This window comes from Styela clava, chromosome 11 (assembly GCF_964204865.1).
Source record: "Styela clava chromosome 11, kaStyClav1.hap1.2, whole genome shotgun sequence".
Lineage (NCBI taxonomy): Eukaryota > Metazoa > Chordata > Ascidiacea > Stolidobranchia > Styelidae > Styela > Styela clava.
This window is the reverse complement of record NC_135260.1, coordinates 4525617-4597705: the sequence shown is the minus strand read 5'-3', so window position 1 is coordinate 4597705 and position 72089 is coordinate 4525617. Positions and strand designations below refer to the sequence as shown.

At 34.1% G+C, this 72089-nt stretch overlaps 1 protein-coding gene and 1 long non-coding RNA gene across 2 annotated transcripts; both read left to right on the top strand.

The window, feature by feature from the left end:
- The first annotated feature begins 32462 nt into the window (after positions 1–32462).
- LOC120347659 (uncharacterized) lies at positions 32463–39045 on the top strand. Its single transcript, XM_039417715.2, has 6 exons — positions 32463–32595; positions 33543–33642; positions 34358–34495; positions 35018–35106; positions 37270–37450; positions 37917–39045. The coding sequence occupies exons 1-6, from the start codon at positions 32520–32522 to the stop codon at positions 37996–37998; spliced, it is 666 nt and encodes a 221-aa protein (XP_039273649.2). The 5' UTR covers positions 32463–32519; the 3' UTR covers positions 37999–39045.
- Positions 39046–45712: 6667 nt separating this feature from the next.
- On the top strand, positions 45713–64545 carry LOC144429507 (uncharacterized). The gene is made up of 6 exons (XR_013478809.1): positions 45713–45780; positions 46670–46727; positions 46935–46991; positions 48448–48534; positions 58554–58674; positions 64421–64545. It is a non-coding gene; the product is annotated as an uncharacterized LOC144429507 (long non-coding RNA).
- Positions 64546–72089: the final 7544 nt, after the last annotated feature.

Here is a 72089-nt window from a genome sequence, read left to right as displayed (position 1 = left end):
CTTAATACGTTATGAAAAAATTGATTTATTGCGCTATAATTAATTGTTTACTGATATAAAAAGTCATCTGTAAAACTTCCAAACTTTCAAGTAAGTATTAAAAATAATTTGTTTCAAATTGAAATTTAAAATAAATTCAGTATAATGGTAATAAAGCTTATTCAGCTTGCGTCTTCGTGTTTCCTATCTTTGAACGCGTTTGGGATCTTGCTTATAGCCATAGCTGCCATAACGTCCTTATTTCTAAGATTTGTGCTTATTTTGAAGGTCTTCGTCTTGGAAAATATTTTGTCCTTATTCCTAAGAAACGTCGTTATTTTGCCATGTGTCCTTATTTTTGTTTTATTTTAGGGGAGGAGGTTCTTATACCGTGCACTTTGATTGGTCAATTCCATTGATTGGTTTGCTAGAAATGATATTTTACAACCTCCTTGATTGCTACCCGCATGCATTACGTAATAACAGAAAATTAATTGACACAATGACAAAGCAATAGCCTACCGGTCAAAATCAGTTCGTTGTAATTTGAATCAAAATACAACTTTAAAGTGAGATGGAACAGATTGTTTCTAAGAATAAAGAACTGCTGGAGCAAATCCTTTCCAGCGCAAAGTATGACTAGACACAGGTCGCACTGGATACATTTTGTTTATTACATTTCGTTCTTATCTTTGTGGGTTCATATCGATGGCAGACCCGCTTATGGCATGCTTGTGATGCATATATTGGCATATTGGCTCAATTCAAAAGTATTGTAGACTGTTGATACAGAAGTTTGAAAAATAAACTACTACAATATATCATGCCAAAGTAACCCGCCAATTCCAAACACTTGAACTTTCAAAGCTGTCACATTGGATATGCGTCTGATATTTGGCAATTCAAATATCCAGACGAAGCAAGATATGGAAGTAGAAAAACAAGTTACCACAATCGATAACCACCTCGCCATGCAGCCCAATTGATATTTCTTATCTATGACATAACGAAGACATAGGAGAACACTCGAGATATCAAGTTTCATAAATGTTTACGTGGGCTTATCTTCAATAATTTTAATGTATGGGAGAATACTTCGTACCGTGACACATAATCCTAAAGTTCATAGAAATTTGAAAATTGTTGCCCCACTTACTGAAAAGCTCTGCTAGTACTTCAAAATTGTGGAACAATTGAGAATTATATAACACTCGAGCATTAAGGATGCTCAATTGATGCTAATTGTTGTAGTTGAAGTTGATATGTGTAGCGCGAAAACTCCACGCTCAAACCCTAATTTTGACATAAATTCTACGATAAAGTAATACTCATTTATCTGAAGATTTATATCTATCCTAAGCCAGATTATCATCAAAATTAATTCAACTACAAAAATGCTGGTAATAATGTTTTCAAGTAAAAAGACTGCTTTTTCGTAGTTTCGTCTGCTCTTACTTCTAACAAAATGTTTCTAATTTCTATCAATTTCTGACATATTGTCACATTTTTTAACAACGTTGGAGTTCAGTATTTGTAAGCGTTACAACAAATCATACCAAATAATATCATTACTTTGTAAAAATAAATGGAGATATAAAATCTTTGAATATCGCCCATAGTGAAGCTTGGAACAGAACGAAAATTGGTAGAATAATAAATATAATGGTACTCCCGTAGTACGCGTACCAGGTTAGGGTAAGCCATAATTTTATTTCGATTTTCCTTATTTTAGCCATATTATGAGTTTGGGGATTGTCTGTGTTATCCAAGTGAATACCCCCCTGCCCATAGGTTTCAGTTCCCTTACACAACTTGATAAAAAATAGGCGAACAAGATTAGTTACCTTCATATGGTACACCTTTCTTGAGCGCCAATATAAATATAATACATATTTTATCCCGTGACGCGAATTCTATCAGGGAGATCTTTTTGTCGATGATCTTGATAAAATCAAGACACAATGATGCAATTTCTTTCTTTATCGTCGTTTTGATCTTCTTATGGGCTGCAGCTAATTGAAATTGATGAGGGTTGTGCGTGCATGATCGTGTTAATATGATGCGGTATTATCACGTAAGCAAATGCATGCGCATATTTTATAAATGTATAAAGAGTCAAAAATGGTGGATGATGTCATTAGAGAATGCATGACTCAAACCAAATGATCTTCATTTTTTAGGTAATGTCGAAAATATTGTATTTGTTAAAAAGTTATATCCAGAGAAATTTGGATTGTCTGTCCAAAGAGTGATGGATGTGGCAGTGAAAGAATGCAATCTGGCAATTTGAAACAAACTTTACTCCAGTTCTATGAGGAGTCAAAGGTCAATAAAAAGCCTGGGCAACTCATATCACGATTTGTAAGCTCATTGGCCACCCACATGGACGCCAGTCTTATCGTATTGGCGATAGAGTCGCGATTCGAGGTGCTTGACCTCTGTGTTATTGGGTGCTTGTACTAGTCTATGTTTATACGGCTAATGACATCACTTTGCACCGGGGGTTTGGTGTAAATTTACTCAGAACAGCTGGGCAATTACATATGTCAAGTAGCGATTATAAACATTGTCTTGTGTATAGATAAAAAAAAGTTTTGTGAATTTAAATGCTAATTTTGAAGTAAACCCATTAGTAGTAAAGTAGTTAACTAACCTTAGACGGTCAGTGACTGAATTACGAATACATCATTATGTCTCCTCAAATGAAGACCAGAGACTATTTTTAGAATGAAACAGTTTGAAATAATAATTTATTGCTTTGCTGTCAGTAGATGACTTTAAGAGCGTCTATTATGAATAATGCCCAAATACAGCGCAATAAGGAGACTTGAGTGGAACTTGGTTCTTGATATATTTTCTATAATAATTTATAACAGAAGTGTGAAACATTTTTGTAGGTGGGCAATATAATAAACTTCAGACAGCTAGCTGGGCCATAAATCTTTACTTTTTTCCATGTACACAACAAATCAATATAATAACGGCACCAGGCAAAATATCGAAAGATTGAACGCAGCGAAAAGCGCAATAAAACATTATAAATTTTTACCCACGTGATTGTGAACACCTCTTTAATTAAACATAAATTGTCGGGTTAGGATTGTAGCCTCAATGGGGACAAATTCGAGTGCTCCCAATGGCCTCATTAAATGGCTTGGCGGGCCGAGTATGGACCCGCGGGCCGCCTGTTGCACACCCCTGATTTATAATTTTCCAGTTGATCTTAGTGGCGAGATGATGAATTTATTTCGTTCCATTTAACATTGTATTAATAACGTTACACTGATTTTTTATCGGTATACTAATTTTCTTTTATTAAATAAAAGTATCGGAAAACAAAAAATAAACACTAACCATATAATAATAGTAATACAGCTGGCATAATAGAGAATTCCGAGAACAAAAATTCTTAAATATGTGGATACAAAGGTCAAAGGTAAAAAGTGATCAAAATAAAATAAAGAAATAGTGTTTTCGCTAAAGCCAAGCACCGTGCAAAATGTATATGTAAAAGTTGGACGAAAACTATGAAAACGATACTTATAACTAAAATAATTAATCCTACTTTGAGGATTTGTTATCGCAAAAATTATCAAAATTAACTTCTCCGTTTAATGTGTGAATATGTCCAACAGATTAGATAACTGCGTAGATATCGCGCTTGTATCTTGATCGAAATCTGTTTCATGTGACTCACTCTTCAACTAGATTCGGAAAATAAATTATGCGATTCAGTATTTTGCAATTAATATTTGTACTGCATGACGGATACTAAATGTACTATGTTATATTTATATAAAATGTGATTCATATTTGTTCTGCATGAAATGCATTTAAAGCGAAGTGCTTATGATATATATTAATAAATTTATATAATAATAAAAAACAGTTGACTTAACATTCTTTGAATACACTGGCCTCCACTCTGTACGTTTTTGAATTAATATGGTTAACTGAAGAAAGTAATATTTTATTAGATACATTAAACCTGTACCACGCTTGAAACGTGTATATATAGTAACGGTTAAGCAGTGTTCACATTTTTTAATAGGAAAAAGATAGTTAATATTTCCCATTCTAATATTCAACGCACTGTAACTTCTTCTGGTTTGCAGAAATATTTCTGGAATGAGAGTAGTTGGATAAATATTACCGAAAATTAATGGAAAGTTTGACTTTCGTTTGACAAGCGTGATGTGAGTGGTTAGGTTAGTGGTTCAAACTTGTGTAATTTCATCGCCATGTGTGGTCTGTCTCCTTCTGAACCTAGACTTTGTATGTCTAGTCTAAGCAATGACAAGAAGAAATCGTGTTGATTGCTTTGCCTTAGGGAATGTGATTTAACCTAGTGTTTCGATTAGAAAGTTCAACGACCTCATAGTAATTAATAAATTAGTTTCAAATTAAAGGCCTTTTTCCTGAAATAAAGATAAATGAAATAGAGATAGAAATAGAAATAGAAATAGATGATTATTAATAATGGCATTGGAAGTTGTGGCTTCGTGCTTCATTATTTGATATCAAAGTTAAATTGAGTTATAAAGCCAAATCATGAAGATTTCGATCGTTATATTTTGTATTGCTTCATAATTAATATTAAATGATTAAAATATCTCCTGATTATTTAATAAAAGCCATCACCACCTCAGAGAATCACACAAGGAATATTGCAATAATGGAAATATGCATATAATTGGGAAATAAATAAATAGAATGATTTGAACAAAATAGAACGACTGCCCCATGAACAATTTTCGATATTCTTAGTAACTAACCTATTGATGCTTGATTAACTTAAGAATGATATGATAAACAGACATGAATGTATAGTATATTTAAAATATGTATATAGACATATCTATAGTTACTTGACTCAGAGTTGCAACAGCTTTTCTCCCCTTTCTCCAAAACGTGGTTGTCCCTAATGAATTTTAACATTTATATCACGACAGATAATGAAACTATCGTTCTTATTCAAATCCCTAAACGTGTTTGTCCCGGGGCACATAGCAATCAGATCTAATTTTAATTTTGTGTGCTGTGGAGAAATACTCCCCTAATTAATCTGCCACATTGTTAAATCAAAGTTTGGGGAAGGGTTATCATATATTATTTGTTCTGCAAAACTATTAAATTAAAATATTATGTCGGGCACTTGTACTTTCATTTGACTAGAATAGTCGATTCCTACTTCCAACTACGACCCATTTCATTATACATTGAATTCACGGAATATTGAACGAGTGAAAAAACAGCTGAATAATCTGCATCTATTTCGAATCTTTGTAAAAGCGAAGATATGAACAACATAAGTAAGAATTGATCTTCTATATCTTCACATCAGTTCACTGATGAGCAATCAGAAGTTAGAATGTGGTAAAATATATTTAGTTTAGTATTTCATTTGCATTGTAGAACCAAGTGAATAATTTAGTAAAGCTTCTGACACTGTTATTTTCAGACATAGTCATAATATATTTTTGTTTGTTTGTATATAGTGATTGCTCATATGGCGCATTTTATATTACTTATGTATGGTGCAGTTTCCTGATCATTTTTTTTTTGAACATACACTATTTTTGTATATTATCAATAAGAAATTTCTCATTTCTGTTCATGTCTGTATTTTTGTATTGATTGACTAAAAGCTGAATTTCACTTTAACGCTGTGTGTGGCTTAGACATCTCAATCTTCACACGTTTTTCTCTAAACCTTGACAAGTTCAATGAGTGATCACGTGAACGGGATTAAAAACTGTAAGTTCATGATTTCATGTCTGTGACCTCTGAACAACTCTTTCTGGATTATTTCTCAAACTACATTATAATTTGTGTACGCACTTTATTTTAAAAATAACAAAACTTTAATCTGTCTCTTATAAGTTTAGAGTCATAGTGTAAAAGTTATCGTTGACTCAATTCGGAAATTAGACTAATGAATTATTACAGTTGCTTTATTTGGTATTTGAGTTATATTTCACACATTTCTAGATCACTCTGATACCTTTATATGATTTATTCTAAAGCATGTTCACGTGACGTTAAAATGGAATAGGACTAATATAAAAGCTGCAAGCAAATACCGATGTAATGATTCCGGTGTTAGTTGCTTATTTTTAGTATTGCCAAAATTGATTACACTAGACGATTTAGACCATCTGCTTCAAACTGTTCAAGTATGTTCGTAGTACTACATAGTTCCAATTCATCAATCAATTTCATCATTGCACATCCGACTTAAGATGAAAAATAATGAAACATGTTGATTTTAGACCAATCAGTCTTGTTGTTGACAATTCATCATAACTTCTTAGGTGAGTGGAAGTACTAATTAGCAAACGCAATACCTCGTGAAATATTTCCAAAATATTCAAACATGGGTCATGAAGGGATAGTAAGATTCAAAGAAAATTGCTTTTGTGTAGTCATTGTGTGTCTACCAGTTAGGGGGTTGGCTTGATATCAAAGGTTAGATTTCTCAAAATTAATCCTGAAACCGAGTTTGGGTAGGCTGTGGATTTGAATCTTTGTCATGTAGCTCCTCTCCCACGTGTCTTCATGTATTTGTTTTCATTTACGATATTGGTAAGATAAATTGAGATTATGTTTTTTTTACCTGTTGAGGTATTTTGCACATTCTTCCCCTAATTTCCAATTGTACAACTACCTATATTTTGTTCATTTGATTTCTTGTTTTGAATTTCCATCACGTTTCATGAGATTGGCTGAGGTTTATGGGAGCCAAATGCTAAATTTCCTCTATGTCCGATTTTCAGGAACTTTGGCTGCCTTGAATTAACGATCCTCGTGTTTCTCGGTGGAAATATAAAACTGCCCAGTCGTCATTTCATTAATAGGAAATATGATACTTGTTTTATAGAATCGTGAATGTAATGTTATTCTATATAATTTGGCAGTATCAAGTTTAAACCATAAGAACAGAACATTCATCTAACTAGTCTTCAGGAGGCAGAAACGACAATTAGATACGATACATTCATGTAATACGATTCAAGATTATTTCATTGAAAAATGTGAAAAAAATATCTGCTATTTGGGGGACAAGTAGAATTAGTGCTAATTGCGAACAAACTCATTTGGATTCAAAAGGTCATGTCAGCAAAAATAATGAAAGATATATTTAAACACGGGCTACAGGGAATTTTGCAGATCAATCACGTCGCCGCTCAAAAACCAATATTAGTTTCTCACGCCTTTTTTTACCCTGAAATGCCATTTCCACTTCTTTTTGTACTTTTTATTCACAAAGTGTGTTTTATGTATGGTGGAAAAATAATCTACTGATTACTGATTTGCACCCAGGGAGTTCAAACTTTTGAGTCATCTGTCTATATTATCGTACATATCACATTCGGGTATTTTCCTGTGTATAGTAATCGCATCTTTGTATGATTTCTCTGAATAGTATTATAATCGCACTTATTACCTCGGATTACAACTGAGCGAGACATTGTTCCTTATTGAGCAAAGCTTGAGTGAGGAAATATTTATTAAATGTGCTTAAATGATTCCCCTAATCGGTGTTACTAACTTGTTTATTAGTAATATTATGGTATTTTGTCTTATGTGAACTCAACTTCGGGTTCAGTCAACGATGCTTGAAAGGAAGAGTTTGAGGATTCAAATACCACATCATTTATCTGTTCGACATACAGTCATAAAGCTTGTTTTGTAGGAAATTACAGAAATTTATATTTCCGAAAAATAGTTTGTAATCTTCTCCAAGCGGCGCAACCTTCCCCGATTAGGCTCTCAGTCCGGATCAAGTAGTTACTTAGTGAGGAACATTTCGAATTTTTTGTCTGGTTTATTCTACAAATTTTGTCAACCGCGGTGAGATGATTGGCCAACATCTCTTTGTTGAAGGTTAGATGTGCTTTAACGCTTGATATGATATGTTTTATATCGAGTAAACACATAATTTAGATTGTTTGTTCGAGTCAACAAAGTACAAAAAGATTTCACTAATTGATGTAACTACCTTGTTAGTAACATCTTTATTAGTAAGAGTATGTAATTATGTCCTATGTAAACTCAACTTAAAGCCTGCTTTGTAGGAAATTACAAAGATTTATATTTCGGAAAAATACTAGTGTTACTTATTTGCTAATACCATCTTTATTAGTTAAAGTATGGTGTTATGTTTTGCGTGAACTCAACTTAAGTGGGCAATGCTGGGAATAAATATGTTAATATGGATATATTGTTCTCAATCACAACATCAATGACCTTATCGGACACGCAGTCAGAAGGCCTGCTTTGTAGGAAATTACAAAGATTTATATTTCGGAAAAATACTAGTGTTACTTATTTGCTAATACCATCTTTATTAGTTAAAGTATGGTGTTATGTTTTGCGTGAACTCAACTTAAGTGGGCAATGCTGGGAATAAATATGTTAATATGGATATATTGTTCTCAATCACAACATCAATGACCTTATCGGACACGCAGTCAGAAGGCCTGCTTTGTAGGAAATTACACAAGATAGAAGTATTTACAGTTTTAAAAAGTTGAGATCGTTTCAGACCGGTGTAACCTTTCTCGATGAGTCTCTCATTCTGGTATATAGAGATGCTTAGTTCAGAACGTTTCTGAATTTTTTATTTTATTTTGTCACCGTTGATGTGATGATGATATGGTGATAGAATAACGTTTGCCTAGAATATGAACAATGCCACGTAAATACCAAGTAATTATTCCCTGACTGTTTACTGGTATTAACTACAACATATAAACATATCATTTTACAGACATCGTAGATCGAACAAGGTGTGTCAAAGGCGCGGTCATTATTTGAGTATTTTTCTGCATTTTGATCGCAAAATTCCGACGAATTTTGTACCTTTCACCGGCATTAATCACAACCTTAATTACGACGCCCAATATATGTTATTTCTCCGTCGGAGTCATGTTCAAAACTCGAATTACTTATATTAAAGTTTAGTAAACGAGAAATGACTGTACAAGATTTCTTCACGAGCAGTTTCATTCCAAACAGAGTCCCAGACAAGCAGCAGCTGACGTAAAGATCCATATCATATTATTTCTCGTATTAATAACAAAATTTCAACACATTTTGTCACTTTTACGCGATTAATCACAAGTTACTACGCCCTACGATATCATTCCTCGGTCCAAGTCATGTTAGAAATTTGACTTAATTTTATCAAAGTTTAGTAAACAACATCTGGACGAATTAGAATATTTTTCATTGAGCATTTTAAGGTCATTGTCAGGAGTAAATGATACAACAGTAACACACGCTGTAAATGACCCCAAACAAATTCCCACCTACTTTTGTCAATTTGTCAAGTACTTGAGGAAGTGTGACAATTGTTTGTTGTCGACTGCCTATTAATATAATGACTCAAAGTACATTTTTCAAATTCTTAAACTATAGGACTGTTGGTGAATGAACCACGACGATAAACGTTATGGGTAAATGGAGATTTCGTCAGACCTTTAGTTCGGAAACTTGAGCAAAATTCCTTTTGTTGAATTTTTTAATGTAACCAATGATGAGAGACAATCAGGCAATTATATCAAATGACAAATCACAAAATTTCGTCCGGTTACCAGTCCTGGAAACGTATAATAAAATTTAATATATTAAATATCACATTTCGTATATAATATAATTGTTCATTGACTTAAATCAGATCATGAACAAACCGTCAAACCGTCATTTGAAACAGTTAATGAAACTTCAACATTCGAATAGAATATTTATTATATTCATTGAACAACATTTCCAAAATATCATCAGCGACATCTATCGGTATATATTTTTTTAGACTCAAACAAGAATTGTGATCACCAGATTTCGCTTTTTATAAGTATATTAAGTATATTAGAATGGTGTATGAAAAGTGCTGTTTTGGCACTGATTCAATGTAATTACTGCCTTTTACTGGTTTAAAAATATTAAAATCGCATAATGGACATATAAAGGTAAATGTCACAATATCGAATGATATTTTTTCTTTTGTTTTGTGCTGTTTTCACACATTTGCTTCACGCAAAACTAGTCAAAAAAGCTCTGATACTATTTATGAAGCAGCTAGTTCAAATTCCAAATTCTCTGCATTCCGATAATCAAGGATTCATTATTAAAGAAAAGAAAATTCTTAAAAATTGTACAGAAAATTTACTTGCAGCGAACGGGCAATTGACCCTAACATAAATTATCATGGGTGATTGGTTACAGACACGGAATTTAGCGAGGTATCTATAATCTGAATCATGATTTCCTAGTGGGGTAAAAGCTAATGTGGGAACATTTTTATGGATCAATAACAAACCCACAAATCTCAGTTGTAAATGTGATAAAATATGATCGTAATTTGTACCGTGTAACTGATAAATGATTGTAATAACTACATCGTAATTTATTTATCATAGTGTTCGAACACTCCCTGTCTGAAAAATGCGTCACTGATAGCTGCATGTCGACAACTTTGAGACATTTGGTTTCCAACTGAACTTACACTACACTATTGTTCGTCCCTGTGTCGCCCTCGCAGTTTGTAAAAACTTAAAAATAAAAACTCCAACGATTTCAATCATTCCCTGCCACTGCTGCCCGTTGTAAAAAAATGAAAGAATTATATAACGTTTATACCATCCATGGTGGATTGAATGCAGTTGGCCTACATTCAATTGCAATCAAAAAATTTGAACATTTTGTTAACCTGCAACATTTTAAATATTGAATTTAAGCAATAGATAACGATATAATCATATATATTCGATTCGATCAACATCCCGACATTTGAGTATAGGCATATACGAATTATATGAAAATACCAAGACTAATACAAGTATTAAACCAGCCATTCGTGTGTTTACAAAACTAACAAATGTAATAATGTCCAGTATGTTTGAACATGACTCAAACGGAAGAGTCAAGCTTAAGTGTCGAATTTGATGACTAATATTGGTAAAAGTGACGAAACTTGTCGGAATTTTATGACTAATTTTTGAAATTTCATACTCATGATGACCGGGCCTCTAACACACCTTCGCCACCTTCGAGTGAAAAACTTTGTAAATATTTTTAAATCCACATTTTTATCTGAATTTACCAAATCGTTGATTAATTGTTAGGCTCGGTTAAAACTAAAATGCTTACTCCATGTCTATATTCTATGATGCAAATTTATACTTTTGTCATCAAATCTGATTACTACAATTTGAACTTCACACTTTAAATCTATAACGTATATCTATTTTTTCAACGATTTTGTATATGTGTCATGGACCAACTGCGAACCTATCACATGATATTCAACCGTGGTAAAACACGGACATAATGTGGTAAACAAAAAAGTGAAAACAAGAGGTATTGTATGATTCCCTGTAAGTCAAGTTAATGGGGGAAATAATAACAATATTTCAAGAGTATATCCCACCCCGACACAGTAGCATCATTCTATTCTACAAATGACGAATCACCGAAACTGCTTAAAGATGGCGGTTCACATACATGGAATACACCAACCAGTTCCCACGCGGAAAATGACGCAAATCATACACCCATGATTTATGCTCGAAGTTCATGTCATTGATGTCACTCACGGTAGTGGCCTTTCATAACACAAAGCATATATTATAAAATCGCAAACCAATAATTTCAATTGATTGATTGTCTTCTATATTGTATTGACTCAATCATAATTGTAGAAACATGCTATTCTTCAACACAACTTACAGAAAGAAAGTGTGCATCGTCAATTTATTGTATTTCTCCAAAATATCACAACTCAAAATTGTAAAAAGTTAAAAATTAATGTCAAAATATTTTGATTATTTTAAAATTAGGAACGGAATTGTGATCGGTGAAATACCTTGTTGTTTACATTTTTCTCTCTGACCCAAGTAATAAAAGTTCAAACTAATATTTCGAAGCGAAATTAAAGAACTAATACTCCCATTATTTTTATATATTTTTATGGCAATTTCTAACTGAAAACCTTGAATATGACACGGCCGCGTGACATAGATTGATTAGGTCATCAGTAATTTGTACACCCGGTAGCGGCATTTCGGTTCAAAACAATATAATTTTACAATTGTAGTTTGTATCATATTTTTAACAATGTTCTGATTCATTTCTTCCATTCATGATTAGCGAAAATGGTAACAGATTATTGGGAAATGTAACAATACTTTTACTAATAATATATTCAAGGTTATGAGCCGAATTATTATTTATTTTAAATTAAATTCATAATCCCGATTATATCATATAATTTTAGATTACCCCGGAACTTTCTCGGTGTACTGCATACTTGTTTTTTCAAATCACTGAATGAAGAAGACTCGGAATATGCTTTCTCCTTTAGAGTTTGAACCAGAAATTCCATATTCTAGGTAAAATATATCATAAAACGGGTTAACAATTAATGTGGAAGTCTGATCCCTCTATGAAATCTGTTTACATAAATATTCGAATGTTTAGTAGGGCTTCTATCGTTGGCTTTCTAACATTTATGCAATCATCCACTATTATTTGAATACACCAGTCAAACATCACTCCCTCAATAGTTATACCAAAGTTGCCATTTGAACCTTAGAACGCATTAACATGTCCGACATAGTGAAAGTCATTGGATTAAACAATATAAACATAAACTTGTGTTTGAATTAGTGATTCAACGTGGGAGAAACTGATAGGAACCCGTCAGTCTTTACACTGGAAAACATATAACATGAGGCATGTACACGTGTTTGTATTATGCAAAGGTCATTACCGTATATATTGACCTTGCTCAAAAGTCGGCTATTGATGTAACAAGTTGCATCAGTCGAGTTCTTGGCATAACTTTATAACAATTCATAAAACGGCAACATTCTTAAACTTGAATTGATCGAGATAGCAATTTGATATGTAAGGTCATTAACCCCGAGACTTAACCATTAATTGAACTCTACATGACCTCTTACCAACCGTACTTTAAAATTTTTCAAAATAATCATTCAGAACTTGTCTATTCCCATTCTACACACGGGTTCCTTATGTTCATCATTGATAGAACAAGATCGATTCGACTTTGATGTCAACAGAGCATTTGAATCATCTTTGTTATGTAATAATAGGAGATTCGGAGATTAAAAAGTTCACGTTCAGTAGAAATAAAAAGTACGTTTTTTTAGTATTAATTTTTGATGAAAGAAAGAAAAATGAAAAAAAATAAAGTGGAAGAGAGACAATAATAAGAAAGTTGGAATGCGAAAGCATTAAACAATTATGAATATTGTCGGATAAATACTATGATATTTCAAGTGAATTTATATGACATCGTTAATCTCTGCAATACGTTTATGCTTTAATTTGTAGGTCATTTCGAAGAACTCTGAATGAAAAAAAAGAATTTCATTTGTTGATGAGAATGAAAGTTCAATTATTGTACAATAATAGCAAAACAATTATTTTAAAACTGGAATTGGTTAAAGATCGCAAGATTTATAACTATATGTGACCACACTTCTCAAATTAAGCCTTCACTTGTTTTATCTTAGTAGTTTTATATTGAGTCGCGAAGAATAGGTTTTGAAATTTCATTTGTTGGCTCATTTGTTATTCCGAGACTGCAAACCTTTTAAATTATGAAAACAAATCGAAAACCACTATGTAGTTGAAGGTCGTCGTTCTCATAGAACGTCTCATTATAAAATGCATATATCAAAAACCACACATTCTTAACGGTGACTTAAGTATTGAATTGCCTTTGATTTAAAGCCGATACATTTGATTTGATCCATATTTAGATCTGACGAGAGTTTGATATCAAGATGGAAGTTTTAAAAAATGATGTAATCGTATGACCGTAGTTACATCCAACTGAAGTAATCCATCAGAAACCCGACTACTCTGACACAACGTCCAAAACGAGGATTTGACTCCAATGACCAGAGATTTGAAAACTTCACGAACGAGACATAATTGACTCATTTATTAATTACCAATATTTAGCTCTGTAGAAATAAACTAAATTTGGTTTTTCAAAAACGACAATGAAGGTCGGTGACTTGAACTTTATGCTCGCGGTTCCAGTGTTACTCATATACCGCGCCATTAATCAAAATGTACTTATTTCCTAACCACTTGGGTCGCCGGAACAGGTGGGTGAAGACATATAGGCAATTGATCTAGAATTCGTGGTGGTCTAAAATAACATAAAAATGTATTAGTGTCAATCGGCAGCACACGTGACCAATTTATGGTTTTACATGAAATTTTGTACCTCGCTTGAAAATATTATTCTTTTCATCTACCATGTGTCTAAGGCTAGATTTATTTTTAACAGCGTCTATCTACTAAAAGTGAAAAGACTACGGGTGTAGGAGTCTCAAGCGGCCATTTCCTCACTACGGGGGCACGGGTTTATACTTTCGAGTTGTATTTATGTAATCTATCGATACCCATTCGGATTGGGTTGCGAAACAACCTATTTTGACTCCGAAATGATTCAATAATGAAAGCATTCAATATGTTGAGTTGAAGTTTAATTTATGATAACATCGTATGTGAGTGGGAGTTCTAATTAACAAACTCATTGCCTCATGAAATATTTTTTAAATATGGGTCACAAAGGGCTAGTAAGATTTAAATGAAATTTCCTGTTATGTACTCATTGTCTGTCTACCAATTAGTGAGTTGGTCTCATATCAAAAGTTAGGTAGCTCAAGATTAAACTCATCTAAAACCGAGTTGGGGTAGACGTGGAATTGGATCTAAGTCATGTACCTTCTCTCCCTTGTGCCTTTGTGTTTTTTTAATGCTGAGGTACTTTGCACATTTTTTTCCCTTTAAATCTCCAAACGTACAACTACAGATATTTTCTTAATTATGTGTTTTGAATTCACATCAGCTTTCATGAGGTTGGCTGAGGTTTATAGGAGCCAAATGCCCATTGCCTCTATGTCCGATTCTCAGGGACTCTGTCTATCTTGAATTAACGCTTCTCGTGTTTCTTTGGTCAGTGGTCATTTCATTGGTATGAAATATTAAACTTGTTTTATAGAATCATGAATGTAATATATTCTATATAGTTCGACAGTATCAAGTTTAAGCAACGAGAACAGATCATTCATCTAACTATTCTTCGGGAGTGAGAAACGACGATTTTATGCGCCATAATCATGAAAAAGGATTCTCGATTATTTTATGGGAAAATATGAAAAAATATGTCGCTATATCTGCTATTTAGTGGCCAAGGAGAATTAGTGGTGAGTGCAACTCAACTATATAGGCTCCGTCGGCTCTCGCTGGCAAAATCATTCATGACAGCGAGAATTTATTGTTTCCATTTTCTTATACGTATACATAGCGCCTTGTTCGTAGTTTATGTGAAAAATATTCCATATTAAAAGATGATATGCATCTAAACACGGGCTGCAGGGTCTTTAGCAAGCGGATGTCGCTGCTGGATAACCAGTATTGGTTTTTGCGCCTCCCTTCACCCTGGAATGGCATTTCTGCTTCTTCTTTCAGTCTTTATTCACAAAGTGTGTTTTATGTATGGTGAAAAAATAATCTACTTAATACTGATTTGCACCTAGGGAGTTCAAACTTGAGTCATCTGTCTATCGTACATATCAAATTCGGGAGTTTTCATGTGTATGGTAATCGCATTTCTCTCGATAGTATTATAATCGCACTTATTACCTCGGATTACAACTGAGTGAGACATTTTCCTTGTTGAGAAGAGTCATAAGTTAGATTGGTTGTTCAAATGAGGAAATTTTTTTCAATTGCGCTTAAATGATTTCCCTAACCGGTGTTACTAATTTGCTAATCCCATCTTCATTAGCAATATTATGATATTATGTCTTATGTGAACTCAACTTCGGGTTCACTCAACGATGCTTGAAAAGAATGTGTTAAACTTTCCAATTACCACATCAATCACCTATTTGACATATAGTCATAAACCCTGCTTTGTTGAAAATTACAAAGATTTATAGTTCGGAAAAATTATTTGTAATCTTCTCCAACCAGCGCAACCTTCCCCGATTAGGCTCTCAGTCAGGTTCACGTAGTTACTTAGTTAGCAACTTTTCGATTTTTTTGTCTCTTCCATTCTACAAATTTTGTCAACCGCGGTAAGATGTTTGACCAACGTCTCTTTACTCAACGTTAGATGTGTGTTACCGCCTGGTGATATCATATATTTCTTATCGCGTTAACACATAATATAGATTGTTTGTTCGAGTCAACAAAGTACAAAAAGATTCTTGTTAATTGGTGTTACTAACTTGCTAGTACCATCTTTATTAGTAAGAATATGGTATATTGTTTTGTGTGAACTCAACTTCGGGTTCAGGTGACGATGCTTAGAGAAATATGTTATGGTTTCTAATCAACACATCTCTGACCTATTTGACATATAGTTATAAAGCCCGCTTTGTAAGAAATTACAAAAATTTATAGTCAGGAAAAATAGTTTGTAATCTTTTCCAAGCGGCGCATCCTTCCCCGATTAGGCTCTCAGTCAGGATCAGTGTTCCCTCTAAGGTGTGCGCGCACACAACTTTCAGAGGCCGCGCACACGCATAGATTTACTGCGCACAGACGTATTTCGATGTAATGTAACAATGTTCTCGGTTGGCAAGTTGAGAAAGTTTGTTGTTGGCCCACCCATTACCCGGTTAGAACGCCAAAATTTCTTCATTCATTTTCAAAAAAGTGCGCACACACCAAAATTTCTGCGCACACATACTAAAAAAAATTGAAGGGAACATTGGTCAGGATCAAGTAGTTACTCAGTTCGTACGTTTAGAATTTTCTTGTTTGCTCCATTCGTAGCAATTTTGTTATCCTGTCAAAATTACGCAATTTAGAAGGACGTACAGTTTAAAAAATTTGTGATAGTTTCAGACCGGTGTAACGTTTCCCGACGAGGCCCCCCCCCCCTTGATGTTATCATGAGCTGGAACACTCGATATGATATAATAATGTTTGCCTGGGATAACGACAATGCCACGTAAATGACAAATTTTTTTTTACTGGTATCAACTATCTATAACATATAAACATATCATTTTACAGACAATTCGTAGCTCAGACAAGGCGTGTCAAAGGCGCGGTTATTATTTGAGTATTTTTCTGCAAATTGATCACAAAATTCCGACGAATAATCACATCCTACGACGTCCAATATATTTTATTCTTCCGTCGGAGTCATGTTCAAGACTCGAATTAATTACAGTAAAGTTTAGTAAACAAGAAATGACTGTACAAAAATATTTTCCACGAGCATATTCACTCCAAACAGAGTCTCAGACAAGCAGCAGATGACGTAAAGAGCCATAACATATTATTCCTCGTATTATTAACAAAATTTCAACACATGTTTCCGCGATTGATCACAACTTATGACGGCCAATATATTTCATTTTCATATTTATGTTTTTCATATTTCATGTTTTCATACATTTGCTTCACGCAAAACTAGTCAAAAAGGCTCTGATACTATTTATGAAGCAGCTAGTTCAAAATCCAAATTCTCAGCATTCCGATAATCAAGGATTCATTATTAAAGAAAAGAAAATTCTTAAAAATTGTACAGAAAATTTACTTGCAGCGAACGGGCAATTGACCCTAACATAAATTATCATGGGTGATTGGTTACAGACACGGAATTTAGCGAGTTATCTATAATCTGAATCATGATTTCCTAGTGGGGTAAAAGCTAATGTGGGAACATTTTTATGGATCAAGTACAAACCCACAAATCTCAGTTGTAAATGTGATAAAATATGATCGTAATTTGTACCTTGTAACTGATAAATGATTGTAATAACTACATCGTAATTTATTTATCATAGTGTTCGCACACTCCCTGTCTGAATAATGCGTCACTGATAGCTGCATGTCGACAACTTTGAGACATTTGGTTTTTAACTGAACTTACATTACACTATTGTTCGTCCCTGTGTCGCCCTCGCAGTTTGTAAAAACTTGAAAATAAAAACTCCAATGATTTCAATCATTCCCTGCCACCGCTGCCCGTTATATGAAGAAGGAATTATATAACGTTTCTACCATCCATGGTGGATTGAATGCAGTTGGCCTACATTCAATTGCAATCAAAAAATTTGAACATTTTGTTAGCATGGTAACCTGCAACATTTTAAATATTGAACTTAAGCAATAGATAACGATATAATCATATATATTCGATTTGATCAACATCCCGACATTTGAGTAAAGGCATATACGAATTATATATAAATAACAAGACTAATACAAGTATTAAACCAGCCATTCGTGTGTTTACAAAACTAACAAATGTAATAATGTCCAGTATGTTTGAACATGACTCGAACGGAAGAGTCAAGCTTAAGTGTCAAATCTGATGACTAATATTGGTAAAAGTGACGAAACTTGTCGGAATTTTATGACTAATTTATGAAATTTCATACTCAAGATGACCGGGCCTCTAACACACCTTCATCACCTTCGAGTGAAAAACTTTGTAATTTTTTTTAAATCCACATTTTTATCTGAATATACCACATCGTGGATTGATTGTTAGGCTCGGTTAAAACTAAAATGCTCACTCCATGTCTATATTCTATGATGCAAATTTATACTTTTGTCATCAAATCTGATTACTACTATTTGAACTTCACACTTTAAATCTATAACGTATATCTATTTTTTCAACGACTTTGTATATGTGTCATGGACCAACTGCGAACCTATCACATGATATTCAACCGTGGTAAAACACGGACATAATGTGGTAAACAAAAAAGTGAAAACAAGAGGTATTGTATGATTCCCTGTAAGTCAAGTTAATGGGGGAAATAATAACAATATTTCGAGAGTATATCCCACCCCGACACAGTAGCATCATTCTATTCTACAAATGACGAATCCCCGAAACTGCTTAAAGATGGCGGTTCACATACATGGAATACACCAACCAGTTCCCACGCGGAAAATGACGCTAATCATACACCCATGATTTATGCTCGAAGTTCATGTCATTGATGTCACTCACGGTAGTGGCCTTTCATAACACAAAGCATATATTATAAAATCGCAAACCAATAATTTCAATTGATTGATTGTCTTCTATATTGTATTGACTCAATCATAATTGTAGAAACATGCTATTCTTCAACACAACTTACAGAAAGAAAGTGTGCATCGTCAATTTATTGTATTTCTCCAAAATATCACAACTCAAAATTGTAAAAAGTTAAAAATGAATGTCAAAATATTTTGATTATTTTAAAATTAGGAACGGAATTGTGATCGGTGAAATACCTTGTTGTTTACATTTTTCTCTCTGACCCAAGTAATAAAAGTTCAAACTAATATTTCGAAGCGAAATTAAAGAACTAATACTCCCATTATTTTTATATATTTTTATGGCAATTTCTAACTGAAAACCTTGAATATGACACGGCCGCGTGACATAGATTGATTAGGTCATCAGTAATTTGTACACCCGGTAGCGGCATTTCGGTTCAAAACAATTTAATTTTACAATTGTAGTTTGTATCATATTTTTAACAATGTTCTGATTCATTTCTTCCATTCATGATTAGCGAAAATGGTAACAGATTATTGGGAAATGTAACAATACTTTTACTAATAATATATTCAAGGTTATGAGCCGAATTATTATTTATTTTAAATTAAATTCATAATCCCGATTATATCATATAATTTTAGATTACCCCGGAATTTTCTCGGTGTACTGCATACTTGTTTTTTCAAATCACTGAATGAAGAAGACTCGGAATATGCTTTCTCTTTTAGAGTTTGAACCAGAAATTCCATATTCTAGGTAAAATATATCATAAAACGGGTTAACAATTAATGTGGAAGTCTGATCCCTCTATGAAATCTGTTTACATAAATATTCGAATGTTTAGTAGGGCTTCTATCGTTGGCTTTCTAACATTTATGCAATCATCCACTATTATTTGAATACACCAGTTAAACATCACTCCCTCAATAGTTATACCAATGTTGACATTTGAACCTTAGAACGCATTAACATGTCCTACATAGTGAAAGTCATTGGATTAAACAATATAAACATAAACTTGTGTTTGAATTAGTGATTCAACGTGGGAGAAACTGATAGGAACCCGTCAGTCTTTACACTGGAAAACATATTACATGAGGCATGTACACGTGTTTGTATTATGCAAAGGTCATTACCGTATATATTGACCTTGCTCAAAAGTCGGCTATTGATGTAACAAGTTGCATCAGTCGAGTTCTTGGCATAACTTTATAACAATTCATAAAACGGCAACATTCTTAAACTTGAATTGATCGAGATAGCAATTTGATATGTAAGGTCATTAACCCCGAGACTTAACCATTAATTGAACTCTACATGACCTCTTACCAACCGTACTTTAAAATTTTTCAAAATAATCATTCAGAACTTGTCTATTCCCATTCTACACACGGGTTCCTTATGTTCATCATTGATAGAACAAGATCGATTCGACTTTGATGTCAACAGAGCATTTGAATCATCTTTGTTATGTAATAATAGGAGATTCGGAGATTAAAAAGTTCACGTTCAGTAGAAATAAAAAGTACGTTTTTTTAGTATTAATTTTTGATGAAAGAAAAAAAATGAAAAAAACAAAGTGGAAGAGAGACAATAATAAGAAAGTTGGAATTCGAAAGCATTAAACAAGTATGAATATTGTCGGTTAAGTACTATGATATTTCAAGTGAATTTATATGACATCGTTAATCTCTGCAAGACGTTTATGCTTTAATTCCTAGGTCATTTCGAAGAACTCTGAATGAAAAAAAAAGAATTTTATTTGTTGATGAGAATGAAAGTTTAATTATTGTATTATTTGAAAACCGGAATTGGCTAAAGATCGCAAGATTTATAACTATATGTGACCACACTTCTCGTCCCACAGTCGATCAACTTTAATTTTACACACAAAGATGCATCGATGTACAAATATATTTACATCGAAATTATTCAAATTAAGCCTTCAGTTGTTTTATCTTAGTAGTTTTATATTGAGTCGCGAAGAATAAGTTTTGAAATTTCATTTGTTGGCTCATTTGTTATTCCGAGACTGCAAACCTTTTAAATTATGAAAACAAATCGAAAATCACTATGTAGTAGAAGGTCGTCGTTCTCATAGAACGTCTCATTATAAAAGGCACATATTAAAAATCACACATTCTTAACGGTGACTTAAGTTTTGAATTGCCTGTTATTTAAAGCCGATACATTTGGTTTGATCCATATTTAGATCTGACGAGAGTTTGATATCAAGATGGAAGTTTTAAAAAATGATGTAATCGTACGACCGTAGTTACATCCAACTAAAGTTATCCATCAGAAATTGACACAACGTTCGAAACGAGGATTAGACTCCAATGACCAGAGCTTCAAAAACCACACGAACGAGACATAATTAACTCATTCATTAAATTCTCGTCACTTTTTGTTATATATTTAGCTCTGTTGAAACAAACTGAATTTATTTCTGGTATGATGATGAAGATCGGTGACTTAAACTTTATGCTCGCGGTTTCAGTGTTACTCATTTATCGCGCAATTAATCAAAATGTTCTTTTTCTTACCACGTGGGTAGCCGGAACAGGTGGGTGAATATATATAGGCAGGCAGTTATAGAATTCATGGTGGTCCCATATAACAACAAAATGTATTAGTAAGATAGACCTATTTATAGTGCCAATCGTCAATGTACGTTATATATGTATGATTTTAAATGGAATTTTGAACATCTCTTGAAACTATTAGTCTTTTTATCTACCATGCGTCTAACGTTACCTTTATTTTCCACGGCCCCAAACTAAAAGTAAAAGGACTGCTGGTACAGTCTCAAGGGAGACACAGGTTTATTCTTTCGAGTTGGGATTATACATAACTCTAATTTATCAATACTCATTCGGATTGGATTGCGAAACAACCTATTTTAACACACAAATGAATCATAACGAAATCATTCTACAAACCATGTTTCGTTCAGACTAATCAGTCTTGTTGTTGACAATTCATGATAACATCCAATATGTGAGTGGAAGTGATAATTAACGCACGCAATACATCGTGAAATATTTTTGAAATATTCAATAAAGTTTGAACAAAGGTTATGCGGGAACATCTGATGATGATTTGTGTTTTGTAGTGTGTTGTTATTGCAGGTAGAGGTCTCGTGTGAGTGTGATGTTCAACTCAGGAACATTTAATCCCTGTTGCGTAAAAAATTCAACTGAAATGGTGTAAAGTATGTTTATTTATTTTGAATGCACGCAAGTTCACACTATTTATAGATAACCTGGAATGTTGTTCAGATAAAGATATGAAAACAAGAGAAAGAATATATATCTCGTCTAATGTTCAACCAAACACTTTTCAAACACGGTGTAAAAAAACTCATCCAATGTTCTGCGTTTTTAAGCTAATTATAGAAGAACTGGAATATACCTGTGACACAGAAGATGAGATGGAGACATAAAACTTGATCTCAAAACCTTTAATCTGCGATGCAAACATAGATAGTTTCGACGCCGCAAAGAAGACCACTACGGCTGACGCCGATATGGTGTAATAAATTATGTTCGATTATGACTAAGCTTTGAAATCTATACTGGGGTATTTAACAAATAATTCTTTGCTCCACAACTCTTAATCCTGTTCAGATAGAGGTATGAAAATGCCAGGTATTTGGTACATTGACGCCATAACGTGAAATCTATTCGAAATGAGATACTAATATAAATTCATTAAATCTTTATTATATATCATGTTATTGGATACAGAGTCAAGTTTCATCATTAGGTAAAATCCGTCATCTGGCATTTTATCGAGAGTCAGAAATGCGAATATTCATGAAACATTGCAGAAATACGATTCTGATAATTTTGAAGCCAATATACTAAGGTCGTTATCCAGACTCACTGTTCTGAGGCATTGTTTACTAAACGATTAAATCAGCGTGTCTGACTAATTCGGAGTCGTAAGTTGGACATCCCAGGTTCAAAGTTATCCAGACTCACTGTTCTGAGGCATTGTTTACTAAACGATTAAATCAGCGTGTCTGACTAATTCGGAGTCGTAAGTTGGACATCCCAGGTTCAAAGTTTAAACTTTGTAACTGGTTGCAATCATGAGCTGTTGAAGAAATATGATTTGGACCTTAAAGGAACCAATATGCCGTAATTAGGGCTCCAATTACCCAGCGGTTAGAAAATTGTGAAATGCCGTGCTATATGTACCAGGTTAGGGTTAGACCGTGATTCCCTATTGTGACCGTGATTCCCTATTATAGTCATATTGTGAGTTCTGGGACTGTTTGTGTTAACCAAGTGAATATATATCACCTGCCCATAGGTTTCAGTTCCTTTACACAACTTGATGTAAAGTAGGCGCAGAAAATTAGTTACCTCCATATTGGTACACATACATGGCGTCGAAAGTTAGGCATCCCGGATTCAAGTTTGTTTCTCACAACTTCAAACAGAATGTGATAAATATTGTTGTGTCAAAAAAAAATTTGACAATAAATATTACGTTGCATTTAATGTTTATCCATCCATCCCCTTGTCCATAGCGCACATGTAAACAAAATTTTAGTAAAAAACTAAATATAAGCAGATTCCTTGAACTCAAGGAGTTCAGAATATCCTACTGTTGGTAAATATTCGGGAATTGGTTTTTATATATGATTAATCGTATCCCTACCTGGCCCAACGGACCACGGTAACTGTTTAAATTATGCAGACGATGCCAAAAAAAATAGATTCCAGGTCTTCAAGATAATATGTGCGCTTGTATAGGGCCTTGGTTGAGGCGCAGACCGTGAATAAGCCTGGTATATAAAAATAAGTGTATTGTTTCATGATAAACACACTCAATAAATGAATCCGTTAGTTCAGGTGATTAATTTTTTTTACCTATATGCAAATTTGTGCCGTCAATCGGTCTTCCTAACTTTGCATATCATCTCTTATGATGAACTCACATGGTTCAAAATATCAGACCCTGGTTAGACTGAGCATATCGAATTTGGGGACTTTTTTTTGTGTACAAGAAAAGTTATCTCTGTATGATTTCTCTCAATAGTATTATAATTGCATTTATTACCTCGGATTACAACGAACTGAGACATTGTTCCTTTGGGTTCAAATGAGTTTGAACAAACCCGTGATTGAGCTTGTTTGTTCGGATAAACAAATATTGTTACATAGAAAATGACGCCACTAATCGGTGTTACTAGCTTGCTAATACCATATTTATTAGTAAGAGCATGGTATTACTTTTACAATGAACTCGTCAATGAGTTCAGCAAACTATAAACTTAGATGTATAAAAGGTGGATAAATATCTTCAGAAGTCTTTGCGCATCGTTTCTTCTGTCTTGCTCATTTTGGGCACTCATATGCAGTGCGGTATTCAAAACCTAAGAAAGAGTTCTCAAACTCACCAACAACAAGTTACACATGAATGTACTACCTGATCCATTTGATGATCCATTTGATGAGGTTGTCTAACGTCTAAATAAAACAAATCATAAACAGATTTGCTCACATTCACGACATCTCCAAAAAGGGTTCCTTTTGTCTCAAACCCACCAACAACAGGTTACAAATGAATGCAATACCTAAGCTGCATTAACGTGACATGCTCACATAAATCTAATACACAACTTTTGAAACGCCAAAAATAACGCTAGTTGTCATCTGATCCATTTGATGACGTTATCTAACGTCTAAAAAAAACAAAAAGATTTGCTCACATTCACGACATCCTCAAAAAGGGTTCGCGCCAACCAGTTTGAACCACCTGAATCTCACCACTGCTTCTATCACTATTCCAATGAAAAATGCATCATCAATCCTAATCATCTACAATCTGAAAGAAACTGTGATGTAATTTTGAATGTGAACACGTGTTGACAATACGTAGAAAATCAGTTAAACCCAAGTATGCGTACCAAGATGGTGGACACCGTAACGTAGTATGTGTACCAGGTTAGGGTTAGGCAATAATTTTATTTCAATTTTCCATATTTTAGTTCTATTACGAGTTCGGGGACTAACCAAGTGACTTTCATAGTATTTGCACCTTAAATTATGCCATAACCCTAACCTGATACACATACTACGTTCCGGTCTACGACATCTTGGTACGCATACTTCAGGTGTACCAAAAATCGAATATTACTGGACAAGAATTGGGCCTATTATTATGTTGTTGTTGTTGGTATTTTTTTCTCGTTGCAGTTTCAGTTGTGAAAAAATCGCTTCCACTTCAAACTACTGGAATCAATTGCTTTGAAATGATCCAGTGGTTAAATATTGTTATTGTCGCCAGAAGGCTATCTCTTTTATTTAGTTGAAAAATCTCAGGGGGCTAAATGGGTTTCATTTTTTGTGCGCTGACGTCACCGAAATTGAAAATTGCGCACCTAGTGGCGGTTTCGCGTTCGCGATCGTTGTAATATGGTGGTCAGTCGAAGTATTTAATTTGAAGAAAATAACATTGTTAGATAATTTGATTGTTATGTTGGTATTTACACGGATGTACCCAAAATAAATTTCGTTCATTAAATTTTGTTCCGCTAAGTCCCTGTATTTTGCATCGTCTTGTCTACTGGTGATATAAATATGGGTTTGTCTTCAGACATTGAAGAAATCGAAAAGATTATGTTCAATTGTTACTCAGTGAACTGCGAGATATTCATTGATTGACATATTGTTTTTTGCAGTGTCCCAATTTTATTTCTGTTCATTGAAACCAAACCCAACAATTGATATCCATTATTTATGTGCATGCTACCTTTTTTGTTGTCATAGCTGAAATATGCTTGTCCGAAGAAGTCTGACCTCGGTCAGACAATACGTTACTGAAATACATTTGTGTCGCTATGCAGCAAGACTCTTGTGTGTTTGTTTGAAAACAACTCAAGTAAATAGTATGACTATTAGTTCATTTGAATTCTCCTATGATTGTTCAAATCTTACCCGATATCATATCATTTTACAGACAATTCGTAGACCGGACGAGGTGTGACAGGGGCTTGGTCCCTATCTGAATCTTATTCCTCAAATTAATCACAGAATTCCGACAAATTTTGTCACTTTTACCGCGATTAATCACCACTTGCGACGCCTAATTTTCATTCTTTCATCCGAGTCATGTTCAAAAAACGACTATATTATATTTACAATTTTATTTAGTAAATAAACGGATGGCTAGGCAAGTATATGTATTAGTTTCGGTATTTTAGAAATTCATTCACACTTGCTTTTCCATACATTTTTTAATTTTTTTTATTTTAGCCCTTTCTTTTTCGCATGAGTTTATTTGAAAAACTCATATACAAAGAATTATTCTGACTTGAAAATTTTCCAGCTCAATAAGCACCTCACACGTTGTAAATGACCCTAAACAATTCCACGCCTACATTTGTCACCTTGACAAATAATCATGCGTTTGAGAAAGTGTGAAAATTGTTTATTTGTTGACGGCAATTATTAAGGGAATGACTCAAGGTAAATCGTCAGAAATCCTCAACTTTGTGGTCTGATGGTCATTGAACCACAAGAATAAACGTTATGGGTAAATAAATGTATCCACTTGGGTGTTTGCGAAATAACCATGTTTCAGAAAAGAGAAAAACCGATAATATGGATAATTCGAAGATGATTCAAATGATGCGAAACGAATTACTGTTTGGGCGAGTAAAATAATAGCTACAATAATTATAATTCCAACCCGGTAAACTCGGTTGTTCTCAATGAAAAATATTTGAATAGAAGAATGGATAGTTTCGTATGTTCATCCTTGAAGGTAATCAGCAATATTAATCAAAATGTTTGGCCTTTAAAAAATTATAATTTCCTACCATTCTCTAAGGAAATATATATAAGAAACAAAAGAATTTTTCGAAATGTGAAATATACACAAATACCGCGATTAATCACCACTTGCGGCGCCCACTTCATTCTCATATCCAAGTCATGTTAAAAATTCAAGTATATTAAATTTGGTTATTATAATACTGTTTTATTTGATAAATGAATGGATGGCTAGGTGAGTATTTGTGTAAATCTTAGTATTTTATCAATTTATTCACACCGTCTTATTTGTAAGATTTTTAACTTGTATTATTTAATTCTAATTTTCCAATTGTACACAACTTCTTTGCCTAAGTTCACAGATAAAAATCTATTTTTCAAATTATCAACATATCAAAAAGTCAATAGCAACTATAATATCAGTACAAATATTCAACTGGGACATAACAATACCATGTCGATTACTTTAATTTTAGCGAGCTGCAGGATAATAGTTGCAGGAAACCTCAAATCAGTTTTATCGTTAAAATGCATCACTGGCAATCTTTTTATTCAAAGTAAAGAAATCTTATCGCAAGGTATATGTCAACACCAACACATGCTCAAATCCGAACAAGGCTAGACACATTTTAAATAAACACACAAGCAGCTGGTATATGTAGTGAGGCAGCAAAACTGAAATCCCAATGAAAATTACTGTTGAGCTCAAAACTCTCTCTGTCAGCTGTAGAGAACTCTGGAATCTTTTCTTCTCCCTATTTTAAAATTATTTTAGACTTATTTAATTTCTGTTTGTTTTATGTGAGACGATTTCTTTCGAATAACCACTTCAGGTATTTTGAATATCCTAAAACAAATCCACACCCACTTTAGTCACCTTGTGTAGAGTACTTGAGGAAGTGTGACAATTGTTTGTTGCCGATTGCTTATTGAATGACTCAAAGCAAATTGTTCAAATTCACAAACTATGGTGTGTATTTATCATTGAACCATGAAAAAACGTTATGGGTAAATAAAACGCGCCGTTTTCACGCCTTCACTTGTGGGTTTGGGGAAGGTAATTATGATTTTGAGAAGAAAAAAGTCGGATAAATCCATTGGCGGACAAAAGTCTCACGAAGAGTGGATTGCAGGTCAAGTATCATAATAGCTACAATAAATTAAAATAATTCCAAACCCAAAAACTTGAATTTATTCTCAATGAAAACTAGCTGAATATAAAGATGGATAATCTTATCTTCTTATATCATGTAATGTCATCGACTGTCTTAGATATGAAAGAAACGTCACATATTTTCTAACTTGATTTTTAAAATACGTACCAGACAAGCACAATATTCGTCCGATATAGCTGGTATTTGAAGATAAAGCTACAAAAAATAAGTAGATTATTTTTCATTTTTGACTGTCAGATCTACGGAGAGATTCGGGGAACAAAAAAAAAGTTAGTTAGAAGTAAGTTAGAACAAAATGAAAACTGTTAGTATTACAATTAATAGTACAATTATTCTGTAAGTTTGCATCAACTCGGCTTTTAAATATTTCAGTCAAACTGAGTACAGATATAACAACATCCTACAATACCTCTAGCGACATCGAGTGGTATCTTATTTGAAGTGAAATTTATATTTCGTCAACACGTAGAATTCAGTGCAAAACGAAATATCTATTTTATTCGTCGTACTGGAAATACACGCTATATTTACAGACATTGGAAATAAAATTAGAAATGGCAGTTTAATGTTGAGTGAAAAATAAATACGTGTTATTAAAATACAACACCCTTGATGAACTCTAACAATAAGTACTGTGGCGAGGTCAAAGAATTCTCCGACTCATTAGCTCGCTTCTGTGTAAATTGAAGTATGTGCGTAACATCATGTTTGCATTCAGCAAATGATTTAATATTTGATTATCCTCCCATGACTTAAATGATTTCGATCTTTCCGTGAGGTTGAACACCCGACCATAAAGATATGAACCTGGATTAATTATCGGCAGACAAAAATGTCGCGTAGGCCGACGAAGAATGACTTTATCTCCACGGGTGATTGGTTACAGACACGAATCTCTCAAGTCATCTGAATAAAATTTTATTCTTTGAGTATTCAATTGTAAAATTTTTGCGAATATGTATGGATTTTTTGGAAAAATAAAATATAAAATAAGTAAAACGATCACAGCTGTAAACTGCTGAAAAGAATTAGTAGACTTTAAAAAAAAAAAAGATCACATGGAATTTTGCCTTCAACAATTTTTTCTGACGCCCACAATATAGGAAAGAGGTATTACTCGCCGCTTTTTGTCGACTTCTCGGGGAAAATGTAGGAACTGTATATGACTGGTGTTTGAGTAGCTTTATACTTGTAAATGTAAAAATTTGTCTCACACCAACGTATTGCCGAGTCAACATTCAAAAGTAGTTACTCCCACAGTGTGCATACCAGATTAGAGTCAGGCCCTATTTTGTTTTGATTTTCCTTATTTTAGTTCTATTACGAGTTCGAGGACTGTCTGCCTTAGTCAAGTGAATACACCCCCTGCCCATAGGTTTCAGGCCCTTTACACAACTTGATGTAAAATAGGCGAACAAAACTAGTTACCTCGGTATTGGTACACACACTTTTGGAGCGCCACAACGTGAACCTACGGAATGAATGATAAATACCAAGACTAATACAAGTATTAAATCAGTCACCCATATGTAATATAGTAACATTTGATTCGTGTCCGTTCATGCTGAAGGTGACTACTATGTTTCGTGTACTTAACACGTGCATGGTGGTAGATATATACGTTAGCTGTTACTGTGTGCATTAACTGTTAAGTTTATCTATTAGGAATGTGTTCTGTTTTGGAATTGAAGGAGGTCTACAATAGCAATATGAACCACCTTACACCATCTATTCCGAAAATACCAAAATTCAAGTATTTGAGCATGACTCAAACGGAAGAGTCAGGCTTTAGTGTCGAAGGTGATGACTAATATTGGTAAAAGTGACGAAGCTTGTCGGAATTTTGTTACTAATTTTTGGAATGATATACCCGTGTTGACCGGGCCTCCAACCCACCTTCTGACTAAAGTGTTATATGTTCAAGTCTAGTATTGTTATGTATTTTAAAAGTGTGAAATTATGAATTTGATAAAAAAAAATATATTGAATATTTTATATTTTCATATCATTTGAACTGTCGACTTTGAAATTGTAAACTAAGCAACTATAAAGCGGATGAATACTACATATTTAAGACGCAACGGGATGTTACAATGAATAGTTTTTATTCAAAATAAAGATTTGTGTTCAATAATATACTATATTGTATGTACAATGGAAATAGGCAAAAACTACACCATTTTCACACCCAAACTCCGTAATCACAAAACGATGCTTGGTAAACAGGGCATTGAAAAGTTTGTAATACCAATTATCTTTAACTTGTGGCGTGGTAACCTAAAGATTATAGGGTTTCGAGGGAAGAAATGTTAAAATTTCAAGATTAGTACTTGCTTACACATCATCCAGGCAGAAACAATCTGGGCAAACTATGCAAAAACAAAGAGTTACAGTAACTCCTACGTATCAGATACTGCTTGTCCATAGCTTTTTTCAAAGCAACGTCATCGAAGTCTCTAAAATATATCGATAGCCTAAAGAAATTCGAAACGAGAAATGGCGTTTCTTTAGGTTGCTATTTTTAAAGTAAATGATTAAACAAGGTCGTTGACCTCGATTAAAAACCACTATCTACCCTGCGGATAATTAATTCACACGTTTCGTCTTAATATATATTTATGAAAACAGACAGGACACGCACATGATAAGACTTGAATGAGACAGACCACACAGGAAAATGTAACTTTTTCACTGTTTATACTCACAGCGTTCGTCACTCGAAGTATGTTTCTCATCGAAAGTTGAATATGAAACTATCGAACCGAAATGCATAGATTTTTGAAGATTTTTAATCTTAAAAATTGTAAAATCTTAAACGATAATAGTAATCCATAAGAAAAAATTGTCGATCAGAAAAAATGGATTGCGGATTAAACAAGAGAGCGATGCTCAAGTATATGGACACGAAATCCAAAACGTACCGCAAACTTCCCGACTAACGCAAACTTAACCGCCACAAGGTGTGCAATTTTTGATTACGTAATCCCACACAAAAAAAAAAAACGATTCCCATAGAGCCTACAAAAATTTAAATTAATAAAAGTAATAGCCTCCTAGCGAAAATTCCCGTGCCAATAGCGACTTCTTCCGACAACGTTGAATATTATTAAATAGAAGTTCTAGCAAGAACTACCATGGCGACATCACACGACTACGATAAATTAAGATGATGTCCACAATTGTGGTCCTACGTAACATTCGTCAGCTGAACAAATATTTTATATATTAAAAGCACACAGGTTAATCAATTTTCGCCTCTATCAATACCATATTATTATGTCGAATCTCAAACCATAACATCTGATCTGACTATGTGATACCCATACGCCATATATAAACAGAGGCCTGGGTACTAGTATCTATGAATCTAAAAATCTTTATTCAACAACAAATACATCTTGGCGGTATCAATCTTTAATTCCACAGCTCTCATAAGTAAGTCAGTAATGCTGGATTATAGTATCAAATACTGGATTCGTAGCCATTAACGATATACACATATATATATGAATAAATAATGGGAAATATAAAATTTGGGAATTCAAAAGAATTTTTCTTGTTTAAATACAGTGGTAACCGGTGGTTACGTGAGTCACCTTGACACATTGAGATGCTAGCAATATTTTACATGAAACCATCTCTTACTGGATTCGAACCATCGCACTTGAGTTGGATGAAAAGCGATGACATGGCAAATATCCTTCTGAAGCTGTGATACGATCGTGATACTTTGTTACATATTTCATTTCATGTGACACTTGATTAAAATAAATTTCTGGTCATGAAAGTTCGTCATGTCCAAATATTTGCATAAATAACGGGTAGGGTTGATTGCCATGCCTTGATAAATTATTATTGAAAGCGAAAGCATTTTAGTAATTCTCAGTATCAAACGGACAATCATTGCCAGGAGGCATATTTAGTTTTCTCGTACCAGGCTGTTAAATGCAATTTTTATAGCGAAAACAAATTGTTTTTCAACCGAATACATTGTATTTTTATTGACGCGGTTTGAGTGTATTGCATACAACTGGAATTAACAACTTGTGGAAGGCATTAACATGGGTTTCAAGAGGGGTTGAATCATGGAGGTTTATTTGACACAGCAAGAATAAATTTGCAAGCTTCAGTATAGATTGTTCTTTGTAAGGCAGTAGCGTAGAATGTATTACTATAAGAAATAGCCGTCATTAAAAGAATTAAAATTGGGATATTGAGGCGGGAAAATGCATGTCCTGTTAAATGTTATTATATTATAAAACACCTTCGATAATTTCGTGGTTTGATATTTTGGTTCTTGTTTTAAAATTCGCAAAATCTTATATATTATTGTAAGTTAAGCAAGGTGAATTAAAATTGATAGTTCGTGAAACGGAATCGTGATCGAAAAAAATACAGAATAATAAAAATAACAATTTACTGAAAACCGAATGTTGAATTGTTTTACACCAGACACGTATATTTTATACTACTTAGGATAATAGAGCTTACTAGTATAACATGAGAACTTTGATATTTACTATTTTTGTGTTATGTTCCACAAATGCTTTTCCAATGGACAACGACTGGGTTCCAAGTAAGTATGAGTGCGTGTAAACTTTGATAATAATCAGCCTGTATGCCAATTTTGATAAGATAACAAATACATCACACCAGCGGTTTTCAAGCGATCTGAATTATTTAGAATACCAATATTGTAAATTCTCGCGACTCAAAGATATATGGTCATATATTAAATGGCATGAAATACTTTTATGACCGCAAAAAGAAATGACTAATCTAAAACAATCGTTTTCACACAACGTTATTTTCCTGGAAATTATCACAAAGTAAGCAACCTGCGCTCGTTTGCCATCGGCAATTTTATGAAATCTTGGCGTAGCTTTACTCTAGCAAAATAGTTGCTGATACGTGATGCCTTTTGCGCTGTGATGCCTCCCACATAACCAAAATCAAATAGGGAAAAAATAAAGATAAAAATAAAATTACTAAGAATATAAAATCAGTAATTTTTAGCTTTTCGCTGAAAAACATGCGACCAAAGAAAATTTTCAGGCGAGCCAGTTTTGGTTCGTAAACTCTCCTTTGGAAAACGCTGTCTTTAAGCCTTAAGTAGCTCGAAGTATGTGGAGTTGTATAACGTTGTAATACGTCAAGCATGAATGACTAACGTAATGCAAAATCTTTCAATTATTCAAGAGTAGACGAGGAAGCAGTTTTAAGTTATTCTAAACCAAATATACAATTGATTTAAAGGTTAAACCAAGTGCTAATTTGAACTTTTATAAGGGATACATAGAAAAAAAAATTGACGTGTGTATTACCAAAAAATGCAAAGATTGCTTCAAACTCTAAGAGTATTGACTCCCGAAAACATAGTATAAATCTTTATTTTTTTTTTTTTTTTTTGTGGTTTCACCATGTCCATAAAAATAATTTTGGGCCCATTTTAGAGAAAGTGTGTGAAAATATTCGACCCAAAACCACTGTTTTTTATTAACACTTGATTGACTTTTTTTTTAGCTAACGATGATGTTCTGGATTACATACTTGGAATGGAAGTGCCACCATTTGAAGCAAGTTTAATCCACCCGCCCATGAAAATGAGTTACAAGTTGAACAAGTAAGTGGGAACTTACTCAGAATCTTACTCTGGCATTTACGGGGAAACCAACGTTGGATAGTTGGTTTACATATATTTGGAACTATCGTCCCTTGCGGTTACGTTGTAGGTACATGAGAATATTGTGACAAAACACAATATTAATATAACTTAATATCAGATCGTATAAATAATCTTGAGCCGTAGATTCATGTATCGTATATAGCTTTTCGTACTTTAAGGATAAACGTGTTTGGAGAGATGTGTTCGGAAAAAAACTTTTGTGCAGTTATCGACTTTCAAGCATAATAAATGCATGTAGATAAAATTTGACGGATTTTTTTCTGGGGTGGAATAGAGATGGGGCTTTGGAAAAATGGTTGCATAGAGCATAACACTTAAGACTAACGGTTCGCGTGAAAGCCTTTCCTGTGAATTACACTATAACGCAGAGATATTAAACTATGAGTTCTGCAACAAAAAATGCTCTGCAGTTGTGTTGACGCATATATATGTGATACATATAAAGTGGATCATAAAGAACTTGACAGCGCTAAACTAGATTGCCAATAAAATTTAAAGCAAATACAAAATTTTCATGAACCGCATAAAAATAAAACATAACAGTAAGATAGATTTCGCTTGAAACAATTCATAAAACATTTTAAGTCAACAAAATGCAGAAATTGCAAGGATTAGTATGTTATCAGATTTTGATTATCTTATCATTTTACAGCACGTATATTGGTCATGCATCTCCTGCAGAGTACGGTGCTCACGGTTATTATGAAATAGGAGAAGACGCAATCCGGATAAGATTTACAAGCGAAGAAGGTTTTATTACTGGTTATATGACGTCATTGATAACAAGAACGTGAGTATAGGACACGTCATGATATTGGTTGTTCAATTCATTGCTTGACCTTCTTAGAAACTCTTTGAAGCAGACAACAACTTTTCAATGTCAATAAGTAATAACTGGAATTTTGATAATTTAAAAATTTAATTTAAAAATTGCAAAGATGTAGTCAGCATTCCTATGTGATTCAATTACTAATTAGTATCATTTATCTACTAATGAACTATTAATAGATAACTTCGATTCGATTAAACTTCTTTCCAAATATCTTGTCTTTGCCTTAATTAGTGTAAATGTACAAGTACAAATATCCGGAGCTGAATCAATAAATTCAAGTCGCTAAAAACCAAACTAACATCTTTTTTTAAAGTGGGAGATTTTTTGAACATCTTATATACTTTGACTTTTAACCCCATCACATGTACCTGTAAATAGGGAGAATAAATATTATCGAGTATTCCAGATATCGTGTTCCGTGTTAATATTTTATCAATGCATTAAGATTCCTAATAGCCTATTTTTTCATTTTATGTTTAGAGACGTTCCTGACTTCAAATATCAAATGGAAGGGAATTTCACTATTCATGCTGTAAACTCAACTATTAACATGACTGTGTTATTTCCAAGTAAGCGATCAAATAGTGTCAGATCTTAATTACTTATCGATCTTTAGATCGGTAAGTATGTTGATAGGTATTTGTCTGTTTGTCTGTCTGTCTGTCTGTCTGTTTGTCTGTCTGTCTGTTAGATGCACGCCATATCTCACGAAGGCGTGGTTGAATATGCTCTAAATTTTGTATGTGAATTCATCATATTTCGGACCAGAAACCTATTAATTTTGGATAAAATATGTCCTATAATTAGCGAGTTATCAATTACTTAGTGATGGGACACGCGGTGTCACTATAGAGTCATGAATCGAAACCGCAGTTTCGATCGATAAGTCTTCGGTCTCCGACCGATATTCTCGTTATTATTGTTAGTAATACTCGTTAGTGCAGTGGTTCTTTAACTTTTTGAGCCGCACCCCCCTTTGAAAATTTCTACTAATTTCGCGCCCCCGCTTTTTCTATGAAAAAATACTTTTGTGATGTACAGGTTTCTTTATATTAAGATGGCGCTATAAGAGTGTTGGTCTCATAGCGTCATTGCTCAGACTGTTCGGGCATAAAACGCATCGGAGTGCAACTTTGCCATTCACTGCCGTATGTATAAAGCCATACTCAAATTTTTGTCATCATACAATCTCCTTTTTCCGCTCAGTTTGCAATACCTGGTAAAGTCAAACTAAGTTTTAAGTAAAACTAAACACGCAATAAACGTCCACATTTTGGCTTTAATGTATTTCTGCTTGGAAGTTTACATAAGACACGTAAAATTTCAATCAATTATTTACTTAATCACTACTGATCAAACGCAAAAATTATTTACTGTGTGTTAAAAATACACAGCAATTACAGACTTCTTGGCTTGCCTAACGTCCCCCGAAATTCACTACCTTTGGACAACCACCAGGTACAAAAATACAGTTTACAAAATGGAGAAGTGCAAATGAATTTATGTACATTTTCAGCATGAAGAGAGCCGTTAAATTTATAGTGCATATAGTTATTATGCATGTGGACGTTTCCCCGGGCCTTGACCGCTGAAAAATGAAGGACGTTTGCAATTGCATTTTGCATAAATCTCAATTGTTTAAGTCATCGTGACGTGTTAGTTGGACCGTAAAAATCTTTATTTCGGTGTTTAATCTCCCTAAATCAGAAATTTTCTTTGAAATAATTTTGTGCCGCGAAGACGATGACAATTATTTTTTTTGATCTCGCATGGAAACATGACACCTGTGAGGAAAACGAGTTTTAATCATACAATCATCAGCGACGATATGCTAAAGATAGAATAAAGAGGTGAATCCGCAACCAAAAATTTCTTGACTGAAAAAGCGGCATTATTAAATACTAAAAATAAAGCGGAAAACACCATGAGATTTGTTGAACCGCTATTGAAAACATTTTCTTAGGCATCGCAAATCTCATGAATTCCTTGTGCCTGCGGCACACCAGCAATGTTCTAAAACTACCGACTTGAAAATAATTTTATTCCGTGGTATTTATCGCAGAACAAAATATATCAAAACTGAATATAATCGGGCGATCACACATTATTATGTCCACATTATTATCGGTAATGAGTTTATTTTGTCGTTAGTCGCAGCAACCGCGAGTTACCTGAACACAAATTTATTAAAATAGAGAGACATTTCGAATTCTTGTAGTTGTCATAGATTGAATATTACGAGACAGAAAAATTTATTGTACCGCGAAAAAGCCGGTATTTTTAACGAACGCCGAGACCGTTTCAAGAGCCGTTACATGGACATTTATGATTTCATCTTGTGAGCTCTTGCGTCCCCCCTTGAAGCATCTCGCGCCCCCTAAGGGGGGCGCGCATTCCCAGTTTAAAAACCACTGCGTTAGAGTATTTATTTTTTTCCTAATACTAATGGCTTTGGTAACTTCTGAATTGCTCATTACGCGTCAAAGTCTGGTTTACTTCAAAATGGGAGCGAGGAAATGCGCCCTTACATCGAGCGAATCTCACAAAAAAGCCTTTCTCATATAAATTATTATACATTTTTGTTACTATGAACTGATTTTAGGACACAGCGTCCAGTAATCCAGCGTATATTGATTGTGGGGATCTGTAAATAATAGTCAACCGTTTTCCTATTTGCAACATTGCATCCATCTAATTATCATATAACGATTCTGGTTAAAACTTTGTTTCAGAAATTGACAGCAAGACATCGCCTCTCGTTATGACTGAGTGTTCTGCTTCATATGACAGAATTTCAATTGATTTAGACGCGAAAAACATCAAAGATTCGTTGGATATGATAGCAATGAATCACTGGTTAAGCAGGGCAATGCATGAGACCCTAAGTGAATTGTACTGCATCGCTATTAGAAAGTAAGTTATTATCATTATTATTGTTATTATCGCACGTTCGCAAAAACACCGAATATTATATGATTGTTGGTTGCAGATTCATATACTTTTTGTGTAAGGAATGAATTTTGGTCCGTTACAAAGTAATCCACCCACATTCCACGTCCTCGAATCTAAATATAAAACTTTACTGTCCTCCTGTTTTAGGGCCGGTGTGGTGGAGATTATATGTATATTTATTGAATTTATAATTCACCTGGATTGATAGAAAACTCCTACTTTGTACATTCTGTAATAAGTGATAAATTTGGCACAAAAATGTTTTATCATGACTCGCTTTGTGAGTTTTTTTACCAAATTTGTATAAAAAAAATTAGCAGAAGGATTGCATTCAATTTCAGATAACGCTGTGCGAGAGCACAACACAGAACAGCTTCAATTATAAGAACTATTTGCTACGAAAATTATCAGCATCAATTTTTTTCAGAGATGTTGCTAAAGGTACAAAGTCCGTTGCAGTAAAAGGCATCATCGGTATCGTGATACAGTCAGCGTTTAGACAAGGTTGAAAAAAAGCGAACTCTTCAAATTATTTAGTCGCAAGTGAACTTTCTTACTTAAGACTGCTTTTCAAAACGACCAACTAACTTTGTCGAAAGAAGGATTTCTGTATGCTAAAACTTTTGATGGACCACAGTTTCACAAAAGGTGTCATCTTATACATTCGCCAGAAGCGAAAAACGGAATCAGTATTTCTACTATTAAAATCAGTTTTATCTATTCTAATTCCAGAACAAAACTTATTATACTCTAAAATCAACTTCCCCACAACAGTATAATTTCCAATTAGTAGCCATTTTTGATAGAGGAACATGTGTATCGTAAGTACAGTGTATATATATCTTGTGTAATGTATGGTTGTGCAAGCTTCGCCATATGTGCAGATAAGTATATGGTGCAGTTTTTAATACAAATATTCAAAGAAATAACAAAGTGAAAACTGTTACCTTACCTGGTAAAAACTTTTATCTTACTTCATACTGTCACTTCAATCATTTGCTCGAGTTTTTATTTATCTCAACCTTGAACTCTCCATCAAAATCACATGTAATCACCACGTTTCATTCACATCAGTCGGTTGATGCGTAGAATTCAAATAATGAATTATTCCGTTTCTATGAACAGCTCATTGAAAATGAACTTGGCAAAGCTTGTTTATTGTCGAATAAATGTCCAGTGACTGTTATAATCTCTTGTCTTCATCTCGCTCAAGACTTGTTGCAAACGATATCTAATTTTTATTTAGTAGTGTAAGAAACCTCTAAATAAGGATAAGCAATTCGTCATAGTATCCCACAACACATATATTATATATAATGTTATCTTAAACGCTTATTTCGTTGATTATTTGACTTTTTGCCTCAATTGTCTTTTCTTTGCATATTGTATATAATTAGCTTTTCCGCTGTATAATTTCTTGTGCTTTTTGCTTCCAGACGTGCTTTATTCAGATTTAAACTTGAAACGGAATGCTTGCAAATATTAGATTATTGTAAATACAAATGCATTTTCAGTATTTTAATAGGAGAAAGAAAACAGCATCAGTACAATATTGACTTATTACAGATGAAATAAAGACAATGTAGAAACAAGAAAAATGCTTTATTTATTTCTGAAGATTGGGCACAAAAAGACAACAGGCGGATTCATTTGCAGTTTAGAAATTCATAAAAGGATTATATACGGAAATTGCGAGACTCGCCTCTGTTACAAGGTGGTGTGTGGCCTTAGCTTTTAGCGTCTCTTTCTCACTCCATTCTACATCCAAATTTATATACAAGCCGAAAAGTAGAAAGAATTGTGATAGGAAGTGCTGGTAGACCATTCCCATGCACAGACTAGACTGGTGACTGAGTTGTTCAAATTTGGAAATATGATTAAGCCAGCTTCCACGAATGTGCTAATTAGAGATGTACCGATGTATCGGTATCGGTAATATCGGCCAATTTTTCGGTATCGGTAGTGTATCGGTATAGGGTAAATGAAGACCGATATTTCCAATATATTTAGATATTAATTTTATTCAGAATGTTATAAAAAATAGGTTAGAATACCGATCTCAAAATTATTTTTTGCTTGGATAGATCGTGAACTATGAGACCTGTTTTTACCCATTTATCAGCCAAACTGGCTCAATCAATTTGAGTATTTTTGCTGCTAAATTTTCATATTGAAATTTTCAATATTACATGGTAATTATTGGGAAAAATATCAACCGATGTGTAAAAATAAAATACGACGTTATATTGGCACAAAATCCTGCGCACGTTACTCAAGTTTTCTAATTGAATACCAAGATTATTAGCGCGAGTACTCAATGCATCTGAATCAATGACCGCATTTGGATCACAAACATCAGTTTATTATATTGGTTCTTATTACTTATCGATCTTAAGATCGGTAAGTATGTTGATAGGTATTTGTCTGTTTGTTTGTTTGTTGTCTGTTAGATACACGCGATATCTCACGAAAGCGAGGTTGAATCTGCTCCAAATTTTGCATGTGCATTCATAGTTCGGAACGGAAGCCTATTGATTTTTGATGAATTATGTCGTATAATTAGCGAGTTAGTAATTAATTAGTGATGGGACACACGGTGTCACTATGGAGTAAGAGCGCTGTTTTGGGGGATCTCCTAACCTCCGATCGATAAATCTTCGGTCTCCGACCGATATTCTCGTATTATATTTTAACCAATTTTTGTGCCGCGAAGACGGCTGTTCGTCTCATCTGTATTCGTGTGCATGGTTACGATGTGGCTAATAATCAAAACATGTTCACTAAAATCCCCAAGGCTTTCTTAGTTTATGGACTAAAGCATATTTTCGTCCACGGAATCTGACGTTCTCGGAATTTTAATAATGGACTTAGTTGAGTGGTTTGCTTGAAAGCATATTTTCGTCCGCGGAATGTAGCGTTCTCGGAATTTTAATATTCGACTTAGTTAACGCATAATATACTCGATTCAAACAGGCATCTCCTTAAGTTGCTGAATCCTCCCGGGTACCACCACAGAAATATATTGATAACTCGTCCATCGCTCAGTAAAAATAACAATATGCAACGACATCGTACGGCAGAGACAGGGTTACAAAAACTGCGAGTTTATTTTGAGCACTGCACGTCTCGTCGGTTTTAATGTGGCTCATCACAAAAACACGTTCACTATAATTCTTAAGGCTTCCGCAGTTCCTGAGCTATCGAGATGAAAAGCGGTTTGTTTGAATGCGTATTTTCGTCCGCATAACGGAATTTTAATATTCGACTTAGTCAACTAGAAAATGGCGAAATACTACGAGAAAACTGGAAAAGTTTTACGGATCGGTGCGTTTTTTGCTGCTACCATGGAAACGAATTATCAATTCTAAATTTGGGATGAAACGCATAATATTAGGGTGGCAGGATAACTAACCCACTTGGAATCCATTCAGATTTGTCCAGATATTCGGGCGCTACAGCTGGACAAACAGACAGACAGGCAAATGAACATACAGAACGACTGAGAATAAGGGTGTCCTATAGCGGAGATCCAATCAAACACTGACGGCAGTCTGAAAACCAGCTAAAAGGGAAGTTGCTCTATAGCAACTCCAGTGGTATAAAATAAAAATATGGCGCCTACATAAATGATGCCACTTGGGTATATTGTCGGGAAAATGGGGCAAATGGAGCCGCATTTTGCTTAGGCACCGGACACAGCGCTAATACGAAACGATCGACGCCACGTAGGCTAATTATCATCGGGTCTTGTCGGTGGAGGATGGCCTCGGACCTATCCTAAATTTGGAATTTGTTCGTGGTATGAAGATCTCCCCAAACGCATATCAATTTGCATAACATTCAGCCAGATCGAATCCAGAGGTTCTGAAGTGCCGATGCCAGACAAAATACCCCCACCACGGTGGCCATCTGCAATAAAACACTTCTCAACGGCTTTATATGAAAAAGCTGGCGGATGCATACCACAATAAGACCCGCGGGAACTATTTTATGTAACCCGACTTCATATCCCATCGTTTTCTAAATGCTTTTTATCATTTGTAACGACACTACCAGCATTCGTGAATTAGCTTTGCAATATGAAACTACGTTCGGCAATGATTCAATACCAAGATATTACTTCACTGGCGCCGTGTCTTGTTCAAAGTTTTAGAGAAATGTTTACCAGCACAGAAATTAAGATTGATTATGAAGTGGTGGAAGTTCTGCTTGTTCTACACAATCAAGATTTAGTTTATCTGATTTGTCAATGCAACATTAGCAGTAGTGAATAAGTACAATATCAAGCGACACTATTAAACCAAACATTTCGCTAGTTATAGTAGCATTGTAGGTTAATTGCGCGATTGATTTCAAAAACGCAGCTCTTAAGATTAAAGCGTTGTTTTCTGTTGCCCGAAAATTTAGTGACTGGTGAGACCAAATTCCTCCTCCTGAAGTCCCAGATAGTTTTGAAAAGATAGTGATTAAAAACTTTTCTCCTACTACTTTACACGCATCGTCTACCAGACGTTTTTTCTATGAGAATTTCCACGCATATTAAAATAAATTAGTTGTTTTCTCATCTGTCAAATTTGGCGTGAACTCTAAAAGCGAGCGTTTCAGAGAAGCAAGAGCATCGTTTTATGTTAACGACTAGCGAATTGCGCAAATCCTGAAGTCAGTGGTCATCAAATGTTGATTGCGAATCGGGCTCCGAACTTGGAGAAAATCAAATTTTAAATAAAATAGGAATAGCAGATTGTTCGGCAAGCACAGACCCACCTTTTAAGCCCAAAAAGCATCTCAGCTGGGACTAGAACCCAGAATCTCTGGCTATCCATTGCGCCACGGAGATGACAGTTGAGGGTCCCGTTTGCAACCTTACAAAATCACATCATCCCTATTATGAATATGGCAATGAGTCAAGACCACCGATCAAGCCAGACATCATGTATATGTTATGCTCGATAAAGAACAACTCAGCCTGGTAGCCATTTTATTTTGCATATTTCCACTTAAAAGTCAAAAGATTTGAAGCATACAATTATTGTTGTAATAATAGTTCCTATGTCCGCATCTTGCAATATAGCAAAAGTATATATTTGACCACAAACTGCCGTTTGTAACTTTTCATAATTGGGACTGAGAGGTTCCCTGAAATCAGACACAGATCGTCTACATATGGTGTTCTTTTGTGATTGCTATTTCAATGAAATGAAACTTCTGTCCGTAACTTCTTATAAATGGGAATGAGAAATTCTCAGCCTTCAGATACAAGTCTTTTTAAGAAAGGTGATTTGTATTTCAGCCATATGATCCATGTACAAATATGCAGCAACTATGATGACTGTTGTATGAGCTCGAGCATACATTCTTTTGTAATTATCGGTATTCAAATCGTGAACATCTGAAAAAATGTGATATTCTTTTACAACATAAGTCTGCCATTATTAATGATCACTGATATAAGCAATCTTACTTTATAACATTCACAGAAGTGAATACGATAACTTTATTTCACTTTTGCATACTTTTTGAGCTGCTACCATCTGTACTTGTATTCATAAGCAATCATACCAACCATTTCAACGCGTTATTTTACTCAAATGACATAATGCCTCAGAATACATTTCGTTTTTTTAAATAGTATATATTTAATATACTATTTAATATAGTTCCCGCTACGAAACACAGTGACATTTCAGTATTCATAAGAAACATTGCAATCCAGACCTAGTCGCGTCAGCGTTCAAAGCAAGAAATCGCAGTCTTTTGCTCTATTTGCATCAAATCGCAACAGGTCAAAGGTTATGAATGTCCCTAATTCTCTTCCAAAAACGTGCTGCGTTGACGCAAATGCGTTTTAAGATGGCGGGTTGGTATAATCTTTGATCGAGTGTAGTTCCTTATGTCGTTTTCGGGTTTTCCTGTTTTTTTTTGCCATACACCATATCCGATTGCCCCTTTTTCTATTCTAGCTTTCGCGGGATCCAAGTTTTTAGGGGAAGGGGAAAACATATGCGGCAAGGAGGCGGTTGGGAGTGTGTTAGGGGATAGAGTTTGTGGAAGCAGTTAGAAGTGTGAGAGTGAAAGAGTGTGGTGTGGAGATGGGTCATGAGGGGAGCAAGAACAGCGCAGGGGGATTTCAGTCATCAAAAGCTTCCAGGATGAATACTCCAATCGTATGTGCCTTTCAACTTTTACCACATAAGCAAGCAATGGCAAAAGAAACATGTACAGCAGTGTTGTTAGTCTGTCAAATGGTGCCGAAATTGTCCAGTTTTTGATTTATTAGAAAAGACAATCTTGACTCAAAAAATACCGGTTTTTACTTATCATGCTAGCTAGGTGTTGTTTTAGTGGGGCAGATTTCATGACATTGACTGAAAAGGCTTCTATGTACGGAATACACTGAGGAATATAAAAACCATCCGGAATAAGATACGTAAACCTAACATCTAAATAATTGTAATGACCAGGGACGCAACCAAGATTTTTACAATGGAAGAGGAAGATCAAAATCTAGAATTCCTTTTCCATTCTTGAGACTGTCGTCGTCATAACATGCTCTTTAAAAGAGCCGACTTTTTCAGCCAATTTTCTTCAATCCCTGAAGTAATATCTTGTTTTGTTTTGTTTTATTAACTTTGGTAACTTGATGATTTTGTTTTTTGATATTTTGTTTTCCGATCTAGATGATCTTAGATGTTTTATTGAGGTCAAACTAGATGTTTTTATTCAGACAATAGTGGCAGCCCTGGTCATGTCTTGGTTACAGTTATGAAGTGATGGACGTTGAGGACTGAATAAAGCTGATGACTTTATGTAAATGTTTTATAATACAGAATGTTTTTTAAATAATTGGTTTACAAACAATAGTTCACATGCTGACATTTATTAAGTATACCCTAAGGTGCATATTTTTTTTCTGAGAGACCATCATCCATGTAACCGACACCTTACGACAGGGGTCGGCAACCTACGGCCCGCGAGAAATATAATCCGGCCCGTGACGCTTCACTGAATTGTAGTAAAAAAAAAACAGTTGTTTTGACGATTATACTCTTTACGTAACAGAATTCATTGTGAGACATTTATAGACTAAATTATATTATAACCTAAAAAGTATATAATTCACAATTACTCGTTTAATGAGCTAATCATTCAATTATAATTGAACAAATGGCAACAGAACGCAAAAAAGTTAATTCTAAATGCAAAACGTTCAATGGCGCCAAAAATATTCGAATGAGATATTTTGAAATGCAATGAGGAACTATATCTATATTTTATTCGGGAGATGTATCACTGCTTGATTTTTATTTTAAAAAGTATCATCCGTTCGATTTCCAATTCTCTAAAAATATGTGCGGCTCGCCATTGACTTGCAATTATTGCCCTACGGAATCCAACAAACATTTGGAACATAACAATCCCTGGCGAGAATTGAACCCACGACCCCATGGAGGATAATCTGAGGTGCGATGGTAAGCGTTGTCCTGAAGCTTACCGGCATGCGCCACTCACCGCGCCGGAGGTTAGATAATGTGCGCTCGATGTCATAGCTGCGTCAAACATCCAGAAAATAAAATGCATCATAAAAGGTTATATTTTCCCGGGAAAAGGGGATAACAGGCAAATTTCGGAAACGCTTTCATATTCACATATATACTCGGGTACGACGATTTCAAACCGCCAAGATGTCGTGTACTTGAGGGTTGTCTCGTACGGTAGTACCTGTATCATGATCGATTTTCACCAAACGAAACGATCAAAAGTATTTTAAGGCTTTATTCTAGCCACTTAATGCATTGCTACTCCACCGGGCTAACATTAGCAACGTTTTTCAATGCAGTCAGAACGGGTTTATTGTGCGATTGTTTGTAAGAGATTGACTCTGAATCTAAACATTATCAGTTGTTGTCATCGGTCTGCAGTCGTATTGACAAGTCAATTTTAGATACCTCGAATAGAATCGAGATTAAGGCTGTGGTACTATGCCTCGAACTTTTTTGTTTGGCGGATAATTTACTGGAAGCTAGAAATTATGACGGTTACAATTAGTGTGGAGCAAATACCGACTACCATTCACATTCGGTAAATTAAGTAAATTAAGAGGCTCGTGGCGATTCAGAGTTAACCTGGAGTAATCGGAGTAATTATTTGATTACAAAAGATTACTTGACGTTTTCGTCAAATATTTCGCGCGGAATCCACGAGCGACATCGCTTCAGTCACAACAGTGTGCCGATAAATTTTGTCGTAGGATGATCAATGGATTTTCTTGTTACCTTCGGAGCAATATTCAGGTGAGTGAAATGTACTTGATAACCCATGCTTTTACTGATGTTATATTATTTTCCTCTTTCGATAGTAAAAAAATTGGAATTTGTAACCTAATACATAAAAATAAATCGGATCACAGGAATAAGTTAGTGTTTTGTGATTTATAAGTCTCACGAGTTGAAATCGCAAACTCATCTCGTTTTTTTGAATCAAATACAAATCTCACCCTACCGAAGTTCCATTCATGGGTAGCGGAGAAACAAAGTTGATCAATCTCGCGGCTTATCTAGGTCCAATTATTACAAATAAAATCGATAAATCATATACTGTAGAACACTCTGAATAACTCTCCAAGTTTGTCTTGTTTTCATTTACTCAACGCTCCACCATGTTAGTTTTGTAGGAATAGCTCTGCTATTTCGTCATTGAGATTTTCGATATTTATCGCTTGTCTCCCGTTATCCATGCGGGCGCTCCAGAAGTATGTGTAACCAATGTTGTTCGCCTATTTTATATCAAGTTGTGTAAAGAGACTTAAACCGGTACTTCTGTAGTATGCAAACCAATATGGCGGACATCGGAACGTAGGATGTGTACCCGGTTATGATTAGGCCATAATTTGTTCCAATTTTTCTTATTATACTTCTATTATAAGTTTGGGGGCTAGCCAAATTATGGTGTAACCCAACCTTAACCGGTATTCATGTACGTTCCGGTGTCCGCCATCTTGGTTCACATACTACGGGAGTACGCTGAAAGCTATGGGCATGGGGATATTCACTTGGCTAATACGGACAGTCCCGTCTTTGCGATATTTTATCTATTGTATATAAATTTTGTTTAGTACTATCAGGCAGAAATCATAGTGTTATGCAAAAGCTAAATATTAATATCTTTGCTTTTTAAATGCAGAAGTATGAAATATGAAGTTAAAAGGAAATAGACGAAACTGAGGAGATCTACGATGCAGGTAAACAATATTTAAATATTTTATTTGAATTTTAGATATCCATTGATTTCCATAAACAAATGTGACGATTCTTCACATAATTGACTGGAAATGATTTGTCATATATTCCATAAAACATTGCGTACTTTTATTCCTTAGTATTTGTCAATTAAATCACCAAATTTGTTAGTGAAGCAGTATTTTTTTCAAACTGCCTTATATTTTTAGGTGGAAATAGCGAGAAGAAATGGAAGTAAAGGGTTCACTTGCAGATTGCATAATAAGGTACAATATAATACAGTAACACATTCTTCTAAATAAGTAATATATGTAGTTTTTGGTGTTATAAATCACTTTTCTAAAGAATCTAGACCACAGATTACAGATACTGGCGTGGCAATATTTTTTCTGTTTTATATCAGTATTTCCTCCCTCATTGATATCATTGTCCGTAATAAATCTGCATAGCATTTTGGCTTAATCAAATCCGTTTTTACCCCAAATGGTAGATCACGCGATCCCGAGTACAATATTAGATGAGTGAATCCGACAATCTACCATAGTCTACAATCCCTGGTAATGATCAGTTTATGCCGTTTATGTTCATAAGTGTTCCAAACTAGAAACACACGAAATTCTCAATGACGATGAGTCGATCCAACCAAGTGTGTTTATAATACATAACCGTAAATCTCCCATAGTCGTACTTTCCGTATCGTCACTAAAATAAAATTTATAAAAACGTTACTATATAAATCATATACATCCAATTTTCCAAGTGTATCAACATATATTACCGTACATCCCACATAGTGTGTATATATCCCCTTCCCACCTTGTTAGCAGTCATAGTAATCGTCCAATTAATATTCATAAGCGGTAAATTTTAGAGATATATTGGATATCAGCAATAAAAAAATATTTATATCGGTATGGGCTAAATGTAGAACCAATATTTCTGATGCATTTGTTTTTTTTATCTGATTCAGGAGCTTTTGAAAAAGAAGTTAAAATATGGATGTTGAAATTAATTTTTTTGCGTTGAGTTATCATGTTCGTGGTATCTGTTACCTCCTTAATTCTGAGCCATTTTCGTCCCCACCCATGAGTGTAGAAACGGGATTCTGACTAAAGATGTACCAATGTATCGTTATCGGGTATCGTTATTGACAATATCGGCCAATTTTTCTGTATTGGTATTTGAATCGGATAAATTTAGACCTGATATTTCCAATTTATTTAGCTTTTCATTCTGATCCAGAATCATTAGAATACTGATGTTGAAATAGTCTTTGCTCGAGGTATTGTGTTCGCGGTATTTGCCACGTTAACTCTGAGCCATACTCGATTACACCCCTGCGATAAGAAACTGGAATGAAATTATGGTCCGTTTTTAAATATTTATATGACAAACTAGCTTTATATAACTAGCCAAACCAATTTTTATATCGCGTTTTTATGCGTATATATGTATATACGGAATAACTTGAAATAACAAAAAACATTAGCTATGATTGAAAGGCTGTATGTCGTTGAATACATAAATACATTAATTCAGAAATGATTATGCCTGAAGCTTATGCTAAAACATAGACCACCTAGAAAGGTAAATAGGTTTGGTTTAGCCACCCAATAAGGCGACCCCAAAAAATCGATTAGTAATATAGGCTCTGAAAATCGTTTTATTAGCCTGAAAATCCGGTTGGATGCAACTAGCTTACACTACATGTCTATTTTACAGAACACTGCTTGTTTCGACAGTTTTCCATTGCATCAAAAGATAAAGATCGAAAATACGAATAAGCAAACAAAACCAAAGAATAATCAAGTAAATTGTATTTAAATATTTCATTTGAATTTTCGATATTCATTGACACAGTAATTACGGACCAACAGTAATTTGTCGTATATTCCAGAGTTGTTGAAAAACTTTATTGACAGTTCATTGGTATACTGTAAATTTTCAAAATTGCGCAATTTGAAACTGGCTGACATCTTATGGCTAATATTTGGAATTTAATGACTACATATACCTGACTACTAAAGTTATTTTAAAAGTAGCTTACATGTGTGTTTCTATGTGTATTTCCCCCTATCCAGTGGGCAAGACAGCACACTTTGAGAATTGCTGTCACAAAGTTGCGATACTACCGTGTTTTCCCGAATAAATAAGACGAAAATAAGACCTACCCCGAAAATGAGATCTAAGCTGGATTTTTAAAGTGATTTTAATATATGCCCTCCCCATAAAATAAGACCTAGTCAATAACGAGACGTTTTTTACCTAGTCGATAGCAAGAAATCTCTCTTATAGGTTTTAAGTTGTTTTGCTGTTAGTTGTCTTGGATATAAAACGTGTTATAAGTAAATGAATACCGGTATTCATATTTTGTATATTTCAAAAACTCGCAAATCTCTACCTTGTAGGTTTATTTTCGGTAAATGAAAATATAAGACATCCCCCTAAAATAAGCCCTAGTGTTATTTTTCGGAAGAAAATTGAAATAAGATAGGGTGACCATACGTCCTCTTTTTCACGGATTTGTCCTTCTTTTGCGTTGAAAATTTTACATCCTCAGATGACGTTCTGAAATATCAAAATGTCCTATTTCGTGGGATTGAATATTTAATTTGCTCTCATGTGTTTGTGATGTGTTAAGGAACTTGTAAACGTAAATAAAAACTTTATCATTACGCATATGACAAGCAATTCAATGCATGACTCGACATCACCAACTTATGTTAACAGTGAACATAAAAAGTACCGTACAGAACAGTTACAATAAGGCTACCACGTTTTATAAGAATAACCAAGGACATGAAACATGGGTGGCGCTATAGGGTATATCGTAACAACCCCCTTTTCATAAAAAGTATTAATACATAAATGTTCACGAAACGTAGTACGAATGATTCTAGTTCGTGTTCTGCGTTGACTGAAATTTGGAGTTACCGGTCTCTCGCTCGATTCCGCTTCATCTGAACGATTTATTGCCCTTTGTGAAGCTTCGAAAGTTGTTTTGTGCCACGATCGTAATTTTTCTTAGATCTTGCCAGTCTCTGCTCAATTTTCGATTTGACATTTCTCTCAACTTTCGGCGCAAGCATTTTATTCGATATTGGAAGAAAACATCTTGTGCGACGGGACATTAGTCTTTGACTAGGAGAACTGTCCATATCATCTGTTGGCGTATTTCGCCATTCGAGTGTAGCTTTATATACATCTGAACAGTCTCTACGTGCCTTCCTAATTAGATTCTTTGCTATCTTGACGGCTGATTCGGCTTTACCGTTCGACTTGCTATGCAGCGGAGATGACGTTCGATGCAGAAATTCCCAACTTCTGGCAAATTCTTGAAATTCAGCCTTTGCAAATTGTGGACCATTGTCGGAGATCACTGACTGGTTTGCCATGTCTGCTGAAATTTTTCCTAGAGCATCTGATCACCGACCTCGCAGGTGCGTTATTCAGTTCGTCGAGTTCCCAGAAATCTGAATAGTAATCGACAATAATTCAATATTGCTTGTTAAGCACAGTAAATATCCATTCCTATTATACACAATGGCTGGTTAAGGATTTCACTGCTTATTAACGGTTCTAGTTGATTGTCACGCGCATTCCATACATACCATATCGAGGCCAAAATACCATATCTCGGGCCTTTCTCAAGCATGATTCAATAACCATGTGACATTCATGAATGCGTTTAAGCATTTCGGGTCTCAGGGTCTTAGGAATTTACCATTCTATGGCTTTTGTACAAAACATTGTTTTGGTAGCCCAGTTCATCTTTATAATTGCAGAATTTTTTTAGGCAATCATAAACTTCACCTTTTGTTTCTGGACAGCCAACTCTAATTGCTTATCATTCTGGTTATGATTCCGAATCTGTTTGTCGTTCATCTGTGACATATGCATAATCGGCAAAATTTATCTTGTTTAATTCATTTCTAAAGATTTTTTCTTCGCCAATTTGGAAAATTTTAAAACTGTCTTTTGCGGGTTGTGGTATATTATCATTTGTGCACAACTTAGTGAGTGTATCTGCTATATGCATTTCTCTTCCAGGCTTGTACTGGATTTGTACAAATTGTACTTTTGCAGTCTAAGCGGCATTCGCCGTAATCGTTCGGGTGCTGCTAACAAGGATTTCCGAAAAATAGCATCTATCGTTTTATGATTCACTTTTCACAGTCACTTTTCGACCAAAAATATAATGATCAAATCGTTCGCATCCAAACACGATTGACAAACATTCTTTTTCAATTTGTGCGTAACGACGCTCTGTTGTCGTTAACGAACGCGGGGTAAAAGTAACAGGCTTACCTTCTTGTAACAGAGCGACTTCACCCGCATCACATTGTGAGGTTACCTTTTTTTGAAATATCATAATGTTGTAGTAGAATTGGTGCCGTTGTTGCTAACGTTTTGGTATTTTCAAACGCATCATCATGTACTCTCAGCCATTTCCACTTAACATCTTTGTACGTCAATCTACGAAGAGGCTCACAAATTTCTGATAGGTCTGGAAGAAATTTGGAAAGATAATTAACAAATCCTACAACACATTGTACCTGTTGTACATTTATTGGTTTAGGCATTTCAATAACACCTTGAATCTCCCGTGGATCTGGTGGAAGACCTTTATCAGTCAATAAATATCCTAGATATGGAACGGATTACAGTTTGAACTTGATTTTACTTTTGTTCAGATTCAAATTTCTGCTCCTTGCACTTTCAAAGACTTTTATTACCTTCTGATCACGATTTCTTACCGCTTCTTTATGTGTTTCCATTTCCAGCAACAAGTATATCATCGACAATACATCGTATATCTTCAAGACCTTCTAGTACTTCATTTAGTCGCCTTTGAAATTCTTCCGGAGCTGTCGAAATTTCAAACGGCATGCGTTTTCATCTGTATCTAGAAAATGGAGTTATAAAAGTAGTTAAATAGCTACTTGTTCGTCAATTATGATTCGCCAAAATCCATCGTTTGCATCAAAAACAGAAAAATCTTTTGCATTAGCTAAATCAGGTGAAACATCTTCAATATTTGGAATAGGATGGTGAGAACGTTTTAAAGCGTTATTTTGGTTTTTTAACTGCTACCATATTGCTAATCCAGTTGGTAGGCGTGGTAACTTTAGCAATTACCCCTCTATTCTAAGTTTATTCATAAGATCATTGCGCTCTGCAAAGGCAATTCTACGAGGTTGATGCTTTACTGGTAGAGCTTTGGTATCTATTTCTAGATGATATTCACCCGGAAAACAACCTAGACCTTCAAAAACATCAGCGTACTTCTGAAATATCATCAACAGTTAAATAGTTTTCATGATGTTTGGCTAGAATAGATTGTACAGTACCTTGACTTTGAGGTACATTGACCTGCAAAAGTTTCAACTCTGCACAAGTCTGAGCTGAAAGCAACGGATGTGGGTCTCTTTCCACAACAATGAAAGAAAAATTGTAATACTTACCGTTGTATTGGCATAGAAAGTTACATTGACCAATCGGCTTCAGCAAGCTATCATCATAAAACTTCAGCGTTGCACTACTTTCTTGTAAAGCTGGATTTTTTGTGCCTAGGACCTTACAACAATCCTTGAAGCTTATCACATTACTGGTTGAGCTGCTATCGAACATACATTTAAACAAAACTGGTTTTCGACCACCTTTCGCATGTAATTTCAAATTAACAAACCAGCGAACACCTTTAGACTGAATACTTCCAACAGTCTCAAAATTATAAGCCGAGTCGCTTGATTTATTGACATAATTATTAGCAGAGTAGAGATTTCAATTAGTTTGTTTACAAACAGCAGCAAAGTGATTTTTCTTATAGCAAGCGTTACACAACACATGCGACACATATCTATTGCAAAATTCAAAGTTAGTTCACTTTTTCTAAGCATTGCAGCTTTCACATTTTTATCTTTGCTACCCAACATATTTCTGTCTCTTATTAGTTCGTCAGTCATTGGTCCAAATTTACACGTTGACACAGTTTAGTGACATAATCATCAATTGATTTATCTAGTCTCTGGTCGCATGTATAAAAAACGTGTTTTTCATGTACAACATTTCTAGTAGGTTCGAAGTGTTTATCTAAAGCTTCTTCATCCGAGTCCAGCGCTTATTGTTGATCCGTCACCGCTTCTGATACCATGTTTCGTTCTCTATCTAGCTTTATGGGTTCTCAACACATGACTCGACATCACCAACTTATATTAACAATAAACATAGAAAGCACGCACAGTGGAATAAGACTACCACGTTTTACAAGGATAACCAAGGACATGAAACATGGGTGGCGCTATAGGGTATATTACGTCATATCGCAACACCTGGGGTTCGTCAGAAGTCCCCTGGAACAGTTCTATATAGTGAAATATTTCTAGTACCCAGCCTACTAATTGAGAAAATAAATCAAAATTACGATACTTCATCGAAGTTATAAAATCCTGGTAGTTTAAACAACTCGTTAAATAACTTAGCTGGTTGTGGTTTTACTGGACATGTCAATGACTGTTATATCTTGATTTCTTTGCACTTCCTTGATAACAAATATCGTCACAGATGTTGCACGATTTAGAAGTTTTGGATGCTTCCTGCTTTGAGCACAAAATATCTTACGTTGTTATGATCGACCTTTGGATTTTACATTTTTGCGTGCGCAACACCTTATTCTAGTTATTTAAATAAAGTTTCGATTTTGGCAGAAAATTACTCAGTACCTTTCAACCCAGGAACTGAAGGAAAAGTATCTATGCTTTGGATAAGGTCGACTGATAGCGAAGCGTAGCGCATTACTTTCATATAATTAAAGGCAATCTTAACTTACTATTGCATGTTGATAAGACAAAAATGCATTATTTCATAAACTATACTAAGTATACTTAATCCTAGAGAATTTAGTACAATGTGTAATGTATATCACAGGCACTGGAAAAGTATGGTTCTACCAAACAAAGCATCCTTCATTTAGGGTTCGCAAATATGGTCACCCTAAATAAGATCCAATCTTATTTTCGGGAAACACGGTATGATATCTGTATTTTCTTCTTCACTTGATAGCAAAATCTTCATTATTCTTAGTAGCACTTTATTTTGTTTAATCCAGCAGTTCTTAACCTGGGGTAGAGTTTTGTCATTCTTAGGGGTAAATTTCGTTAGTTTGAACAAAAAAGATTTGAAATAAAAAAAAAACGCATCTATCCACATGTTTTGATGTTAGCAACATTGTGTTATTGATAGGCTAACTTGCGGGAAATATGTATTTGTAGCCTATTATTGAATATGATGATGTGTATTAGCCCATTATTGTATCTCAATGTCGAGACTTTTGCAGAAAGCTGTTCTGGCAACGGTTATCGAGACGGCCTGCGGTTTGTCGCAAATTCAGCGTTGGAATGCTAGCTCCACAGTGATTCGTTCCGGTTAAATTAACAAGTTCTAATTAAATATGCTTTATATAAATTGCTAAGTTTCAAGTTGGGAAAAAACACGCGTGGTACCAAAGTACTGATAGATGTCATTAGAAGGATCATTAATTCGTAACACGTTCGAAAGTTAAATTTAAAAGCTCCACACGGTAGGAAATATTTGCACTGTAAGAAAAATTCAATAATGAGATTATAGCCCTGTATTGAGTCTGAATTATCTCAAGGTTTGATATAAACACAAGCTTCCGCGGGCAATCAGCAGTTGTTTTTAAAAGCGTAACGGTATCTTGAAGATGTGATACGTAGCCTACATGTTTTGGCAAGAAAACGCGCGTTTTGTAACATTCCTACTGGATAGGCTTGGTATGTCGCTGTACCGTTGTTGTTAACCTGATAGGCCTACAGGTACTGGTAAGTAACCGCGCAAGATTTTCAGGGAATTGATAATAAAATATTTCGATTTACTCGCCGTGTCTATATATTTCAGCATAGCTCTCTTGTTATCGGTTAGCCCATATTTCAACCGGAACCAATACCTCCGAGTTCTTTGTTATTTCACCAGACATCGAAGATCTGGTTGTTAAAAAGTAAAGGTAGCCGTCGCATTAAATCTGATTGTTTTTTTCTCACTGAAAGCAGTTTTTTGACCAAGCCTTTCTTTGTCCTTGTTGACTTACTATTTGCTTAATGGGTAAATTATGCAATACTGGTGTAAGAGCGTGTACCTATGTTATGTTCTGTTATATAAATACTTTCAGTTTGAGTAGGTCAATAATATGGTGATATTTGTAATTTGTGCAATTTGAAGTCGGAGACTGACATCTGACGACTAATGTTTAGAGTACTTCACACTTGCGAAATAAAGCGAAATATAACACACTAGTAAATAATTTATTAGCCAGAATCATGAATGTTTTTAATTTTTTTAAAAACCTGCGACGTATTTGAAAATAAACGGAAAAAAATCAGTGATAGCAATGTCTATTTATGTTTACTGTAAGCCTATTGAAGCGTTTTTCGTTTGTAAAGATCTAAGTGTGTAATGAAAATCTTCGGAAGTTTTTAATATAAATCTAATTAGGTATAAAATATTAGTAATCCCGTAGTATGTGTGCAAGGTTAGTGTTAGTTAATAATTTTATTTCGATTTTTTTCTATTTTAGTTTTATTACGAGTTTGGGGACCGTTTGTGTTGTGTTAACCCAAGAGAGTACATCCCCTGCCCATAGGTTTCAGTCCTTTACATAACTTGATGTAAAGTAGGCGATCAAAATTAGTTACCTCCGTAATGCTACACATAATTCTGAAACGCAAAAATTGGTATATCATATTTAACCCAAAATAGGTTGTGTATATTTGAAGATGCAGGGTAAACACACACATATATATAATATTTCAAAAAGTCGTGTAAGGCAGTGCTTTCCAACCGCTGGACCTAGTTCCGACGTCAAACCGCGCAGTTGTAATCTGCGAGAAAATTGGTGACCGTACATTTGACCCCATGTGTATATCCGCGGGCTCAATCTATATGCGGGTGCTAAACCCCATGGGTTAGGGTTAGAATGGGTTCAAATATCCGTGAAACAAAAAAATTTCCATAGGTGCAATAGTATGCAGGTGCAATTGTCGTGGGTTCAGATGTACGTGGGTTCATGTAATGGAACCTAGAAAATTTGCTACTTATTTGTCAGTCAGCGTAATCACTGAGTAGCCAAGAAAACTAATGTCACTTGTTTTAGTTGTTAAATCGAGCGTTCAAGAATAGTGTTAATTGCCATCCCAATTTTGACGTTCTAATTCGAAGGTTGAAATTGCAGCCCGGGAACTAATTTTTGTGACCTTCGAATGTCCCGACTTTTAATGCATAAAACAAATTTGTTATAAATTTATTATCGTCTCAAAACGGATATATTTTTTCACTGGTAACAAGTGCTGCCGTAAAGCGCTTTTGTAGTTAGTAGCGTTAGTAGTATGTGGTTTACTTGATGTTTGTTGTACTCATAAGTGGAGTTCATTTTGCATTTTAAAATTATGGGAAACGTCCGGGCACGAAGGGAAATTTGTGATTAGGGCCGTGCTTGGACGGAAATTGTTTCTCCTGCTGCGCCACTGCTCATCTATGCCATCGTGAAAACGTGCAATGTGCACGTCAGAAATACATATTAATATGAGCAGCTCTATCTAAAATGCATTACACTAAGAATAACTTGCGAACTTGCTTGTCAGATTGTCATTTGGACGACGTAGTGCGGGGCAACCTAGTTGCCATTTGATTTCAACGCTTCGACCATGTCAAATAAACGAAACGTCATCTCAAACATTGATTGAAAGTAAATAAAAATAGTGTATTGTTTGATAGAATATATATAGGTGCGAGCGCACCATAATTTGAAGTTTATTGTTGCAATTGTCGCAAGTGGAAATTATTTTGTCCCGCACGTGGTAAATGTATATATTGGCCGCGAGTATACGAAGTTTGGCGATCGATGTTCAAATTTGTCGCCATTGTTGAATTTCACAAAAGTGCCATACTTTACTTTGGAACTTTGAATTGTGCTGCGCAAATCTAACTCCTATTCCTCCTCTATTCCTGTATGCGAGTGGATCCGTATGCGTATCCTGCTGTACTTTAACACAAATGTATTTCAGTAACCTTTGGTCCGACCAAAGGCAGACCTCCTCAGAAAAGCATCTCTTGAATTGGATCTCATAATTTACAGTTTCTATTTATATATGCAACTAAAACTGATCACTTCTACTTGAAGTTTTTTAAAAGGTTACAGATTTATCTAATATTATAACATAAGTGATAAATTGATAATTGTTTTCAGATGTCAATTATTTTGTGAAAAATATAAAAAAGAGAAATTTAAATCTCATTTTTGAAATTTTAACTTATGATGATTTACTTGAAAGTGTAAATATTAACTTTAAAAAAATTTAAAATTATATATTTTACACACTTGAAAAGCGTACAATTGGAATCAAAATATTTGTGAAGTTTTTAAATCCAGTGTTTTTACATACAAGGTCTATCCTAAGTCTTTATTGTCATTCTATTCTAAACGATTTTGAAAAAATTAAAAAAATATCTAATTTTTTTACAAACTTGATAAAAAAAAACTAGCTTTATATTGGTATTGTATGGTAAAAATGAGTTTATATGTTAATGCTTCATATACGAAGTCGTACTTTTCAACGAATAATCGAAAATTCGAAAAAAATGGGAACTTCAGCTCTTTTGCAAATGTTCCCAGTCTTCATTGTCATTGCATGCTGTGAAAGATTTCGGGTGTTCCTAGATAAATTCTAGTTATCTCATGATTTTATTAGAAATTAGGAAAAAATATTATCTTAAAATTTTATTTTAATATAGAAATATTTTTTAAAAAATCAAACAAGTTTTCCCCATTTATATACGGCGTACAACCAAAACATAAGAAACGCTAAAAAGTTGCAAAATCTATCTTTGTCGCAAGTTTTCGAAGACTGCATCGACATTCTGTATTGAAAACGATGTCAAATGTTGATACTATATGTCAATTGATCAATGCATCGGGAACTATACATATTGTATATAGTTGAATATATTGAATTTTGTAGTTATTTTAAAATTTTAGTAACTTGCAAAAATAAAATTTCTGAATTGTGTTATAAGGTTATATATGTGTTACAATTTAAATGAGTAAATTCATCTCGCTATTGTTAGAATTTCTCATTGACATTTTATGTTGTCATTCCACGTGATCATATTTCATTGCTACTGTTGTCAACTAACTACTAGTGCAAAATGTGAATATGTATACTTATAACTTTATAAGGAACAAATGTAATCTTAAAAATGTATCATTCATTTGAATAAAAAATATTTAATTTTTCCATTTTTAAAGTGGCAAACAATGAAAATTAGAAAAATTTGAAAAACTGTTAAAATGTTTGATATATAGCGTCTTTGCAAATGGTTAAAATCTTCACCACCATTCTGCTGTGACACATTTTACGTTCTTTTACTTCATCGTTCGCCATTTTCCAATACAAATAAATTATAATTTGCGTGAGTTTTATAAAAGATTACGAAAATATCAAAAAAATCTGTATATTTCATGAAACTATTTCAAATAGGTTGTCAACTAACCCAATCATTGCTAGAAAGGTTGTTACGAGCAAGTAGCAAAGTTGATATCCTAAAATTAAATTCTGAAATCAACTACAAGATTCCAATTCAGATAATTTTACATTGAGATTCTCTTTTCTGTACCACTGTCGAGCAGCATTCTCTGTGAAATATACCCTCAAAACTTGATGGTGACATAGTTAGCCCAATTGCATTGTATGCAAATCGAAATTAGAAGCAATTGGCTTACACCACATAATGCCACATATTACATTTATTTTCAGCTTTCTGAAAACACTGCTTGAAAGTTGGCGAGGTAATTTATCATTGCATTAAAAAATGCGACAATGCCAAAGGTCTGGCATTGCATCACCAAGTGAGCTGGGAGCCTATCCAAAGAGTCAAGTAAGTGATGAAATCTTTTGAATCTGTGAATTTGAATTTAACGAAGCTTATAAAATTGATATATTAAATTAAACTCTGCGACTCAGAAACATTTGGGATTTTTGAATGATGCAGGTTAGACATATAATTTATATATATGTTATTTCAAAATGTCGCGTTATGTAGTAGTTAGTGCATAATAAAACGTTAAATCCGTATATAATCAGTTACAAATTAACGCCCAACCATTAACTAGACATGTAAGCATGTAATAAATAAATAAAACTCAAGTCTTCATTGACATTGTATGCTGTAAAAAATTTCAGGTGTTGATGCATATATTTGAATTAGCTTACGCTTGAATGTAGAAAAAACAGTTTTCAACTTTGAAGAAGCGCATAATATAAAATAGCAATATTCGAGGAAAGTTAACTTGAAACTGTTAGAAGTATTCTTATATATAATTTAAATATTCTCTGTTCTAATTTTTCTACCTTTGTCAATAAAAGGCAAACATGGTACATCGAGTAAACAATATCAATAAAAGTTTTTTTACAAATATTGAAGCATCGTAAAATGACAAATTTGAAAATATATATTTATCGAAATTTTAGGAGCAGCGTACAAAAAAAATTGGGATTGGATAGTTTGAGAATATGTGACAAGTTGTGTAACATAGCTTTTTTCGCAAATAATCTATGTGTATATTGGCACTCCGTGTCCAAAACGATTTCAAATGTTAATACTGTATAAAGTTATCAACGAAATAATACAAGAAAACAAGTTTTAGACTGATATCACAAACCCGTAAACTATTTTGAAAGCCTGTATACTTTTGAAAAATAGACATACAAGAGAGATGAAAAATTATTTTCGAAAAATAAACTCAGAAAGGTTACCGTAGAAATTTGAAAATATTTTGTTCAAAGAAACAATGCTATCTTATTACAGATAAAATCGCAGAATTTTACATATCAATTTTACATTAATCGAACAGAAAATAATTGTTCATTTTTGTAAGAAAAATTAAATAAAAGATGTTTTAATTAATTTTTGAAGCAGCTTTCAGTGAAAATTTGAGGAATTAGAGAATACCTTAAAAGTTGTTCTATCAACTTATATTTGTAGAAATTTGTTTTTGAAATAGGTATCCACCATTGTTTACTATTAGCGCACTTTTTTTCGCGAAAATTGCGAATTTGCTTGCGAAATAGCACCTTTTTTCAATTTTGAGGGCAAAAATTCACAGTTGACAAATATTTTCTTGCGAGATTGACAAATAAGTTGCGTACTAGTATTTTTGTAACCCAATTTTGCATTACATAACGATATTTGCTGGAATTTTAACCTATGTGGTGCATGCAGTAGAGAAACCTTTCGCATTAATTGCAAAAAAGATTTTATAGTGTGATTATTATACAAGCCCACCGATTCCGCTTTCTCCGGCAAAAACGCTCGGCGGTGTCTTTGAAACCAGATGTTGGAATATTACGCAGTGCGTTTTTTTTAACGAGATTGGTCATGTGACTACCAAGGACATCGATAAATTGTGACCATAGTGCGTGATTTTCTAGTGCTGGTTCGACAGGTCTTTGTTCTCTTCGTAGTGTACTTCTAATTTCTTGGAGCCATTCAGAAAGTTCTGATATTTTGTTTAGTAATGACCATTATTTTTTTGAATTAGAAGCAAGTTTTAGCAGCATCTCACAGATTTGTGAGATGCTGCTAAAATCAGCAAATTCACAAAACGCGTATGTCGTATTAACAGCCATTTCATTTTATCCGCAAATGCACATGGCGTTTCCCCGAATTTTGCGATCGAACGCAACTACATCTATCATTGATATTCGAGTAGGGTTGGATAAAATTAATATATTTTTTTTTTCAATTAGTTATTTTTAATGAATACCGGATAGTCGAATAACAAATATTTTTTTATACACAACAGGAGTCTAAAACGTAGGTCGAAATATTAAAAATCGGCAATAAAGCCATTTTTTTGGTTTATTTTGTTGTGATCGCCAATTGTTTTTGTCATCTCAATTGTTTTGGCGTCTATATGCTGTATTTGGCAATCTATATTCCCACACTTTTTTTTTCGCAATTATGAATTCTTGTCGATCGACGGAGAGCGAAGTTCTATATTTGGCGTTTACCCGTGCGCTCACATCCGCAACAGCTGTAATTTTAAAACCCAAATTAACATTTGCGTTGACTTGATATCACCTATCAATATTTATAAATTTACCGCGCCAATTTCAAGCAAAAAGTAATATTATTATCGATACCGGAATGCAGATATTTAATAGAGATGATAATCAACTTCAATATACTTTTCTATGGTGTCTGTAATATTTTATAGATAAATCTCGCAAATCTGCGATTGTGTTGATCCTGAATGTTGATTTTAAATAGTGATTAAATAATTCGGCAATAAATCATTTCTGCGTGGTCTTAAGACAAGATGACTTTAATAAACAGCAACCGTCAAGCGTGGCTGAGTGAAAAGTTTAAATTTTCGAAACATTACTTGGTCAAGGAAGGGAGGGATCACTAAGGAGCTAATTAAAAGTACATTGGAAGGATATGACTTGTCATTTCTTTTCTGGATATAGCTTGTACGTGTTAAATACCACGTATTGTCTCTCGGAAGCGCCAATCCAACTTTTAATTTTCGATAATCAATTTTAATACGTGGGTCATGCATGGAACTGCTAGTAAAATGCTGCCAATCGTACGTAGTTTAAAATGTGGGATATTTATCGTTACTTTCAGTCTTCACCCCTGTTTTGTTTTATTTTTAAATTTGTTTGTTCTACCTTGACGTGGTTTTACAGTGATCTAATGTAACTCTCGCGACTAAATTCTTTTTTCTGTATGGCATCCTTGGCGCAATTTATTTCCGACTGAATTTAAATTGTGTTTTAGAATAAGGTATTTCCTGTTTGTTGGTTTTCAAAGTTTACAAACCCGGGACGCAATTACTATTAAAAATACGAGCAATGATGCACGGAAAACGAATTTGATTTCATTGCAATTGGAACAAACAAATAGGGAGTTTTACATGTCATGACTAACCGGCGCTACATGTGAGACTTGTGCACATGAAGGAATATATATCGCGACAAGATATATGATAATGCGTACTTCAACAACATAAATAAATTCAACATAAATTTCCAGAATTTCAGGTTGATGCGGTCGAATAAAATTTATTTATAAAATGGATTGTTATTTCGCGACGCACTTTCCACGACAATCATTCCTTTATTTTCAAATTCACGTATTTTTTTTTGAATATCATCCAAGCATTTCGTGTACCATCGCAAACAAATAATCTTCGGTGTTATCATTCCTATTGGCGTTATTGTAATATATGAAAACATCGTTAATCGTTGGTAGTAACTAATATCGATACCTGTATGTATCAGTCATTGTCTGGTTAGGTGAAAGGTTTTACACAAATGCGCACGGCTATGCCGTTTACGCGAGGAAGTACGCTGCGCAACTGACAGGGGTGGTTGATTACATGGAAGTTTTGTTTGCGACAGATGTGCTTAGCAGTTGTCTCTCTGTTACCGATGAATTCGCTAATGGTTTAAACTAGTGGTTCTTAACCTTTTTTGTATTATTTACTCATTTACCAAACACAATTTCTAGATTTACCCCTAATATAACCATTGGTGATCATTTATTAAAAATTTGTCAAGCGAGGTATAAAGAGCTCTAACGTTAGACGCGAAGTCTCTCTATCTCTCCCTTTTCTTTCTACCCCATCTTCTCCGCGAAAGGGTGATTCGGTGAAGAAAGATCGGTGGGGAGAAAGTGACGGGTGGGAGTAACCACCTTCGGCAAGAGTCCCGATATTGTGATGCATAGGCTAATACACATCATTCATGGGCTAATACATATTTCTCGCAAGTTATCCTACCAATAACACAAAGTTTCTCGTGCGGACCGCCCTCTTATGTTTTTACCAATTTATATAATTCAGTATATAGGCTCCAGTATGTTTCGTGTTTTTGGTGTGATCATTCCTGCTATCTATCTACATTCAAATGGCATTCATGGGCTAATACATATTTCTCGCAAGTTATCCTACCAATAACACAAAGTTTCTCGTGCGGACCGCCCTCTTATGTTTTTACCAATTTATATATCAGTATATAGGCTCCAGTATGTTTCGTGTTTTTGGTGTGATCATTCCTGCTATCTATCTACATTCAAATGGCGGTTCTTATTATTACGTATGTGTCAAGGCTTGCACCATGGTGAACATCGACGTCAGTTTTTTTTATTTCTCGCAGAACTGTGCATTCTGTTCGACAAACTCGAAAGATATTGTGCGATTATTGAGGACGAACGCTGAGCGCAAGTACAGGAATTAATTTAGAACCTAGATTTGCAAATTAATTTCATTCTGATTGTTTTCTTGCTTGTCTGATTTGATCGTATTTATCGCCAACGTAAAATAAAAAGTCAACAATATCTTTGGTACTAGCCCCGGGTCTCGTTGTCCTTTTATGTTCGTATTTTTTTTATCTAATGTTTGCGCTAAATAAGATTTCGGAAATGTCGTCACTCCGTGTCCGTCAATAATGCTGATTAAACTGACTTAATTGCATTGCTGCCTATTTGTCACAAATCGGTATATATACGCTATTCGTCCAGAAATCTTTGTAATGTTATTTCAGTAATGGTGTTTCAAATTTTACGATACGACCCACTTAAACTTGATATTCCCGCGACATTGGAGCACATTTTGCTAATTTAAACATTGAGGCAGTTTCACAGCTTACAGAAAATTAAACATTGAGGCAGTTTCACAGCTAACAGAAAATGAATGAATAAAAACACTATAACGCAAATATAACACTCAATTTCGACGTGATGTGTGTTTTCTTGTGTGGTCGTCAAAAAACCGCAAATGTCATGTTCACGCCCCCTGTTACCAGATATTCGAATAGTGCTAGACTGCTATTTTAATATTAGACTTGATAATCGAATAATTTGCCAGTACCTACTCAGTAACAAGAAAGCAATTATTAAATTGATTGATTTTAAGTTCGTTAACTTGCCTTTTATTTATTATGTAAATTTACCTACACCGAAATCAGGACTTAGCTGGTATTAATGTCTTGTACAAACGTTTGCGGCCCGCAACGAATTTTGTAACGTAAAAGTGACCCGCGAGACGAAAAAGGTTGGGCAGGAAAGCAATTATTAAATTGATTGATTTTAAGTTCGTTAACTTGCCTTTTATTTATTATGTAAATTTACCTACACCGAAATCAGGACTTAGCTGGTATTAATGTCTTGTACAAACGTTTGCGGCCCGCAACGAATTTTGTAACGTAAAAGTGGCCCGCTAGACGAAAAAGGTTGGGCAGGCCTGAGTCTTAGACAGATTGTTGAGCGTTCACACATGATAAAACATTTATCAATATTAGACTACAGAAAAATAGTCAGATCTGAATGGCTTCGAAAAAACATGGCTTGAATAAAACAAAGGAAGGAAAAAAGATGGCAGCAATTCGAAATTTTTCTCTCACCGTTTCGAATAATTTTACTATTAGATACGAAATGCCCAGCCCTACCCATTGTATATTTTTACTCCAAAAGAAACACAGGTGCGATCGAAGGTTATCAATTTATAAGCTAAGACTATTTTTTCGCTTATTATTGGTTATTCATAATGCTACTACGATTCCTAAGAGAATTCCATACCTTCGGCGTCAGGATTATTTGAATATATATAATTTTTCAGGTTTTCTCACTTATGGAAATGGAATCTTGACGACATTCTCTGTTAACAGAAGAAAAATAAAAGTTTCAAATACATCAAGTATTCAAATATAAATGTGAGTTTCATCAAAGATAACTAAGATTTGCTCATGAATGAAATGCATTGAACAACACTTAAGTGAAAAAGACTTTATATATATAAAAAGAGACTGTTTTACTCTACTCGGTGACATACGTACATTGATCCTGTATGCATACAAACGGATTATATTCAAAGCTTTAACATGGGTCGACCCATCAAGAATTAACTGTTTGTTTGATGATTGCAAACAGATTCTTGATTACAAATCAAAGCAATTGTGTTTATTACTTTACAATACAATTCCCACATTTGACGTCATAGCAAGATGAATATGAAATATATTTCATTGAAATATATTGCATTAATGAATTTCATAAAATTCCGTTGTGGAGTTTTTATCATAACACAGTATTGTTTATATTTGCATAAATTTTCTTTCAATCATTCTAGTTTTAAATATTTATATTTGCAATAGTGTAATACATGGGCGTAAAGGCAACGGCGATCGACATTTTTGTCATATCTAAATTATACCATTGCTGTCCTGACGAATTGATATACAAAATATGTTATATATATAATATTTCAATATATATATATATATCATTTGTGTGTTAAATGAAAGATTCTAACAATATTTTGTTACCAGTTTGTGGCAAAAACCAGATAGTCTATCTATGGTTGTCAATGCGGCCATAACACAAATCTTTTTCTTACTTCATATCTTATCAACACTGCTTATTCAACGTGAGAAATCTTGTGACAAACCAGGCCGGCATGGTTTTGTCTCATCTTCAACGTCAACTTCTTCAAAACCATTACAAATTACACTTACATATACAGGGGTAGGGAGGGGGTTGGGGGTTCTGGAAAACGGTGGTGGACCCTGGGAGGGAGAGGTAAACACAGCATTGCAATCATAATTAGGCGATTTTGGTTTTGTCAATTCTGATGTAAAATATTCAAAGATTCTGGTAATAAGATGGTCAGATAGAATGTCCTTTCATTTTTATTTTCAAATCATTAGCATAAAATGTGACATTACGGTTGAATGTCGTTGCCTTCTTTTTTTTTAATCAAAAATTAAGTGACAAGAATTTCTTTATACGTGCCCCAACATACAAATATGGGTGTTTGACAGCCCGTTTAGGATGGCAGTTCCAGCCTACTTCAGAAATTGCATAAATAGTTATTTGATGTTTGTGAACGAATTTCTGAAGACAATCATATTTCTATAATTATGTCCACTGTTTATGTTTATTATTGATATATTATATTTAGAAATGAATTATTTTATCTATCATGCTATATCTTTATTTAGCTATCCGTTTTGTCATAATCATTTATTCCATGCCATTTCTTTAAGATATTTTCAACAGGAAACGAAGATATAGTTTATGAGAGCGACAATGGAAAGACAAATTTAACAGGGCATGCCATGGCTTTTTTAATTTTTTTTTTGTTTTTGTTATAAATGAATTTGAACTAATTCCAGCCATTGGCGGAATTTCAGTTTAAAAACTAGAACTAGTTAAATTAATGTTATTATTAGCTTTTCAGACGCAGAATTATAGAGATTGAAGTTGATTTCCACAGGCAGAACTATCAAGATTGTGGATATGCAGATACTCATCAAAAGCCAAAAGCAGAACCATGATGATGAAGACAGTTATCAAAAGCAGAACTTTAAAATGGAGATTCGAGGACTAATTTTAGCTTAATTATGAAGATTTTAAGTTACGAGGACACTTTTCAGAAGGAGATCCGAACAATGAAGGCACGAAGACACCGTGAAGACGCAGCAAAAAAGGTTGTAGGTTAGGCCTAGTTAATATTAATGTTAAATTAGTTTTTCAGTGGCAGAAATATAAAGATTCAAGATGCAGAGAAGATTTAAGGAAACAGAACTATAGAGATTGAAGATATGAAGACATTTTTCAAGAAAAGAACTATAAAATGAAGATATGAAGATGAATGCAGAAGAATAAAGATGAATTTACGAAGACTACTTCTGGGAGCAAAATTATGAAGGTTCAAGTTACGAAGACATTTTTAGAAGGAGACCCGAACAATGAAGACACCGTGGAGACGCAGCAAAGAAGGTTGTAAGTTAGGCCTAGTTATTATTAATGTCACATTAGCTTTTCAGTGGCAGAAATATGAAGATTCAAGATGCGGAGAAGATTTTAAGAAACAGAACTATAAAGATTGAAGATATGAAGACATTTTTCAAGTAAAGAACTATAAAATGAAAATATGTTGATGAATGCAGAAAAATAAAGATGAAGATACGGAGACTACTTGTGGAAGCAGATTTATGAAGATTCAAGTTACGAAGACATTTTTCAGAGGAGATCCAAACAATGAAGGCAAGAAGACACCGTGGAGACACAGCAATGAAGGTTGTAAGTTAGGCCTAGTTAATTTTAATGTTACATTAGCTTTTCAGTGAAAGAAATATAAAGATTCAAGATGCGGAGAAGATTTTAAGAAACAGAACTATAGAGATTGAAGAAACGAATATTATTCAGGAAAAGAATTATAATATGATGACATGAAGATGAATGCAGACGAATAAAGATTAAGATACGAAGACTACTTGTGGAAGCAGATTTATGAAGATTCAAGTTACGAAGACATTTTTCAGAAGGAGATCCGAACAATAAAGGCACGAAGACACCGTGGAGACACAGCAATGAAGGTTGTAAGTTAGGCCTAGTTAATTTTAATGTTACATTAGTTTTTCAGTGGCAGAAATATATAGATTCAGGATGCGGAGAAGATTTTAGGAAACAGAACTATAGAGATTGAAGATATGAAGATATTTTTCAAGAAAAGAACTATAAAATGAAGATATGAAGATGAATGTAGAGGAATAAAGATGAAGATACGAAGACTACTTGTGGAAGCAGATTTATGAAGGTTGAAGTTACGAAGACAATTTTTAGAAGGAGATCCGAACAATGAAGGCACGAAGACACCGTGGAGACACAGCAATAAAGGTTTTAAATTAGGCCTAGTTAATTTTAATGTTACATTAGCTTTTCAGTGGCAGAAATATAAAGATTCAAGATGCGGAGAAGATTTTAAGAAACAGAACTATAGAGATTGAAGATATGTTTCAAGAAAAGAATTATAAAATGAAGATATGAAGATGAATGCAGAAGAATAAATATAAAGATACGAAGACTACTTGTGGAAGCAGATTTATGAAGATTCAAGTTACAAAGACATTTTTCAGAAGGAGATCCGAACAATGAAGGCACGATGACACCGTGGAGACACAGCAATGAAGGTTGTAAGTTAGGCCTAGTTAATTTTAATGTTACATTAGCTTTTCAGTGAAAGAAATATAAAGATTCAAGGTGCGGAGAATATTTTAAGAAACAGAACTATAGAGATTGAAGATATTTTTCAAGAAAAGAACTATAAAATGAAGATGAATGCAGAAGAACAAAGATGAAGATACGAAGACTACTTGTGGAAGCAGATTTATGAAGGTTCAAGTTACGAAGACATTTTTCAGAAGGAGATCCGAACAATGAAAGTACGAAGACACCGTGGAGACGCAGCAATAAAGGTTGTAAGTTAGGCCTAGTTAATTTTAATGTTACATTAGCTTTTCAGTGGCAGAAATATAAAGATTCAGGATGCGGAGAAGATTTTAGGAAACAGAACTATAGATATTGAAGATATGAAGATATGTTTCAAGAAAAGAACTATAAAATGAAGATATGAAGATGATGCAGAAGAATAAATATGAAGATACGAAGACTACTTTTGGAAGCAGATTTATGAAGATTCAAGTTACGAAGACATTTTTCAGAAAGAGATCCGAATAATGAAGGCAGAAGACACCGTGGAGACACAGCAATGAAGGTTGTAATTTAGGCCTAGTTAATTTTAATGTTACATCAGTTTTTCAGTGGCAGAAATATAAACATTCAGGATGCGGAGAAGATTTTAAGAAACAGAACTATAGAGATTGAAGATATGAAGATATTTTTCAAGAAGAGAACTATAATATGAAGATGAATGCAGAAGAATAAAGATGAAGATACGAAGACTACTTGTGGAAGCAGATTTATGAAGATTCAAGTTACGAAGACATTTTTCAGAAGGAGATCCGAACAATGAAAGCACGAAGATACCGTGGAGACACAGCAATAAAGGTTGTAAGTTAGGCCTAGTTAATTTTAATGTTACATTAGCTTTTCAGTGGCAGAAATATAAAGATTCAGGATGCGGAGAAGATTTTAAGAAACAGAACTATAGAGATTGAAGATATGAAGATATTTTTCAAGAAAAGAACTATAAAATGAGGATGAATGCAGAAGAACAAAGATGAAGATACGAAGACTACTTGTGGAAGCAGATTTATGAAGATTCAAGTTACGAAGACATTTTTCAGAAGGAGATCCGAACAATGAAAGCACGAGACACCGTGGAGACGCAGCAATAAAGGTTGTAAGTTAGGCCTAGTTTATTTTAATATTACATTAGCTTATCAGTCGCAGAAATATAAAGATTCAAGATGCGGAGAAGATTTTAAGAAACAGAACTATAGAGATTGAAGATATGAAGACATTTTTCAGGAAAAGAACTATGAAATGAAGATGAATGCAGAAGAATAAAGATGAAGATACGAAGACTACTTGTGGAAGCAGATTTATGAAGGTTCAAGTTACGAAGACATTTTTAGAAGGAGATCCGAACAATGAAGGCACAAAGACACCGTGGAGACACAGCAATGAAGGTTGTAAGTTAGGCCTAGTTAATTTTAATGTTACATTAGCTTTTCAGTGACAGAAATATAAAGATTCAAGATGCGGAGAAGATTTTAAGAAACAGAACTATAGAGATTGAAGATATGAAGATATGTTTCAAGAAAAGAACTATAAAATGAAGATATGAAGATGATGCAGATGCAGAAGAATAAATATGAAGATACGAAGACTACTTTTGGAAGCAGATTAATGAAGATTCAAGTTACGAAGACATTTTTCAGAAAGAGATCCGAATAATGAAGGCACGAAGACACCGTGGAGACACAGCAATGAAGGTTGTAAGTTAGGCCTAGTTAATTTTAATGTTACATTAGTTTTTCAGTGGCAGAAATATAAAGATTCAGAATGCGGAGAAGATTTTAAGAAGCAGAACTATAGAGATTGAAGATATGAAGATATTTTTCAAGAAGAGAACTATAAAATGAAGATATGAAGATGAATGCAGAAGAATAAAGATGAAGATACGAAGACTACTTGTGGAAGCAGATTTATGAAGATTCAAGTTACGAAGACATTTTTCAGAAGGAGATCCGAACAATGAAAGCACGAAGACACCGTGGAGACACAGCAATAAAGGTTGTAAGTTAGGCCAAGTTAATTTTAATGTTACATTAGCTTTTCAGTGGCAGAAATATAAAGATTCAGGATGCGGAGAAGATTTTAAGCAACAGAACTATAGAGATTGAAGATATGAAGATATTTTTCAAGAAAAGAACTATAAAATGAAGATGAATGCAGAAGAACAAAGATGAAGATACGAAGACTACTTGTGGAAGCAGATTTATGAAGATTCAAGTTACGAACATATTTTTCAGAAGGAGATCCGAACAATGAAAGCACGAAGACACCGTGGAGACGCAGCAATAAAGGTTGTAAGTTAGGCCTAGTTAATTTTAATATTACATTAGCTTTTCAGTGGCAGAAATATAAAGATTCAAGATGCGGAGAAGATTTTAAGAAACAGAACTATAGAGATTGAAGATATGAAGACATTTTTCAAGAAAAGAACCATAAAATGAAGATATGAAGATGAATGCAGAAGAATAAAGATGAAGATACGAAGACTACTTGTGGAAGCAGATTTATGAAGGTTCAAGTTACGAAGACATTTTTTAGAAGAAGATCCGAACAATGAATGCACGAAGACACCGTGGAGACACAGCAATGAAGGTTGTAAGTTAGGCCTAGTTAATTTTAATGTTACATTAGCTTTTCAGTGGCAGAAATATAAAGATTCAAAATGCGGAGAAGATTTTAAGAAACAGAACTATAGAGATTAAAGATATGAAGATATTTTTCAAGAAAGGAATAATAAAATGAAGATATGAAGATGAATGCAGAAGAATAAAGATGAAGATACGAAGACTACTTGTGGAAGCAGATTTATGAAGGTTCAAGTTACGAAGACATTTTTAGAAGGAGATCCGAACAATGAAGTCACGAAGACACCGTGGAGACACAGCAATGAAGTTGTAAGTTAGGCCTAGTTAATTTTAATGTTACATTAGCTTTTCAGTGAAAGAAATATAAAGATTCAAGATGCGGAGAAGATTTTAAGAAACAGAACTATAGAGATTGAAGATATGAAGATATTTTTCAAGAAAGGAATAATAAAATGAAGATATGAAGATGAATGCAGAAGAATAAAGATGAAGATACGAAGACTACTTGTGGAAGCAGAATTATGAAGATTCAAGTTACGAAGACATTTTTAGAAGGAGATCCGAACAATGAAGTCACGAAGACACCTTGGAGACACAGCAATGAAGTTGTAAGTTAGGCCTAGTTAATTTTAATGTTACATTAGCTTTTCAGTGGCAGAAATATAAAGATTCAGGATGCGGAGAAGATTTTAATAAACAGAACTATAGAGATTGAAGATATGAAGATATTTTTCAAGAAAAGAACCATAAAATGAAGATATGAAGATGAATGCAAAGAATAAAGATGAAGATACGAAGACTACTTGAGGAAGCAGAATCATGAAGATTCAAGTTACGAAGACATTTTTCAGAAGAAGATCTTAACATTGAAGGCACGAAGACACCATGGAGACACAGCAATAAAAGTTGTAAGTTAGGCCTAGTTAATTTTAATGTTACATTAGCTTTTCAGTGGCAGAAATATAAAGATTCAAAATGCGGAGAAGATTTTAAGAAACAGAACTATAGAGATTGAAGATATGAAGATATTTTTCAAGAAAAGAATTATAAAATGAAGATGAATGCAGAAGAATAAAGATGAAGAAACGAAGACTACTTGTGGAAGCAGATTTATGAAGATTCAAGTTACGAAGACATTTTTCTGAAGGAGATCCGAACAATGAAGGCACGAAGACACCGTGGAGACACAGCAATGAAGGTTGTAAGTTAGGCCTAGTTAATTTTAATGTTACATTAGCTTTTCAGTGAAAGAAATATAAAGATTCAAGGTGCGGAGAAGATTTTAAGAAACAGAACTATAGAGATTGAAGATATGAAGACATTTTTCAAGAAAAGGACTATAAAATGAAAAGCTGTAATGAATGCAGAAGAATAAAGATGAACACACGAAGAATACTTTGCCAACCAGAATTATGAAGATTCAAGTTACGAAGACATTTTCAGAAGGAGATCCGAACAATGAAGGCACGAAGACACCGTGGAGACACAGCAATAAAGGTTGTAAGTTAGGCCTAGTTAATTTTAATGTTACATTAGCTTTTCAGTGGCAGAAATATAAAGATTCAAAATGCGGATAAGATTTTAAGAAACAGAAATATAGAGATTGAAGATATGAAGATATTTTTCAAGAAAAGAATTATAAAATGAAGATGAATGCAG

Bases quoted from the DNA above. Each gene is read 5' to 3' on its own strand.
- LOC120347659 (XM_039417715.2), top strand. From the start codon at position 32,520: ATGAGAACTTTGATATTTACTATTTTTGTGTTATGTTCCACAAATGCT. The intron at 32,596-33,542 runs GTAAGTATGAGT...CTTTTTTTTTAG, and splicing joins GGACAACGACTGGGTTCCAA to CTAACGATGATGTTCTGGAT. The intron at 34,496-35,017 runs GTGAGTATAGGA...TTTTATGTTTAG, and splicing joins ACGTCATTGATAACAAGAAC to AGACGTTCCTGACTTCAAAT.